We start from the raw sequence: 72,089 nt of genomic DNA on the forward strand, positions 1-72,089 counted from the left end.
TGTTAGCTTAACGTTTGGTTCTTCCTATTGAATTCTCAAGAAAGGTGCCAACTCTTCCATTCATTGAAAACAAATTTTCGCACTTGGAGACACAGCCATGCACAAAGCCCTTGAGCTCATCGATATTTCTTAAAACGAAAGTGCAGCTTCTGTGTGCAGCAATAGGCTGAATAAGACGAGGGTAAATGGAAAAAAATTAAATTATGGGGTTTTACGTGCCAAAACCACTTTCTGATTATGAGGCACGCCGTAGTGGAGGACTCCGGAAATTTCGACCACCTAGGGAACTTTAACGTGCACCTAAATCTAAGTACACGGGTGTTTTCGCATTTCGCCCCCATCGAAATGCGGCCGCCATGGTAAATGGACAGATGACGACATTAGTCATCAAGAGTTGTCTAACAAGGGTCGTCTCATGCAGCAGCCAACATCTTTACAGAGGAACCAAATGGCTCGAGCCGGAGACTTTCGTTGTTCAACCTGGCAAGTCTCCTTGACGAAAAATGTCACCTACATCCGTTCCACCACCGTAGACCAACAATACACTAATACATTTGGCAACCCATGGCGACGTAACAAATTCACACTCAAAGAAAGGAAATGTAGTGTGCACCCTGGAAAGTAGCATGAACAGTATTTTATTTACCTGAGTGAAATGCAGGTTTGCTTTCCAATTAATTTATTTTGATCTCCATTTTATAATTGGAAAGCATGGTTCCTCAGAGAGAATAATAATGCGAACCTCACACAATTTTGCTCCTTTATGTGCGTTAAGTCTGTCCTGGTTGCTACACTGCCCGACCTGTCTGCCATCATGTAGCAGTGTTTTCAGTATGCATCCAGATTCAAAATAATAGTTAGGCTTTTACCTCAGAATGTCTGCTACTGCTTTGCAGCTCAATATTTATATATAGGTGTTGTCTGGGATGCCATGTGCTTTTCAAATAAGAGGAATATGCTATTTGAAGTGGTATAAGTACAATCTCAAATGATCTCAGCTTGGGGGACGACACGATTGGAGGCCAATGTGAGAAGGAGAATTTGATTTCTGAAAACAAGGGACTTAAACGTAAGAAAGCTTGACTAATTTCATCTAAAATTGCTGCTATTGGATGTGATCAGGGAAGGTACTTGTTCATGGCTCTATTTGCATCATGTTACATTTTGCACTGGGTACAATGAAATCTTGCTCCTTGCACAATATTCAACTAAACATGGTGGCCACGATAATGGGTCCATGCAGAACACAACTTATCCACTATTATAAACTACAGTGGAATCTAGATAAACGGAAATCGCTTAAGCTAAACTGGCGCTTAAACAGAACACCATCCTCATGGTTGGTTGTCTGGCTCTCTGCAATTTCTCTCAGTAAATAGAACTCCTGGTAAACAGAACCAATTTCCCTGGTCCCTTGAGGTTCCATTTAAAGAGCATCCACTTTAAAAATATGGGGGGGACCCTGTTCGAAACTTTCACAACTCTAGTCATAAACAAAACTGCATTTCAATGGGAGCGAAAGTCAGAAACATCCATGTGCTTAGATTTAGGTGTGCGTTAAGGAACGCCAGGTTTTCCAAATAATTCCGGGGTTACTACGGCATGCCTCATGATCAAATGGTGGATTTGGCTCGCAAAATGCAATAATTTAATTTTTCACAGCTTGCTCAGAAATACAGCGCAATAACTACAGTAAATTATTTAGCTCGTTTGTGTGATGAGTCTCAATTTGCTAATTTAGTACTTCGGCATTTATTATCATACTTCTGTGCTAGTCCAGGCAAAATACCACTGATATGCCTCATTATACAAGCCACTTCTAATTTGACATGGCTTAGTCTTGCAAGCTCAATAAAAAGCCTGTGCAAAGGTGTGGATGTCAGTACAAAGTAACAATTCAAACACGTGGTTCTATAATTACAGTTTGATTGATTGATATGATTTCTTAGCATTTTTTCATTTACTCATTTGATTGTGTTAGGGCTTGTCGAATACTAGTAACGGGCATGTTTACATTGTACAGAATTCTTTTTTCAAATCCAGACAATTGTCCTACTGGGGCAAAAAATTGCTTTTGTTTGGGCCAGAAACTGGACATATTATATTTGCTACATTTGGTGTCTATAATAAATCTTTTTCCTCTATCAGTGCGTGTCTCATGAATTTGTCATTTCAGCAAGTAGCAGTTGCTCTCGAAGGCGTTTGCGGGGGTTGGAGGCACTGCCGATAACAAGCATTTTTGGGAGGACGGCCCTATGACAGTACAAGTTTTGCAAAGAGGGGCTCTGTGATCAGTGAAAGGAAAAAAATGTCGAAGAAGGGCGCCGACGGGTTAATTCACCATTAGACCACGTGTTCGTCAATTCAGCGGTGGCCCTGTGCCGTCGATTGGGTCACGTGTGGCGAGCACGCTGTGATATCCTTCGTGGCGGTGCACCGCGCCTACGCAGTGGCAGACGGAATACCGAAGACCAAAGTGTCGGACGCCGGCGTTCGCTCTGAGCAGGCGCTAGGCCTGCTTAGTTATATGAATTAAGACGGCAAGCTGGGCGAGTTGGTGATTGCACATGTTGCTATGGGTGGGTAGCGCAACCCGGACGAAGGACGAGAGGCAGAACACAACACGAGCGCAGTGTTGTGAGGCAGAACACAACTGCGCTCGTGTTGTGTTCTGCCTCTCGTCCTTCGTCCGGGTTGCGCTAGTTATATGAGACAGACGCGTTCGCCGAGCCGTCCCCGACCCTCAAGAGCTGATCATGCTCCACATTGCCACACAGCCCATACCCGCCGTACAGAGTATCCGCGTGTTAGGCATGCTGGTGCAGAACAACACGCAGAACTCGGAAGCCAGCAAACGCCTCGGAACCACAGCCCACCAAATCAACGGCCTAATCCGCCGCATTGCCACTTGCCGCAGAGGAATGCGGGAGACCGACCTCTGCCGCCTCCCACAAGCCTACCTCATTAGTAGGATTGTCTACACATACCCTTAATACCACCTCTGCCGCAAAGACGAAGAGGCGGTAAATCGCATCATCCGCTCGGCATACAAGGCGGCAAGGCGACTGCCCCAGTCCGTTAGCATACAGCGTCCCCTCCAGCTTGGAGTATACAGCACCCTGACACAGCTGATAGGGGCACACAAGACTGCGCATATACACCGTCTTTCTCGCACCATACACGGTCGTTGCATTGTTAACCGTCTTCACATCAACCATACAGGTGACATCCACCTCATTGCTCCCCTCCCGGCTGGAGTCTGCAGCCGGCTGGTCATCAAACCCATGGCCAAGAGTGTGCTACGCAGCCGCCCCGATAGGCTCCACCAACTGAACACACAAGCCTTAGGTCACCTACTCCACCGACGAACATGCCATGTACGCGGACGCCACGAAATACGACTCTAACACATACGTAGCCTGCGTAGCTACGCCAACTGCCGCTCTCATCAGCGCCGCTACAGTGCGCACACACTCCTTCACCGCTGCCGAAGAGGTCGCGATTGCCCTAGCCATCGCAGATCCCCGCACACGCACTGTTAGTGACTCTAAACAAGCCATTCAAAATTTATCGAAAAACTCACTTTGTCTCCCCGCCACACACATCCTCCGCGGTTGCGCTCTCGACAGAACTGTAAGCTTGGTGTGGGTACCTGCTCACGCGGGGAACTTCGGGAACTAAGCGGTCGACCGTTTAGCCCGAGGCCTAGCTAACCAGGAGGCCGGTCCCTCGAACCCGGATGCTCTCGCAGAGGCCCCCAAATCCTATGCTGACATTACTAGCTTCTACAAGGAGACGAGACGCGTGTACCCACATCCCCACCGCCACCTCGACCGAGCGCAAACCATCATGTTCACAGACTGCAGACCGAGTCCATTCTCAGTCATTCTAGGCTTTATTTATTCACTGGCGGGGATTACTATCCCGTCTGTACTAAGTGCGACCACGGAGTGTTCGCCACTCGAGCACACATTCTCTGGGGATGCGAGGGTAACCCTCCCCCACAATCATTACTGCCAGCTCCCTCCGAGGAGGATTAGAACCTGCTGCTGACAAGAGTAGACAAGAAAACACAACTGGCACTAGTCTCGTGGGCCCAAGACATCGCCCCCACCTAGGAGCCACACTAGGCCTACCTGCCTTAACTTACTGCAGTTTAGTGTGGGCTACCGTGACAAAAGCCAATTATTAAAGCTTCAAACGTTACAGAAGAAAGTCATAAGGCCGATAGGTAATCTAGATTACCTCTCATCAACGCAACTTACGTGCCGGGATTATAATATTATCAAAGTAGAAAATGTACGTTTTTCGCATTCTGCGATTCTGTTGCTCCTGTTGTGAGTCTTCTAAACAATTTCTTAAATATACTGCACGTCTAAATACCACAGATGTTACCTGACGGACAAGCAGCACTGATATCTGGCTTGTTCAAGGATTTCGCAATAGTTACGAATTCCAAACGCTGCAATACAACTTGCCAGTGGTTCTCAATAAATACAGCCATGTAAGCAGCTTCTTGCTAAAGTAACTGCGGTCCTTTTATGTAAATCTGAAATAATTTTCCGCTCATGAGGCGTTGAAAACTTTACCCTTATGCTGTTTCTGCTTGTACCTTTCTGGCTTAATTATACTTTGTATAACACAAGACAGAAAACACATATTTATTTATTTATTTATTTATTTATTAATTTAAAGTACTTTCAATGCCTGATGGCGTTACAGAGAGGAGTGGTGAATCATTATATAATGTTAGATATAGCACTCTGAAAGGATGAATGAACCGGATTGCTGGCTACAGAGGCGGGGAGGTAGTTCCATTCGGATGCAGTCTTGGGTAGAAAAGAACTGAAGAAAAGGTTTGTGTGGCATGTTGGTACTTGTACCTTGACGTTGTGGTCGATTCGCGATGAGATATGAGGGGGTGATTTAAAGGTCATTCTTTAATTGAATATCTTAATTTAATGTCAAGAAAATTGACATTGTATATGCACATTATTTCTCTCATATTTCATTCTTTCCAGTCAATGTTCTTTTCATGGTTGTATCTGACCTTTTACTATGTATTTTCTGGTGTGTATGCCTTGTTTTTCCAAAGCGATGTTTTTGCACATGATGTAATAAAATAAGAAATTTTTTGTTTCATTTATTTCGTGTATACGTATCAGGAAATGGAAAAAAATTATGCTGTTTATTTCTTCTGGTCCCAACTGCCTTTAAAAGGGTTCATTGGCCTAGTCAAGCTGTCCATAACAGCTTTTAACAACCATAATCATCAATAACAACCTTCACCAATGAACCTTTCCGGAATGTTTTCTTCCTGAGAAATAAAATAATTTGATTTGATCTGATATCGGGTGGCCTGCTTCAGTGTACAAACTCTCTGACCGGCGCACAAGTAGTCCTGGCGGGCATGTACAGCGCTCCGGCTGTCACAGCGGGCTGGTAATCACATGTCCACCCCATGGGCCTGATGACTCGATATCATATCGCACGGGTGTCCTCTAGCCTGGATGTGGACCTTGTAGGCCGGTGTCCTACCGGCCTGGCATTTTCGGCGAGTGCGTGGCTGGCGAGCTGTTTGCCAGTTGATAGCTGCGGCCTGGCGTTCGGTCGCCCAGCTGTTTGCGTCTTCCTATGCCTCGCCTCGGTTCAATACCGGTGCGGAGCCAACGCCTATAGGAATGAACCGCAACGTTAAAGGAATTTCAAGAGGGACATGTCGACGAATCAGTGACGAGCGATGCCTCCACAATGGCAACCCTGACGGCACCCTTCCGGCGATTAGGACAATTTTATGTCAGTAGGCGCGCAGATCTTTTTTTTTCTTTTTGCAGGTACTCTTGGCCGGCCATTACAGGGGTGGGTACGAATATCGCACAGAACACATCATTGCTTACATAAAGTAGCAATGTATAGCTAATACATACATTTACAAATCATAGCGTGCCATTATACATAACTATATACAAAATCTGACATAAGAACCGTCATGTGAAACAAAGCAGCAATGTATAGCCGAAAAATGCATCACGATAATAGATTCTACAACTTACACGAGATATGCTAGCAATTTTGACGTCTAAACTGCGGTTCATGATATCTAGGATTCTCTACTACTGCACGATGATAATAATTACAGTGTCATTTGCTGTATGTACAAACGCCTGACGGTCCTGTAATATATAAGTATAGCTGGGACCATCATTTTCATCTCAGCAATCCTCCTTGATTTTGTCATGTAACAGTATATTCATGCTAAGCAAAATTGCCCAGCACGGAAAGTATATGGTTGGTTTGCTTGCTTTCCTCAGAGTAGGAGATTTACGAAATCTAGAAGTTTATACCACTAGAACTAAAAAGTACGAAGTAAGATTTATTACGATAATTGAAGGTGACTTTTTCGAAAACTACAGACAAGGTCAACTGTTTGTGACAAAAAAAATGCTTTTTGCCGCGTCAGTTTTTTTGTTTGTGCACATCTTCAACTCAAATTTTATATGTCCCGTCGAGAACACACATTAAAAAGCATAATTATTACTTAACTTTTTTCTCCGGGTGACCACTATATCTCTGACAACATTAAAAGAGCGGTTGTGAGCCCTTAGCTATAATCATTTCTGGCCTGCCAGAAAAGCGACCTTGAGATTTTGACCTGTAGACCATTGTTACCAGGGCCGCTATCCGTAAATGCCTCGGTAGGGTTCAGGTAGATACATATTAGCAGAAATACGCTGTGTGCAAAGTAAAACTATGCACAATGTTTACAATATTTAGCCAGGTGACAACTCACGCAAGTGTTTTTCCGCCATGTTGGTTTTCATGAATCAAGGAGTCTGAATCCAGAAAAAAAAGTTTATTTTTGGCAAACCAGCGTTCTTAACCACCGTGCATTGACGATCTCAGGTTCTGAGCTGCTTCAAGGTCGACATCGCTTACGTACAGCGGGTAAGGCTTTGTACACTCTTCTGAAAATGTTATTAGAAAAGGAGATGAGATGAAAAGGAGATGAAAAGGAGATGTTGCAGGAACACTAGGGAAGTTAATGCGGCAAGCCATGGAACTTTTGACTGTAAATATATTATACAAGCTGTTTCACGAAACAAGAACCAAATTTTAAGATGCGGTGGTACAGCTTGAACGAATGACACCAAAGATGTTCTCAGTAGTCTTCAGATAGACTAATATTTTAAGTTCGATTTTTTAGTTTGTTACGTTAGTCTGGTGTGAGGTTAATATCGCTTCAACCTGACTTTTATTCTGTTTATTTGGTTTCGATCACTTACGTAACTCTTTTTCAGGGCGTGAACCATTAAAAAAAATTACGTAGCGGTGATCGCATGCCCTTGCATGCAAGGGCTATCAGCTCTTTTTCAACAGAACAAAGCCTACGTGCTCATCGCGAAATAAAAAAGCGAGCGGCCATAGCGTCGAGCGTAGAGCAGGAAATTTGTCTGGAAAACTGAAATTCGACACACTGCTACATGATAAGAATTAACGAAATCTGCACAGGTGGTCCGGCACCCTCGTCAGCTTTTTTTTGTTTGACTAGTGCGCGTGCAGGCTTTGTTCTTTATAAAAATGATACAAAACGCTGATATCGATCGAGATGCGCGATCACAGTGGTGTAATTTTTCTTTTCATACTTCGTAGCTTTTAGAAGAGCACCAAAAGACAAACTCGTGAAAGATAACATCCAGAAAACAACTTTACTGCGTATTCCAGAGCACGCTCTACAATTTATCAAATGCGAGTTATGCCCTCAAACGAATATTTGATATTTTGCAGAAATGGCGCTTAACTAATCAGTCTGCTCTTCGCAGTACCACAAATAGTGCGAGTAACGCAAGCTGACTGCAAACAAAATAATGGTGGGCCCTTTCATCTAACGTGCACCGTTCTACCTTTAAACTTTCATTTAAATAGGTGAAACACTTGGTTAAACGAATCAATGGTAACTTCCCATAAAATCAATACGCATTAGACCGGGATCAAAGCTTACGATGTAGAGGAATCGTTGTTCTAGGTTTTCTTGCATTTGAGGCTACTGCTCTGCTCGATTTTTCACAATGCTGGGGAGCACTAACCATAATTTTTATTAGCGGTTATTGGAAAAATGTTGCGTTATCTACATTTCATAACTTCGGGAAAAAATGAACTGTATCACTCACATTTAAAAACCAACGGCAACACAAGCTTCGATATGGGCGAAATGCGAAAACACCCGCGTACTTAGATTTAGGTGCACGTTAAAGAACCCCGGGTGGTCGAAATTTCCGGAGTCCTCCACTACGGCGTGCCTCATAATCAGTAAGTCGTTTTGGCACGTAAAACCCCATAATTAAATTATTTAAATTAATTAACACAAGCTTGCACCGTGTAAGTACGCCTAGTTTGCAATAATGCAGTCATAGAGGAGTCTCTGAGCAAAATGTGACGCTTGAAATACCAAGGGCAGCATCACCAAAAGTTCAGAATGAGAGACTTTTTTGACACTGAAGATCGAAAAAAAGAACTCCGCCTTTACCATTCGGCGGAGGCGAAACATGACCTAACTCTAAGCTCCTTGGAATGACCTCTAAGATTCCAAGGGTACGCCTGTGCAAACTCTGAGGCCACGTTGCTTCGTAGCGTAGATACCACGCGCACCACGGGGTGCTGCGATGTGCCCTCTTGCCACCAAGGCGCACAGAATACTGCGCGCCATGATTGTACTCTGGCTTTCTACAGGCGCGACGATGCGAACTAGTCCAAGCACCCAGCACCCGCTGCGCGCTGGACAATCTCGGCGTAGTATGCTGGGACTTACGTCATAGCGACACCATCAGATGCACGAATCATCTGCTGAGATGCTATTTAAAGGCCGATAACAAAAAAAAAACAAGAACTACTAAATTACCAGCTCTGCGGAATTACTCATATTGGTTCAGTTGTGTGTAATATTTATTAAAAATATTTGCTATAATGAAATACCCTAGTTAGACTTTTACGCTTTTGGCATCCTTCGAGGCACCAGGCCCTGATTTTTGCAAAACCCGATTGGTGCGCATTTTGAAGTACACTGTTTGCAACACGATAGCAGCAGAAGTGACAGTCATTCTTGACTACGGGCTAGCGCTGCCACAGCTGTCATTGTGATATACTAAATAACAGAGACTCACTTTCAAGCTTGCATCACCAGTTGGAGATCTCACTGTCCGCACATAGGTCGTGCGTGTACTTAGGCACCCCTACGCCGCAATATTTTTCAAACTGGTCCAGGCATTCTTGAGGAAGCGCATCTTTAGTGGTTTCTGCGGCCCACAATATGCACTCTGAAATTGTACATTAGCAATTGCCATAAGCTTGTCCACTTTCTGTGAAGTGCGTCTGCGCAAAAACATTCCCGCTTAACGAGTGTCTATAGGAGCATTGAAACAAGAAAGAAGTGACCATCCCCACTGGCAAAAGCGTACGATCATTTGTTCGCCTCCTTGATTTGGCAATCTTACAATTTCACACGCATTCCTCTCATGCGAATATGAAAGTTACAATCATTGCTATGTGAACGTTCGTTCATGACCGCTTCCAACTGCCACCATTGTCGGTGCCACGGGACCTACAGAGCCTTGATTAACCTTAGTTGTGGCTCTCTAGCGGTAGAGGAATTTATCGCCGGCTGTTCTGTCATGGTGTGACTGCGCTAGTTTATATTCCACAATGATATAGCACGCGCAAATAGACACGGAACAGAGCGCTTGTCCTTGACGTTTCTGTTTATATTCTGTGTCTAATCTCGCGCCGGTTTTATAATTATGTTTTGTCATGAGTGTATGGCTAGACGCCAAACGAAGTAAAATAAAGCAGGATATCCTGCATGACGGCCCAGAATGCATGAGAGAAGGGATTTTTCTGTCTTTGCCCAAGATCCTGGACACCCCATTTCTGACAATCATATACGAAGTCATTATTGTCCATCTCGTAAATTCGTTTATAGCATTACTTCTAAACGCGGTCTGCCGTGCCTTTGGCGCCTTCGCTAAAAATTTTTCAGTCACTTCCACCTACTTCCAGCCCTAAGAGCCAACCGCTACATTGTGTTGGAATAGGTAACGACAGTGAAACTCTTTGTTATAGTTGGGCCGCCTACTGAATCCTCATGCCCGTTTTATCCGCTGTACTCTCTGTAATTGTTGTTTACAAACTACTACTTTATGTCAGACTAGGTACTGCAGACAGATTCCTCGATTACTGGGTTAGAGCCAGTGCATGGCTCCTTTGCATCTTTGCATCATGGCTCCTTTGCACACGATCATTGTCTCTAGTAGAAGTGTAAGAGCCCGTGCGGTAATCACACTCTTATACGACGGATATAATGGCATTGGAAATACGAGCATTAAATTGGAGCCACTTCCATGCAAACACTTCACGCCTTCACACTAAAACTCACGTTAATTTTCATGAAAAGGCTACTTCAGGCACGCTCAATCTGCTTACAGAGCCGGTTTGGCCGTTTATGTCAGCAAAGCGACAATAACAAAAACCGTATCAATATATTTATATTATTAGGTAATCGCACATATTAAAATTTTAATGTTAAGACAGCCGTATTTCCAGGCTTCACTTTGTTCGATTTTCCTAGAGTGCTTCTTTTCTGAGATTTTTCATCATGACATTCGAACCTCACTCAGCTAATTTATCGTTCGGCGGTGTACAGCTCGGCTAAAGATCGGGCTCCCATGGTGACGCATTGGGATATTGCATGTGACATATCCTTTGCCAGTTGGGCGAAGTTTGATAACAGCTACCTTCTTGCTCTCTGCTGCTGAAAGCTCAAGATGACCCACTTTTTCTCTGTCCCTCACGCGCGCTGGGCGCAATCATTGAGGACAAAGCACGCGCACGTTTGCGGGCGACGCGAGAGCTCGCGCCATGCGCGTCTTGCGTTTGCCGCGCGTCGCGAGACATGGCGGTTGGAAGCTGCAAGACGCGCGCCGGTGCGCGTTCACCTGGCTCACTGCTTTCGCCTTGGTAGACATCGTTTCGTAATTTCGTGAGGCATCCAGAGCACCGATATTCGTACGGAGCAGATGCCTGTGCATGCGTATAGGCGCGCGGGCGTGAGCTTTCGTGCGCCTCGAAACGTATGCGTAGTTTGGGCTTCCGGCTGCGCGTTGTCGACATCCACGCGCCTTCGATAATACCTGAATGAGTGTCAAATACGATGGTGGGTACCTTGAAACACAAGCGCCTTTCATGAGAACGAAATAACGTGAAGTTGTCTTCAAATACTGTCATCTTAATGTTTAAAATGTATAGATATACCACAACTGGGACAGCAGAGACGTTATTCGATAAGCTTTCCATAATTATGGGCTTGATTAATAGTTCGCAAAAATTGTGTCTCCTTAAGCGCATAAACCGCTCATGCAAACAGATTTTGCGCAGATGGGATCCGCTTCTTATAAAACACTGCGCCAGTCTAACGACATATATATATATATATATATATATATATATATATATATATATATATATATATATATATATATATATATATATATATATATATATATATATATATAGCTTCTGTATACGGAAATGTACGTAGACCCTGTATATAGAACTGCATACAAACCCGGCATACATGCGCATACTATGCCTAAGAATTACGTTTGATGCAGGCCAACCCTGTAGTAAAAGAGGGAAATATCAACGCGAGAAAAGCATAAACACAAGTGCCGACACTTTTGATGGATGGAGATTTGTTGAACACATCGAGAATTGTCCGAAATGTATTCGTAGTCTATACTCACGACGTCCATGATAAGGCATGTCCAGGACTCCGCAGTTCTTGTAGTCAGTATAGTAAGTTTTCCCTTCTTCTGGTGTGGCATCGTCTGCCAGAGCAAGAAAAAAAGACGTGAGGCTGTAGTTGTTCTAGAAAGGGCCTGTTGCGTCGCTTTGCCTTGTCTCGTCTCCCAAGCACTGGCGCATACCCACAATGGGGGATTGGCCAAGAAGCAGGCGGTTTGCGGTATATTTAAAGTTGGAGCAAAACTGAACTTGAATAGTAGAGCGCGGGCGTAATGTGATTTAGAAGTTTACAAACAATGTGTATACTGTTAGGAATTCTCAGATAAAATAATTTAACAGACAGATATGAAATAATGGAGATCATTGATAATTTTAGGAATTCAGCAAGTTACACGTTTTGTCTCTCTAATGAAGTTGTAAACCGCTCGAAAAGCAGCCCTGTGGTGGATCCCAGTGAAGTCGCCCCAAAAGAAGGAATAATTGGTGAGGTTACCGATAGCCCAAGTTTTCCAAATCAGTTTTCTATGGGTTTTCCTTCTCTAGAATATCGGTGGCACGAAAGAAAGTATTGTTGAAGAGATTCAGGTACATTGCAAAAAAAAAAAAAAAAAACATGGAGGGGACACAGCGAGACCAGACCTGTGTAAGTAAAAATTTAGAGGCAGGATACGACATCTAAATTTTGTTAAGGAAATTTCCAGCTGCCTATAAGAATACCAGTTAGTATTCCACGGGAAACCAAGACCGTGGAATTCATAAGATGGTGTTGGATATTGAATATTGGAGAATATTGTGATATAGAGAAATTTCTGTACCTAGCCACGGTGAGATAAGCTGATGCAGCCAAAAAGGTATGACAGGGCCAATGAGAGGTGCTCGCGTGAGTGATTCAGCCATTTCATTCAAGTGAAAACCACGATGTCCCGGTATCCAAAGCAAACATACTTGCCATAAGTACGCAGTTACAATGGAACAAAAGGTTCACCGAATTCTTGAATTTGAAGATGCAGTAAGTGCTGCGCATACAGACAGCGAGTCAGTCACAATAGCGGCTAATGTGTCATTTTGAGGATGCTTTCGTAATGCTAATACAATCGCTAATAATTCTGCCTGAGTTATAGGTGTGAAAGCGGGAAGGCGAAGAGAGTAAGACAATTGAGGAGATTCAAAGCAGGTCGCCACTCCTGCCTTTTCACTGCACACAGAAGCGTCTGTAGCTATTGTGAGTGGCTAGATGGTGTAGGTGGTCCTGTAAGATAATAATTAAATGTCTTCTTGGTGAAAAATTTGCATGATTTGGGAAATATGTCCTCTAATTCAATTTTGAGGTTTGGTAAGGCATCATTTGAATGGTAAACCTGACGTCAGGACGCAATCAGTTGTTGTAACTGTGCTTTCAGAAATATTATCTGAGGGCTTATCTGAGGGCACGACACTCCGAAAACTCAGATGGTTCAGGGATGAATACATATTGCGTACGTCTTTTTTAAAAAGTAACAAAATTTTAAAGATGTCTGAACCATAAGCATGCGGAATCTGCAATATAGGGTGGCTATACAAGCTTCCTGATATAACACAGTGCGGGCAACGAATCTATGTAGCCCAAGGCATAATCGCACAGCTTCCCTTTTTAAAAGTATGAGAGGTTTATTTTTGCAGGAGCGACCGCCAGAAAACAATACGCAGCCGAATTCTAACATGGGCCAAACATACATCCTATATGCCATCACTGAGGTATCCCTGCGTAGTCCAGAGCGACGGCGGCAGAACCGGCAGAGCATAGCTACGGCAAGAGTTGCCTTTGTTTTAATATGTTCAATGTAATTGCGCCAAGTGAACTTGCCATCGTAAAAACACCAAAGTACTTGACTGCGTCAACTTGAGGAATGATTTCCTGGTGGCATTGTAGAGATATATGCAAATTTGCAGTTAACGGCAAGAGTAGTGCCACCCTTTTGCTAACATTTAACGACATGCATGACCCCTCTAACAATGCCTCCAGCATTCCTAAGTAATTCTGCAACGACTGGTGTAGTAAGTGTATATTAGTTGTGGATGTAAAAAATGCAATATTTTCTGTATAAGCATAAACATGTACTTCGGGAGACAGATGAATTGTACTTAACAAAACGCTAAATAAGATAGCCGGAAGAACAGAACACTGTGGTACACCTCTTCTCTGCTTGTGTTTAGCCGAAGAAATACCGCGTTGATAACAACAAAACTTCATTTCTCTCATAAATTCATAGATCCAAGCGCTTATATACTTCGGAAAATTCGTGGACTGTAGTTTATAGAAGAGAACACGATAATCTACAGAGTCGTATGCTTTTGCTAAATCTAGCGCCAACAAAGCTGCGTACTCTTGTTTGCGGCGAGCAAGTTCAGTGCGGCTCGCTAGATCTACATGGGCGCACCATTAGGAGTGCCCGGGACCAAATCCAATCTGAGAAGGACTGAGAAGTTGATCATTCTGCATAAAATTTGCTATACCGCCGTAAACAACTCTTTCTATTAATTTGACGACATCGGAACTAAGATAAATTGCTCTTATGTTGTCTAGCTCAAGTCGAGCTGTTTTTTTTTTCTTCAACAGCGCAATAATTTCAGTTACTCTTCGGTCTCTGTGAACCGAGGAAATTCTGAGAGGAAAATTTACTGTATTGAGCAGGCCCTTGGGCGCATAATCAAACAAAACGTTTAGCATTCCTGTTGTAACGCCATCTGGACTTGGGGCTGACGCCCATAATGATCCAATAATGCCCGCAAGCCCTATCGCAGCTACTTCTGCAAAGTCGTCGTCCCAGGGAGGTTTCGATAGTCCTATCGGCAATTTATGCGTGGAAGGTCATGCAAGTCCTTGAGCAATTTTCTTGACTGAGTCTGATAATTCTTTTCTTAATAGAATGATACATTCGATATTCACGGGCGCCTGTATAACTTTACGGGATCAAAGAAGTTATTTAAACAGTGTTTTTTTTAATTTCTAGACTTCGAAAGATATGATTAGTGCTTTCAATAATAATCGTCCTTAGCTTTTGAGACCATTCGCTTAAATGTAATAGCTATATATGTATAATCATGCCAATTGAAAGGGCATTAGTTATATAAAAGCTTTTCTATGCAGCTTTCTGACGTTTAAAATCTCGCTCGCAGTGAGAATCCTACCAGGAACAATATGATTCACCCTTAGTAGATGGTAGAACAAATTCAGCCTCATTCGATGATGCTTTTAGAATTGAACACGTTCATTGCTTTCATATTCATCGTCATGCCCTCGTGGGTGCATAAAGCTAATCTTAGCACATTTTTAATTTTGCATAATTAACAAATGTCCACACATGACTATGTAAATTAGTTAACGGCGTAATCAGTTCAAAAATTATAGGGAGGTGACCGCTGTGAGTACCGGAGTCAACAGTGTTCCAGGAGCTGACAGAAATGCTCGAGGTAACAAACGTAAGATCTAGTACAGATCGGGACTGAGCCAGAATGAAAGTGTGTACTCTCGAATTCAAACAATAGAAATGATTTGACGACGAAGTGTCCCTGCTCAGGTGGCTACTCATCGCTCCTGTCAAAACTTTCATCGCTCCTGTCAAAACTACGTTCCATACTTCAAGAGATTAGACCACAAGCCATCCGAGGACCCTCCGGACTTCTATGGCTGCATTCTACGACCTCGGCCATATAAACACAGCGTCGTCTATTGCTACAACTGTTTCCGACCTGGCCACATGCGCCGATCCTGTCCGTGTACAGCGCCAGATGAAGCTGTACTGCCCAGCACAGTGTCTTACCGATGTGGACTCTGCAAGACCGACGACCACCAGATCGCTTCCCCAACTTGTCGCACAAAGCAAAAGGCCACTCAGAAGGTTCATCGCGGGATTCATAAGCAATGGCCTTAGCATGCTGTCAGACGAATAAAGTTAAAGCTTGGCCGATTGGACAATGTTACCACTGTGGCCACTATGCATATGAGCTCTTCATTTGACTTGACATCGACCATAAGACAGATCGTCCGCGAAGAGCTGTACAGGCACAACGAGACAGCGCATCACCTGGCTGGTGCCTCCGACACCTCTTTGTCTCGAACCGCGGCTACTGCTCTACCTTGGAATGTATGGCAACCGTCAGTCAATGTTGCGGATTTATCAAAGTATCACGCACCGGCATAGAGAGGCAACTACTGTTCGGATACCCTATTTTAAGCTTGCTCTGGTTAGGCCCGTACTTCTGGTGATCCCGCGAGGGGCAATGCTGCGCGTTAGAACCCATTCATTGGTCCTAGGGGTGCTGAAATTGACTGTTCTGAAGACAGCCGCAGAGGCCGTCCGATTCCTGCATTCTACATCTGCAGCCTTCTTGGTCACTTATCGTGTTTTTGCCCTCATCGCTAAAGGCCTCGATATGATCAACTGGCTGTCCAAGTTCCCAAAACCCACTGGCCTTCCATGGCACAATCGTCTTCTAGCAGCAACTTTTGGCGAGTAAACCTGGAACCGTTCAGCTGTCTCCGACCGTATTCGTCGATTGCACCGGTCTCCTTCACCACGGCGTCGTTCAAGGCCACTTCTGTCGGAAAACTATCGAGCGCGGCTAATGGATGTAAGGTGGCTGGAGATTCATTGTTGAAAGATGTGCCTTCCATCTGTGTTTATGCGGAAGCACAAAGTGGAAGCCCTTGTTGATGGTGTCTCTATACTGGCGTTATTAGACACCGGTTCTGTAGTTCCTGTGATGAGCCTTACTTTAAAAGATTATTAGGACGCAAAGTGATATTTAAATGGTATCAAGAGGCAAAATTTTGTTGCCTGAGCTCATATACATTGCGGCCTGTTGGTTTTTGCACTGCGCAAGTGTCACTGGGCGGCAACGATTTCACGTCTTAATTGACAATGGTCCACCGATCCTCACATGATGTAATATTAGCTATTGGTTTCCTAAAGATGCGCGGTGCGACAGTTTATTGTTGAACAAGGGAGATGTGATGGAGTGGCGACATTTATTACGAGCTCATGCAAGATGCTCCAACCGAGAATGGTGCATTTCGTGCTTGTGAGGGCAGTCTCATTCCTGCTTTGTCAGCTTTGTGTGTTCCGGTGGGCTGCGCTAGTACCAATCCTCAGGCCTTCGACGCCGCAGTAGAGCCTGCGCATTTACTGCGCATGAACAAAATTCTTTTTCTGCCACATTGCGTTGTGTCTGTGGCTCAGCGGCGCTCTAAATTATGGATTGTCAACCCTCCAGCGAAAACGCACTGGTACCTGCTCGCATAAGGCTTGCTTCCTTCAAAGAACACAAGTCGACGCCAGTCGGTGTGCTCGCATATGTTGCACATAAACGAGTTGGCGTTTGTTCAGAAGACACAGATTCTGCTTGTAATCAGCAAGTCAATCACCATAGATGAGCTCCGTACATTAGCGAACGTTCTGACTAAGTACTTAAGGATCCTAACGCGCCGTCCATCCCCTCATCCGAAAGAAGGGGAAAATTCACACGGTACCGGCTCAGCCTGTTCCACAGAAACCCTCTCGAGTATTACCGCCAGAGCGAAAGATTATCGAAGAACAAGTTCACAAAACGTTACAGAAAGCAGTAATGCAGGAATCAACCACTCCTGGGGATCCTGCAGTTATACTTGTGAAGAAAAAAGACGGTATTTGGAAATTTTGTGTGGACTACCGCTGTCTCAATTCCATTAATAAGAAAGACGTTTAGTCTATGCTTTCAGTCGGCGTGCTAATTTTCTTCTGTTGGTTTGCTATCTTGGTACTCGCAAATCCAAATGCACCCGGTGGACAGAAAAAAAAAACGGCATTGATAAAGCCGGACGGCTGTTTTGAGTTCGACATCATGCTGTTTTGGCAGTGCAACGCACCCGCGGCTTCGAAATACATATGGACACCATTCTTCGAGGTCTTAAATGATATTTGCATGTGTTACTTAGACGACATTGTCATATTTGGAAACACTGTTCAAGAGCACAACATGCGCCTGGAAGTTGTCTTAGACTGCATGGAAAACGCCTGCCTAGTACTCATTTCTAAGAAATGTCACTTCGGTGAGCGCCGGACGTTGGTACGTGACCATGTTGTACACAAAGGTGGCATCAGGCTTGTCCCCACAAAACACAGTAGCTGCTCAAGCGCTTAAGCCTCCTTGGTTTTCTAAAGAGATTCGTAGCTTCCCTGACCTCTGCTCTCATTTGCGCCGATTTATCCCCGGTTTTGCTGATGTCGCCTATTCCCTTACTTGTCTTGTTCATAAGGACGCCGCTATTGGGTGGACTCACAAGTGCGACGCTTTTTTTCGTCGACTGAAAGAAATAATAAATTAGCGTATTCTAAAGCAACCAAAGTGCTTACCTGAGCCTTCCATGAACAGGAATGTGTCGGGGCTCTTTCCTTCGGCTATATAGAAGGCAATCGTTCTTCTGTAACATACATACAACGGCTGATGAGTAAACAGTACTTCTAGTGCTCAATTTTTTCATTGTTACTATTTCCTGCTAAATATTTAAAAGGATAACTGTTAACGGAACTTATTGCTGCAGTTCGCGGCGCAAAACTGCTTACGTAGAGGTTGCTCAGGAGAGCAATCACATATTATGTAGTTAAACACGACTAGCGCTTGTATTGCTCGTCATGTATCGCTGCGGTTGCTTTCAGTTCATCTGCGTCAATCACTAGGGCCACAATTTCACACATTTCGTTCTCATTAATCACATTTGCTCCCTGCCCTAGGACGACAGAGTACTTTTTACATGGGATTAGCCACGCAATCTCGTAAAGATCATTTATAAGGAGCATTTAGCTCGTAATAGATACCGCACCGTTAGCGCCATTTTGTGTTGCGGCTTTTTATTGACTTAGCATTAGGAGTATCCGAGAAGAAAAAAGTACACGCGTGTTAAGTGCGGCAAGTAGGTCACGTTGTATAAGTATAATAAATAAATAATTATAGGGTTTTACGTGCCAAAATCACTTTCTGATTATGAGGCACACCGTAGTGGAGGACTCCGGAAATTTCGACGACCTGTGGTTCTTTAACGTGCACCTAAATCTAAGTACACGGATGCTTTCGCCCCCATCGAAATGCGGCTGCCGTGGGCGAGATTCAATCCCGCGACTTCGTGTTCAGCAGCCCAACACCATAGCCACTGAGCAATCACGGCGGGTCACGTCATATAAGTATACAAGGTGTTTTAGCTAACTTGGGCCAAGTATTAAAAAAAGAAACATAGGCACCACACGTGTCGAATTACCGCAGTATTGTTCTGCCATATGGATCACGTCATAATATCTTGTGTGTCCGCCAAGCTGGGAAATTAACAAAGATTGCTTAAATAACTTGCTAAATATTCCCTTGAGAAAAACTTTCAGTAGAAAAGTTGTAGCGCTTGTTCAGATACATTTCATTATTTCATCTCTGCTAATATAACTGCCCAGTTTAATTTCTTGTAGCCTTTGTTTAACGTTCAGGAAACTTGAAAAATACCACGTGACTGCCGGCTAACGAGCCATGCTTTTACGGCCCTCAAATGTAAGTTGTAGGAATTAGCCAAGGCTTCTACGCACACAGTGATCCAATGAACAGGCTGTCGGTGATTGCGATGGACTTTAAGTGACAAAAGGGACGTTCGGATTCAAGGTAGAAATTCTACAAGAGAAAAAGCGGCCGCCACGTGCGAATGCAATATGGGAGCGGAGGCGTCACTTGACGCAGCGCTGGCAATTTTTTTTTCTTTTTGGACCAATGAAGAAACACGACTGAGGGGGTGAGGCTGACAGTGTGATGATATACAAAGTTAAAAATCATGCTGCTTCCGATCAATCCCTGTCTTTCGCAGTCACCCACTGCCTGTTGAATCGATATTTGGGCTTGGAAAAGCCTTTGCTAATTCGTTCAACTTACATTTCAGGAAAATAAAAGCACGGCGCGTTAGCCGACAGTCACGTCGTATATTTTTTTTAATTTCGCGCACAATAAAGAAAGGCTTGCAAGAAATTGAACAGGGCAGTTATCTTAGCATAAATTAAATAACCTGATGTTTCTGAACAAGGTCGCCAATTTTTGTATGGAAAATACTTCGATAGAGTTAATATTTGAAGAAAAGTTAATTGAGCAACTTCGTTAATTTCTCAGCTTCGCGGATTAACAAAAAAATATCATAGAGTGCTCCATATGGCTCAGAGCAATACTGTGCGAATTCCATACGCGCATTTCCTATGTTTTATTTGTTAATACTTTGCCCAATTTAGGTGAAACACCCTTTATATGACAACATACAGTGTAACCAACGGTGCTTTGTTCGGGACCACCGTCAGTTACACTTTAATCTTCGAGAAGGCAGGACGCAAGACGAGTGGACACATGAACAACACTTTCTAATATTGCGAACGCGATTTAAATCATGAATCAGGTACCTCATAGCGGTGCGACGTAACGTATGTCTCTCGTATGCACCGCGAAATCACCGCTAAAGTTTGTGAGGAAACGACAAGAATGCGTTGTGATCCCCACAATCCCTAATATGTACTAATGATTTCTCTGTAATAATTGTGCCTTAGTTATATTGTATATTACCTATGTTTCACTCCATTATTACTTTTGTTATATGCTCTTGTTTTTAGTATGACGTATAATTTATGACGAATGCATGTGATCGCCCCCCCCCCCCCCCCGTAATACCCTCGTAATGAGGGCCTTTGAGGGTATTTTTGAATAAAGAAATAAAATAAAAGATCTAACCAAGCCAAAATAAAAGCTGTACGGGTTTCTGAGCGGTAAAAAGGAATCAAGTTTTGTAGTTTAACGAAAAATTGGCGCGGGTCCAGGTATTGAAGCCGTGACCGACGTCTTGTCGCAGTGGTCGCTGCACCACTGAGCGAAGCCAGGAGGGGAGTTCATCGCACAGTCAATCTGAATTAATGGACATCTCGAAGCACAGGGAAACAGAATCTGTCAAACCAATTCTGCTGCAAGCCGGAAGGTGAAGCAAGCTTGATGAAAGAAAAATTCATTTCCCGGACAAGTATAAACTTTTCTTCAAATCCTTTGCTTTCTATATCGTAATTGTAAGCTATGACAATAATAATGCTATTATAAACAATAACAATACTTGTAGTACTACAATGATAATATTATACTTGAAGTTCATTGACACCACTGCGGCTGTGGCTATAGGCCCGTGGACAGCATAAATAAATATAATAATATGTAGGCAGACTGTAGGCATAACGTTTAAAAATGGTTTGTAAGTACATTTCTATTTCCGACAAAGGACATTTTGTAGTAGTAGACAAATTCGTTAGCTTGATGAAACATTCCGGCAGGTGTAGTTCCAGAATCCTCTAGTACTTTTCTATCAGTACTTAAATATTACCCCTAAAATCACGCGTATAAATTCTTAAAGCTATCAAGATAAAGAGTGTTATGCTTTATTTAATGCACACGAGGAAGGAATACTACTACGTGGGCCATATCCATTGACGGACAAAATACCTCAGGCCGTACAGATTGTTAGGTGTGATCATAGACTTTCACCTCTGTTGGAGTCCCCACGTGGCCATATGAAAAAGCGCCTGGCAGCCGTCTCGCATTTGTTTAAGTGTCGTGCAGGAAAAACCTTCGGTACTTCAGTACACGGGATGATACAACTGTACAGGACGCTCTTTCTTGGGTATCTGATGTACAGCTTGCCAGTGCTAACCAATACTTGCAGAACTAACATCCGTGCAATCGAAAGTACTCAAGCCCAGGCGCTTAGGGCTTCTCTAGAGTTACCACAAAGTACACTAACAGCAGAAACCATTGCTGTTGCGCGTGACTATACAAGCATGATTCACTCTGTTATGGAAGCACTCAAAGCGCACATCCGAAACCTTGCTCGCATCCCTTTCCACTTTCTCGCCTCACTGCTCAGACACCGACCACGCGCCTCTCTTCATCAGACGATAGTGCCTTCTCGTTATTCAGGTTATCATTCGTTATTTCAGGTTTTGCATTAGTGTTTCAAAATAAACCATTTTTGCGTCCCTATGGCGTCAGAACAAGAGACGATGAGCTCCGATGTGACGAGTTATAAAGAAATGTAGATGTGCTCTCGGTGAAGTCTGCCAGCCGCAGTAACTGGCGCTTCTCTAACGGAGATATGTAATTAAACAGACATGTCGATTTAAACGCGATGTTGAACGCGTTTGTGGCATTTCCCTTGCACGAAGAACAAGAAACGGCTATCAAAATCGCCAGTAACAGCCCGTACAGCGTGGAGGGTCCGTGGTTCATTTGAGACTTTTTCTAAGTTAATATCCCGAAAGCAAAAGAAAATCAGCGTCGTGGCACTTCCAGGCTTGTCCCTGAACACGGACCAACTTTTTATTTTTGAGAGAGGCGTAAGTTCCAGCTGTGGGTTAATAACGCATCTACCGTGTCTGTATGAGACATATTTGTGCAAAACTGAAGTTGTGCGTAGGTTCAGACCCGGCACATTATTCAATTCACCATCTATCGCCGTGGTGTAGGGGTAAAGTACTATGCTTAAGGTCTGTAGGTAGGCCAGATGATGAAATCCTGGTGGCGGTACTCTACATTTCTTCTCTGTTTTTTATCCACTGACACACTCTCTGCTTCCCTCTGTATTAAAAGAAATATGAATATAGTAGCCAAACGCCGCCCATTTCTCTCTCTCTCAAGTGCAATTCGCACTAATACCCAGCGCCTTCGAGTATGCCGCGCCTGTCTAGCGCTCTATAGCGTCCAGCGCGCGTCCCTGGGTCTATAATCTGGTATGACAGTGGATTCTGGGTTTTGCAAGAGAAATGAACTGGGAGCTCAATTCGACGACCGACAACTATGCTGCCCTTTATCGTTGTGATTTCAGTGTTTCCTTGGTTTTCTGGGCCCTAGTCCATCCGGAAAACTCATCTTTCAGCAGTTTCTCATTTTTTACCTCACTAGAAGGTGAGAATAGCCCCATATATTAAATCGTATTAAGGCAAAACCTAACCTATTTCGCGATAAATAGTCATAGAATATGTCTCGACATTACTCAATAAGATGCTTGGTGCGCGTGCGACATAGCTACTTTTTAAATGAATGATTCTCTAATACAGGCGGATACTGCACAGATTGCCGTTATGCACTTAGCAAATTCATTCCAGCTAAACGACAAAAGTACGCAAAAAAAAAGTTCAATCTGGAATTTTTTTATGTGGCGTATGCGCCGAAAACAAACCACTTACTTTGGAGTTCCTTTGTGACCCCTCAGCAGCCAAACATATTCTCCCTTCTTGGCATCCATATCAAACCATGCTCTTTTTGCTGTCACACATTCAAAGATTGTGTCGTTGTCGGAGTCAGTGATTGCAACAGCAAATGGAAACTTTTCGAAGCCCTGCGGGCAAGCGAATGACATGTTAAATTGTCTAATGATTAGTCGTCAATGTGGGTAAAGCTTATTTACTTCTCTATAAATCTACTCTTGACCAAGCTCTTAATTCTTAGGTTTGGTTTAATAGGCAACGACAACAGAAAGCTCTGTAAAGCATTTACAAAGAGCCAAGCATGGTGCTCCCTTAGTTCTTAGTGTATAACTTTTTCTTTCAAAACTACGACCACAGATCAGAGCTCTGACCTCGGTTTCTTTGTCCATCCGCCAATTTAACTGCGTTGAAGAATACTCCTGTTGACATCATCATAATCTGTCAATGTCAGGTTAGCTGATCATGGTCAGGTTCTCCTTCGTCATAGCAGGAAGACTGAGGAATTCTTTCTTTACGCACATTCGTCAGGTCGAAACAAGCTAAGCACCATCAAACCCGTTTATAAGTCCGGTATTTTGGTTTAGAGAGTAGTGCCACTGAGTACACGCATCTCCTCCGCAATTGAAAAGGTAAAAGCACCATATTACCGGCACTGTGGGTCTATGTAGTAGGCTCTTAGGCACCTCTAATGCTCAAGTACATGCTGACATAACATCGCATGGCAGGTACCCACATCATAAGAGCGGTCGAGCAGCTACGTTGCTCCAACAGCCCAGGTGCGACATCCAACCGAGGGCAAAACGTGAGACTGTAGCAAAATGAGCATTCCTAACATAATTTCCGTATAGTTCACCACCGCTCAGATATGAACCCACGCACTGCAACAATATAACTTTTGAGCCGAGGTGAACAAACCGTGGCGCTATCGCTCAGAAATTTAAGCAAGTATAGTTGCGCTACATACAGGCTCTGTGAGTGGAAGCACGAGGTGTATTCGGAAAATACAACCAGCAATATTATAACCGACAAAGATTTCCTTGTGAGCCTCACACAAGAGTTGTTGTTGACAAGTGGCTGTGTATAGGCGCATGGGTTTTTGTCGTCATTATAGTAAACATAGCATCGACATCACAAAGGAGGCATACATGAGAAAGGTGATGATGGAACAGGAAAACGTGACAGATACCCAGCATGGAGGATGTGCAAGAATTAGGTAGAATGAGTGAAAATCAGCGCAAAGTTTTTGTACAGATATTCCGGTATGCGCAACGACACTTGCGTATCAGCGTAATACCGGGCGCTTGTAGCAACATGTTGGGACCCTTCGTGTAATTCCACTGCCATAAATACACTTCTATGCGCTGCATGAGTGTTCTTGCGAAAAACAAATATTGTAACAGGCAATTTGGTCACGATTAAGCCGCTGCCCAAAGATACACCGTCAGGAAAGCAGAGTACACTTCGTTATGGCAATAATAGATTTGTGTTTGGATGGCTAAGCTTCGCGCCACCAACCCGTCCGCTCACGTTAAGGCCTTCGGTAATCCAGTATTCCACAAACAGTAGGAAACTTGCATACCAGCTGAACCCCACTGATGTTGAAGGTATCCACGCGGATTTGGGCAGAATGAAACGTCGCCTACCAGCATTCAGTTCTGTTCTGGCTGTCACTTATACCGCCTGAGAAAAATCGCAGGGACCGAAATCGGAGCAAGTTCACTCGTCCTCTTTATTAAGACAAAACGGGAAACCACATGTGAAAAATACTGATAGATTCAACTATGCATGTTTCTCGGGCTTTAAAATGTAACTCTATTCTTGACGCTTCGCTATAAACTTGATCCGTATTTTTGCAACTTGTTCTGAAATAAATTTCAAATGATTCAGCGTCGTAAACACAGCGTATGTATGACAAAGGCAGAAGTAGGCTGTGCAAATGCACCGCTTCTTGCAATCCACACAAACATTTTCTTCCGTGACTATTGCCAGATTTTGATATACTTTAGGCGCTGTAAGCCTCTGAAAAACTCTCACTTATTAGTTTTTTAGACCTTATTGTTCTGTGGATTGAAGCATAGCTCACGCCCTCTGCATGGTAACGCCTCGTGATTTAGAAAAATGTACTTTGACGCTGATGCTCGTCTCAAGCATCATTTTCATAAGGATCAATATTGAATAATATTTCTTGAAAAGTATTCGGTAAAAACATGTAACGGCAATAAATGCGCGCTTTTATTGCAGCTATTTGTTGTTCGTTCCAAATAATTTTGTATGAAATAGGCGAGGCCGAATTTCGCTATGTGTTGGCGAGTTTGATAAAAAGAGAACTTTTGTCTCTACAGTTAGGCGTATTTGATAAATTGGTTTTCGAAATCACCTGCAAGTGATCTGGCATTCTTCTTTTATTATTCTGGAGAAGAGCTCTCCTACTAGACGTTTATTGTGCCTACTGTCGCTCACGAATATATATTTTACTGCGTGACACGCACTATAGGTGACTGAAGCATCTGACAGTGCCTCATGCAAGCAAATAGAGGTTATTGTGCATAAGATGCTTTAAGGCGAGCTTAATGCCATTTTCGGGTCATGGCTGCCAGCTACCACTGCCTTAAGTCACAGCTACAATGCCCTTTCTGATCGGCATTTCTAGGTTTCGTCCTACGTCCAGCGACAATTATTTGCTGTTGAAATAGTTACGCACCTTGAAGCTATCGAATACCTCGTTGCTTTGTTGAGATTCCACGAGCGACAGCCCCTGGAAGGTGACGATTACGATGAGAGAACAGGCGCGATGCATAGTGCACAAGTACACTAACAGTCCTCAAGTCGCTGCGAGTCGCTTAGTTTGCTTTATATTCGTTTCCTAAACGGCCACAGAGTACATTGGCGCGTGTAGCGCAGTGTGCAAACATGTGCCACGTATGCTGACGCACAATAATTGAAATCATTATGGGGGTGACTAAACTTATTTGCTTGTCTATTATCAAAATAACAAGTCTGTTGAGGTCATGTGAAGTGACACGAGTCTATAAAATACAACTTCTGCCTAAGCTGTCTTAGTCGCATTCATTTAGGTCGAACACCCTTGTCAATTCTTTTTTTTTCGGTTACGCGAGCTGAACGACAGGAACAAAAGGGCCCAATTGACAACCGCACAGCGCTCAACGAATGTTGCGCTGCAGGGTTGTGAATGGTACCTGTCTGTTGTCCCTGTTGTTCAGCTTGCGCTACAACAAAATGGAAGATGCCACACAAGGAAGCCCATGTGTCCATCCAGGAGAAACAGCTCGAGTGTGGAATTCTGGCTCATGTGGCTGCACCTTTAGCCGTGCCAGCCACAACATCTAACGAAATAAATCTGTAAAGTCGGTGAAACCATTGTGGTACTTTATATGGACATGTAATCTGATTGCAGGATGACTCAGCACAAACAAAGATTTTACCCGTTTATATTTAGCTTTGCTATATATTTTAAGAGCAGTTGGTGTTAATGATGTTTGAATCTATTTCGTAGGAGCACGTGGGGTATTACGTAATTGATACGACGCTCTGATAATTACCAACACAGCATGCTACAGCACGTGATTATTTCTGAGCGAATAATCATGTGCTGCTTGTGGGGGCGAATGCCCATTGCGTTATTTACAGTGCTCAGCGATTGAAATGCGATACTCGGACAACATGGCGGCCGGTACTTTTTTTTTGCTGCACCGGTAGGTGTTGGTGACACTGGGAGCATGAATTTTTTGTGTCACATGAAAGCGAGAATCTTTTTTGCATCGTAACTGCATTGATGCATCGTAACTGCATTGATGCATCGTAACTGCATCATCCAGCTATCACCGGTGGCGCAAAAAGCGCCGGCCGCCATGGTGCCCGAGTATCCCGTTTCAATCGCTGAGCACTGCAGATCGTGATAATCCTGCGTTGCGCCCTTACCAAAGTAACATCTGGAAGTGTGCGCATAAAGGATAGAGTGACGTGCTATATTTATTTCGTTGTTTCCTGTAGCGATCAGCATTAGTATTTATCATGAACAGGATTGCAGGCAATTCCTTAACCGTAGACTTACGAAGTGATAACCGCGAAGCGGAGGAAAAGCAATTTTCCATGCTGTCACAAATTTAGCTCGCAATGTGAGACAGAGGGTCGAATTGCCATTTGGAGTCGTCTATAACTTTCTTGCATTGGCACAAGGAAAACAATACGCTAGACTGTACGTTGAAGCACGAACGAAAGCCGTATGCAGGCCATCAGTACAATTGAACTCCCCCCCCCCCCATTTTGATAAAAGGGTGAAATAAAACGAGTACCCTAAGGAAGACAAGACGAGGTTGCAGTGCTGTGACGTTTGAAGAAACATTTGATGCGGCTCAACCACACACGTTCAATAAGAAAGCGCACACACAACAACACACTTGCGCACCCATGCAAACAATATACATGAAACGTGCCCACAATTGCACAGGGGAACTAGGAATGGAGTCTATGATAAACACTGCCCATATTTTCACCCCGCAGTTATGAACAGCTTAGATATGAAATCTGATTTTTTTTTCCTCAGAACAAGCGAATGCTGGCGTCACATTGTTCACCTGATTTGTGAATGCAAAAATAATGTCTTGAAATTATACTGAATTTTCATTAGACAGGCAGTCATTGCGTGTTTAAGTGCATACATTTTTTTTTTACGGACATATCATGTGTTTTCTTTCTTTTTTAATAAATTACACTGATGCATCTGCCACACTGCCCATTATTCACTTTGGTGCAGGGCAACGTAATGCAATTGGTAACAAGTGTCAGAGATAACACATAGTTCACAGGGGTTCCATAAGGCAGTCACCGTTTAAAACCCCTGAGGATCTATTGACCCTAAATGCACAGCAGAACAAATTTTGGCTTTAGCAGAATAAATATCCGTATCGCTTTTCTTCTATTACATTTTCTTGTCCTGTAGCGAAATGTACGTCGGGCAAACTTGCAGATAGATCAAATTATGCTGGAGCAAAGACAGGCTTTCTCAGAAAAATAAAGGGTACTCTTAACTGGACTCGTACTTCTTGTACTTTAAGCCTTCTGTGTATATTTTAAGAAAGGAATATCTTGCTGAACATTCCAAATTCACGACTCAGGAGACCAATTTGCGAACCAACCTCTTCTTCCGGTGACGGAAAAGAGGTTTCAAAACAATGCTTTTTGCGAAGGCGTTGGAAATTATAGTCGACAAATTCACAATTCTACACCTGTGAAAGTTAGTGTCCACTGGGTGCAGGCACTGGGTGCAGGCACTGGGTGCAGGCACTGGGTGCAGGCAGCATAGCTTCGCCACTGCACAAGCTGTTGAACACCGGCACTCATTTTATTTGGACTAGTGACCAAGAGACTGCTTTCCAAGCCATCAAGCGTGCCGTAACATCCGATCCCTTTCTCTACAATTTCGATAAAAGCGCGCCGACCCTTTTGCACACCGATGCTAGTGGTCACGGAATCGGTACCGTCCTCCAGCAACGTGAGATATCTTGACGAGAGAGAGTTACTGCGTATGTCAGACGTACTCTAACCACTGCGGAATGGAAGTACTCGATAACAGAACAGGAATGTCTTCATGTATTTTGGGCGGTGCAAAAATTCCGGCTATATATTTCTTTATCGTAGGTACTCATCATCCCGCGCTATGCTGGTCATTTTCGCTGAAAAACCTCTCTAGTTGTCTTGGGCGCTGGGTACTTCGGTTGCAAGAATTTGATTTTGACATGATGCACAACTCCGGAAAGAAACGTTAAGATAGTTGCCGGCGCTCTCTCGCGCTGCCCCTTGCCGCTCTTACCTACGAGCACATCCCTGCACTACACTTCACGGGACCGGGAGAAAAAAAATTAAATTATGGGGTTTTACGCGTCAAAACCACTTTCGTAATATGAGGTACGCCATAGTGGAGGACTCCGGATATTTGGACCACCTGGGGATGTTTACCGTGCTCCTAAGTCTAAGTACACAGGTGTTTTCGCATTGAGCCCCCATCGAAATGCGCCCGCCCTGGCAGGGATTCGATAACCCGACCTCGACGGGACCAGGAGACCAGGCATTCACTGACGTTGTCACCACTAGCACCTATCAACACGCTGCCCTCCAACTGCTAGACTGATTTCGCCTCTTATCAACGTGCTGGCCATACTGCCACCGCTTTATACAACGTCTATGAGGAACTTGACGTCCACCTAATGCCAGCCTTCGTCGCCAAATGAAGCAGTTTATGCTTAAGAACCGTGTGTTCCAACATTACATTTGCCATTCTGGCGAACATCGTTGGATTCCGGTGATTCCTCGTTCGCTGAGCTCAGAGGTCCTCGAAGCCTTCCATGACAACCTTTCTGGTGGCCGGTTTTCACAAAACCTGCAACTGAATAAAGAGCCATTTCTTCTGGCCTGGCCTGGTACGTCGCTTCTTGCAGGCTTTGCCAACTGCGGAAGCGAAGAACAACGCCTCTTGCTTGCCTTCTACAACCCACTTCATGTACGGAGACACCTTCTGAGATCGCTGATTTAGACATTTTTGGACCTCTTCCTATCACGCGTACAGAACATCGATGGATTGTCACTGCTGCTAACGATCTTTCACGCTACGCAGAGACCACACCTCTATGCTCTGGCTCGGTTATCAGTGGGTTACATTTAGGAGTCGTGCGCATGGATATAACGATCGGCACACTCCCCTTGCGACTTGGCTATAGATGTCAAAGACATGCTTGAACTAGGTTAGACAGAGAAGCTGCAACACTTAATGTCATACATATACACACATCCTCTAGGGGAATAAATGCTTCTCTCAAACTGTTAGCTATGTCTTCCCAAAAGATCTTTGTCACTCACACTGTTGAGCTAAATACGCCAAACGACAAACCCTGCCAGGCCCATGCGTCCAAGCACTGGTAGCAAAAACTTTCGGACGCTTTGGCTTACCTTAAGCTTCATAGGCGGTAACAGGTTGCGTCTACCAGCCGCTTCTATTTACCAGAAATGTACCGATGCCTATGCGCCTCCAGCGTCGTCACTTAGAACTTCCGTTTCCTAATTTTACCTTTGCTCTAACGTGCAGGGTTCTATCGAGGCTTCTATGCTGAAAAGTACTGTTATGGGTTACAAAATTTCCCATCTTCATTGCGACCACGTCGCTAACATGAATGTACTGTGCTTGGAACATAGGTGATTGCGAAAAAAGTTTAAAAAAGGTATCGAATACGAGGGCACAGTATCTTAAAAGCTCATTTTGTAGATTAACGCGTAAACAGCAACACTTAAACGCATGAGAACAGGAAGAAATAAAGTTTCGACTAAACACATCTAAGGATGAATGTCAGCGCTAATGCGACGACCATAGAAACATTGTAGCGACACATCGTATGGCCACCGTCGAAATGAGTAATGTAGTGCTATCGTCACGCTATTTCATGTAATTGTACTTAGACGGCATAAACCGAAGTCATAAAAGATGTTTTGAGGATTATTGCAGTTCTATCTCGATCTTCCAACATGGTCGATGTATTACTTGGACGCTTTAACAGTAACAGCTATTACGTGGCAGTTTGAAAGCTTATTGGTTGTATAATCGTACAGTTGACGAAACATGACAGAAACACAAAGAAAAAAAATTGACCAGGGGCTTTAAACTGGTGTCTATAAGGGTGTCCTAAGATGACCAAATATTTTAGTGATTTCCACAGTTCATGTAACACTTTCAAGAAATAGACTACTTTTGCTGCCATTTGTGCGTTACGCTTGCACACGAACAAATGTGTTCGAATGTAACAGAGAGCATATCCCCTGAGGTTTTGGACTGACAACCTGGCTGTAATCACCGACCAGGTAGGTGACTATATTGAATAATATAATTTTTGCGCAAACTGAGCTTTGAGAATACATCATAGAGCGCAGCTGCGAATTTTCAGTCGTAATGAGACAGGAGCTTTGTTTACTATAAGGCTTTTTTTCTAAGCCCATTTTTCAGGACAGTACATAGCAGCAATCATGGTGATCCAGCTGCGGCTCCCTCTGAAATCGGGCAATTTCGTAATTGTGACAAGCAGAGGTTTCGCAGTCATCTGTTGCAACATTGAAAGCAGCGAGTTTTGTCGGCCAATTTCGCATTCCGGTAATAAAGAGACACCTGCTTTTTCGAATCTGACAGGCTTCATGAACGGGCCGGCTCAAGTGCCCTCAAATAGACTTGATACCTTTTTCTCGAACATGAGGTGAACCCCGGAATAAGAGCGAGAACGGCAAAGATGTATCGCCCCGGTGCAAAGAAGAAACGAGTAGCGTAAATATTTTATTATGCTCTAGTGTTCCCATCTCTTGAAAAACTAGTCGGTACTGAAACAATTTTGGAGGCGGGAGAACGGTCCTTGCTCCTAAATATTAGTGAAAAGAAAAGCAGCGGTGCGGATGATATCGCTAATAATTTTTGTAACGTTATGGTGAGCCTTGCAGTGATTATGTTCGTCTCCTATTCCAGAAATCAACGTGCGAATGCAAAAGTTTCTCTGAGTGGAAAATTGCCTTGTGCATAAATCAGGTGACAAACACTGCCCAAACATATGTCGACCCATCTCTCTCACGTGTAACCGCGGAAATATGCTTGAGCACATTATCGTCAAGTTTCTGACTGAATACGTAGGGGCTATTGAACTAATCCACCCTTCCGAGCAAAGCTTTAGAAATGGACTATCCACGGTAACAAAACTTGAATTCGTACACGATATAACACGAGGTATTCACAGTCGGTCACAATTTGACATGATTTTCCTTGACTTTTCCAAAGCGTTAGATCGCTTATCACACCGGAAACTGATCTACAACTTAAGCACTTAATACGTGACAGACCTGTCACGCAATGGGTCAGCAATTACTTAACTGACCGTTACCGCATTGTCCAACTCAATGTGAATGCGCTGGTATATGGACAATCATTGTTTTCTGTCGTAACTTTTTCAATTGTTTAAGAACCTTGTAAGTCCCATGCTTGTCTACAAAACAACAATTCTGCTTTTTTCCCGACCTTGCATGTCTACTTAAACATAGGCGGCACAGGAGCGATGTTTTAGCGCTTTCTTTTTTTCAGGTTTCAGCCTAGTTTTTTACGGTTTGATTTTGCCTTTCCTAATTGAAATGATAGCAAGAGAGAAGGCGAAAATGCCAGACATCAAACCAAAATGAAATTCACAAGAGGATGAAGCCTTCATGTGGTTACCAGTTCCATGAAAGGAAAATTCAGTGACATCGAAGCTTTGTAAAGGGGCATTTTCTTGCTGCTTTGATAAAGACAAGTCCCCTCGATGACATGTTCGCACTAGCGTCATTCCACGTTCGATCGCTGCTAATAACCATATTGTGATAAGCGTTAGGGCTGCCCCCTTCGATTAGGGGAGAAGCAGTTCAAAATTTCAGAGTGAAAGTATTTGCTTGTTTGGATTCAGCATCCTAAAGCATCATAAGCACTTTAAGAGACTCCTGCCGTAGTTTCTTAAAGCATTCCGATACCTCCTACGATATAGAATTCTCGCACTCAACTTCGCTTGCGAGGTGGAAACCAAGCATGTAACTTGCTGCTTGGTGACAGACTGATGAGTCACTGATTCACAAGGTCAAGTACAAAGAAAATTTTAAAAATGCAGGTGCACACGGACTTCATTATGTGCGGAAAACGGGCTTTTAATGGTACTAATGGAAGCACAGGCAGGATATCTTAATGTAGGCCGTAGGGTAGATAATTAGGCATACTTGCAGTTACAGTTGCCAGGCCGAGCTGTATGAGAGAACATCTTTTAAGGACTCGCCCAACGATTTCTCGTGTATAGTTGAGATGGCTGCTGGTGCTATAAATTCTAGGATCGAATGGTTAGTACGGATATTTATTCATCTCGCTTTGCATAGAAAAATGCTTACAGTGGCTGCAGTGCTAAGCCAGGTGCTACTTTATCCACCTAGCCATTTAACCCCTCTCCCAACATTATTCTTCGACATTATTTCTGACATGGTTCTCAAATGGGCGCCATATTTATCTTTTCTAGCTGACAATAGCTACGTAGATGACTCAAATTAGGGCTTGAATTTGTAATATGACAACGAAAACTAGTCTGTTTTAAAAGAGATGTCTGTCGTATGCGACGAATAATGTGATAGTTGCATAAAAGCCCTATGGCAGCTCGGCCATAATTATGCCCCGTTTTGCGAGTTTCTTGAAACCGAAAGAAAATTGAGTTTTTTGTTTTACGAAGCAACAGAGGTATTGTATTATGCCGATTTTTGTGATGAAGCATATACGTGGATTATGCGAACAAATTGTCGCCCTCTCCTTTTTTTTTTGTCCTGGAGTTCAAAACTGCCATTAAGGACGGGAGAATTTACGAATTACTCTACAAGTTTCAAGGGAAAGCAATCTTTTTACTTTGTAATGAGGCACACGCTGTTTCAGTAGCATGCTAAATAAAAAAAAAACGTTTCACTAAATAGACATCAGAACATTTTACGAAAGTCGGAAATAATTTCTGTACATGCATTCAGAGTTTATCACTGCCGTTGGGTAGTCGCATCATTCGTGCTTGCACAGCTGCACTTGGGAAGTTGGCGTGCCCAGGCGTGACGTTGAGCAGCTGGCAGTTCGGCTATTGGAGGAGAGACTTCTTTTACTTGTATTTTCTACCTTATTTCTTCATCCCATGCAAAGAGTTCACCATTTATTTCCACCTTATCATAGACAACTCCGAGCATTTCATGCTTTCCTCGATTAAGATTTCTTTCTTATGTTGCGTACCGCCAGAGAAAAATCTTCGCTGACAAAGATTTTGAATCCTTCAGTCGTTTATAAACAGTGTTAAGTTACCTTGTCTTTGGCTCTGTAATCAAATAACTTGATGATCACGGGGTGCGTTTTGTTATCCTTTTTCACACCCAATAGGTGAATTTGCTCGAAACCGGAAACCGTTACACCATGTACGTATTTAATTAGTTTATTGCTTACTTCGAGTTCCAGTCTTTGTGGTGTTTCATCGTGCCAGTTCGTTGAACCCGTAAATAATTATCTTCGGCCATCTGCTTCGGATTTGCAGGTCATCAACCTGACGCGAAAATGATTTCAGTTTTTTCCAGCTGCGTGCAGATTTCACCGATGGCTGCCATGCAGCTTTTCAAGCTGCCATGAAGACGTAGTTTGGCTGAATACCTGATAATGGCTCATCTGAATAAAGTGGTAGCTTGGGCTGGTAGGCACATGTCTTTAAAAAAATAGTAACAAGGGAGAGAACGGGACCTGTGGAGTGACAGCGCTTCGGCTGTCTCAGTCTGCCCGTCGTGTAATTTGCGCTGTTACTGTTTCTTTTCTAGAACTCCCTTGAACACTTAATTGAGTTTCTGATAGCAGCGATGTTGTTTGTTTCTAAGCAGGATGTATCCTTGTTCAATCTAGCGTAAAAACGAGTCGCAGCTGCTGTCGTCATATTTTGGCACTTTCGTTTCATTAAATAAAAGATACAATTTTGTGTTGCGCCTCAAAGTTTCTGGTGTTTGTAAAAAATGTCACGTCGTATTTCTGATGCCTAAAAGTGTCTGGCATCCATTTTAAACGGTCTCAATAGCCAAGAGTAGTCAATCATTTGACATAGTTTAGTTTGTGTGGTCGCCATGCAGTATGTATGTGTGTGTGGTCGCCAGAAATCGAGCCCACAAACTTCTGAGTCTTGTCAATACGTTCATATGACGGGGGAAAAATGTTCCGGTTTTTTAAAACATAAAGATAAAATACGCGTGACGCCAACGCAATAAAAGTGGATCCTCACTGCCATGAAAGCCCAGAAATAAACGTTCCGGAATTGGACACAGACTACCATCGTTCTTCTAAGGCTGGCAAAACCTACGTAGAGAGAATGCCTGGAACATTTTTAATCGTTCTTGCTTCCGTCTCATTGCCTGCACTGGTTCTCACCAAACTAGGGGCGCCCGGTGGTCTGCAGAAGTTAACACACGACACCGCAGACGCATTGAAGGTACTGTGGGCCTATGTTACGGACTGACGAATTTGAGTTTTTTTTTTCAGCGTAGATTAGAGCACTCATTAAGGAAGTTGGCTAAGAGTCTTAAGAATAAGTAGCCAGTGATGAAATTAGCAAATTGGTGACATTCACAGCGCCAATTTTTCTATATGTCGCTGAGCAAAGCCTGAGTTATGATAGGGGAAGCATTCCTTTTTTTCTCATTTCAATTGTCGTGTAAATAAAAGAAAACTAGTGTTTATAAATTTGTTAAATTACTAAATAAGCTCGTAAACATAAAAAAAAATACGCATATGCCATCATTACCTAAAATCTCAAACACATCAAGCAAGACGTGGTAGATATAACTGAACTATATTTGCTCTTTTATTTTGAAACCTCCTGTGTTCACCAATGTCATGATTCAGTGATTAGGAGCAGAATGTTTCAATGATTATATTCCTATTGATAAAAAAATCCTGATTATTTGAGAACAAAAGTGGAACATCTTAAGGTCAAATGGCATTTTATAGTTGTCATACTGCACGCTATATAATAGTTTTTTGTGCCATAAAGGAAGACTGACACAAGATACGCTTTATCAGACTAAACAAGCTGGAGTTAATTCACACGACTGCTACATAGCGGCCTAATATTATCACGCACGAACGTGGTGCTGTAAGATTTCCTACCATCTTTGGTCTGAGTGGGCAGTGGTAGTCCGTTATAGGTATTGAAAAACATTGGGCTTGCATCTAATAATTGTAGCCGGTATTTTTTTTTTTGATCCGGTGATCTCTAGGCAATCTAAGTATACAAAAAATATAGCATATAGTATTCAGCGTTATGAAACAAGTTCCTCGGCTGTAAGTGCAAGCACTGCTCATGCAGCCTTGAAGGATTCTGATGGTCGCAAGTTTTAGTGTTCAGCTTGGTCATTACCATGGCATTTGTGCTATCTGAGTTTTTCCTGTCTTCATCCGTGTAGTAACAGAGTAACATAACTAAAGCGAACGTATTAAATAGATGCCGTCTTTAATTACAGCTGGAAATTTTTGCCTGGCTGATGACCTGGTATGTACAGTGAGTGCACGAGTCAAAGTGTTGCTCTCAATGAATACATGAAATACTTAGGCAGCTATCCGGTTTACGTCGTTTCGATTTGGAAAAGCATGACCTGTTTTATAGCCTAACAGACCAATGTCGCCTCTTACTAGTTTGTTAGAAAATATAGAACCAAACATGGTGCATTCCAACATTTTGATGTCAACTTTACGTACCCGCCGACGAGCCGCAGCGTTCCGTGAACAGACCAATCAAATTCTCCTCTTACTTTGCTTTAAAAGCTAATAACCTTGATTACCTTGACAGGTTTCTTTCTTTTCTAATTGGCTGACATGAGGCGAAGAGCGGGCAGAAGTTGAACGAATTTCGGTGTGTCCGAGTTGATGTGCTTACTGAAATTAGATAACCTGATGAAGAGGGCAGTGCCGGCGTCTCCAATTTGTCCGCTTCACCTTCATTAGCTTGCTGTCACAGGTCTTAAATAAATGTTGGCGTGCAGCGGAAATGTAAAAGTACCGCTAAAGATAATCCTCAACGAAGAAGAGTTGGTAGAGCGATGTCGCATACGCGCTGAAAATCGCGGCATTGTTATACTGCCAGGTATTTTTTCTATTGTTATATGGGGAGAAATCTACTCTCCCCGGCAGGGGCAGCCATATTTAATTAATTTCAGAACGTGGCAGCCTCCGGATATTGCGGAAAAAATAGGCCCACTTTCACCAAAATGTTCTTACGCCTCATTTCTTCGTAAGAGCAAAAGCCAAGCAATCCTAATGCTGCACATAATATTAGCGAATGCGTCAAGCCAATTGTAATACGAAGCTTTGCGAATTCTGCACTTATAAATTTTTATGTATTTTACCCTTCTAGTTTTGAACGGCGTATTAACGCGTCTGTAATGCACTTTTCGCAGTTTGACTTCGCGTGCCAAGCGGTAGAAGTGGGCGTAACCCGAAAAATGTCGACCAATAGTGGAAGAGTAATGGTGAAAAAGCCATAGAAGCGCAAATATTGATTTTGGCCTTGTTTGAATTATTCATGCATATTCAATGCGTATACATCATATCACATGGAGAATTTTCACAATTTATGTTACGCCGCAATTAATATTAGATCAATTGTAGAGCGTTAGTCGCATAACTGGAGTATTAGCGAATTGCAATCGCTTTACGTTATAGCGTCCGTGACATCTTGTGTGATAGTATTCGACCTCTGTAACCAGGTCTTGCAGTTTAATAAATAACACACCTTTCCCCTGTAGAGGGTACTCAACCAGAGATATCGTGTAGCTAACCTCCTTGTCTTTCTCTTTGTTCTAATTTCTGTCTATTTTTGATGGTCCCATCCACGCGACACTTTAAATTACTTTGATGCGCAACGGACTCGATTGTTACAAAACGATCACGCTTACACTGCGGACAGAAGTTCACCAAATATGAAAAAAAAACTCTTGTGTGAATTCAGTATTGGACTGCTCAGGAAAGAATGAATGCGTACTAGATATGGCCACATTTTGTTGCGCTTAAAGTGTTCTACATGAATGCTTTCAAATAACCTGCAATATACCTATTCCCAATAGTGCTTCTGCGTCATGATTCAATAAATTGACCTCTTCTAATTAACTGCAGCTGACGATATTTTCTAATGTTAATTACACATCTAGCTTGGCGTAAACATATTGTACGTACAGTTGGAGAGACTCCAACTGTACGTGCAATGGAGAGACTCCGAAGAAAATGAGCGCTGTCGCCTGACGTCTGTAAGCGCGATTCCTAAGTCGAGGCGATAAGAGAGGGAGAGTGGGAAGGTCGAGAGAAAAGAAACAAAGTACCAAGAGGGAAAAAAATAAACAAGAAAGAAAAGGAAGGACATAGGAGGGGGCTGGGGGAGCGAGAGGTTAGGGAGTATTTAGGGGTTTCGTTGGCGCCATGCTTCTGTGGCTTTAAAAGAGCCCGTCAGCCGGTCAGTGCGCGAGTAACAAAAAAAAGACTAAGAAGGGCATCCCTTTAAAGAATTACTTGAGCAGTGTAGCAACAATGCGCGGCGTAATCTTGAAGAAGTTCAGATCGCAAGAACGAGTCTGGGATACGATGCATGGGGTAGCTGGAAGGCAGCGGCTTGGTCTTTGAAGGGAGGTTAGCCCTAGAATCTCAACGCAGGCGTCATCGTGGCAATATACAGAAGTGGGGACACGCTGTGTGGCTCAGGCACCAAAAATTTATCCTGGCGTCTGGAATGTTGGAATGTGTTGGTGAGGGTGTTCTAAAAATAAAAAAAAATAATGTAAAAGAAAGGGGGGGGGGTGACCGAAAGCGGAATAACAAATCGCATGGTGGCACGAGTAAAAGCGGGTGGGGAAAGGTGTATATTTCAAAAGAGGGTCGTACAGTTGATATATGCCAAGAACGTGGAAGAGTGTAATAAATTGATTAGTAGGCAGGGAAAATTTGGAAATACAGGAATAGGTGAGGTTAAGAATTAAAGTTAGCTGGTAGCACAATGTGTTTTGTGGCTTCGTTGATGATATGAGAATTTTAGATTTAGCTTGCAGCTTTTAGCGGTTCTAAGTTGCCACGTGCCAAAATAATTCCCGTCGTTTGTAGGCATATAAACTTGTGCACGACCTATGATTCCGTGTGCTTCCTCTCGCGAGGTGAACGGAAATTTGTTTGGAGTATACAGAGCCTTGTTTTGCCGAATATATGACCATGTTCGTGGAACTGGCCGGATACTGGTTTAGGTAAATTGTGTTTTTTATCTGCGCAGTGACCATTGGAGTCTTCCATGAGTTTGTTGTCCAGTTTCAACTATGTATTATTTGCTAAAAGCGGTACACAACGTACTAGACAGTACACTACGTAGCTTGATGTGCAGGTGAAACTCGAAGTTCCCCTGTGTGAGTAACTTGAAGCTGTACTTTTAACCGCGGTAGTAACTGAATATGTTTGCATGTAAAGCACCTGGAGCCGGAGGAGCGAGATGCTAACTTCGCCTTTGTCCTTAGTTTAGCATGTACATCAATACCCTTAAATTTTGTGTTGCGTCTGTAGGCTATTCTGGGCGGGTCGGGCAAAATCTTATTTTCTCGTTGCTGGTGAGAATCGGGTAGTATTTACAGAGGGTATTGTTCACTTCTAGGGGTGCGTTTGTGAATTTATTAATAAGAAGAGGCGTTGTTGTTCTTGTGATTCTAGGACGGGGCTTGAGGACCTCGGCTCGATGAAGTTTGGTTGCATCGGTGTAGGCTTTTTGAAAGGCACTGTTTGGGTGGTTAATATTTGATAGGGTTTCTTTAACGTGATCGATTCTATCTCTGTACTCTTGGTTTACAACGGAAATGTGACGTAGTCATGTGTCTTGAAAAATACGAGCCACCTGCGATGGTGGCTCTTATATTCTAGGTCATATTGCTTGTCGAATGGTTTCCTCTACGGCGTTGTCTTTAGTGTCCCATTGCCAATGTATATTGTTGTGTCCAGAAATTTTATGCATTCTGTTAAAGAGTCCGATGTGAATGTTATTGTTGGGTTAAGAGAATGTCGAATTGGTGCGTATTTGTCGAGACTGTCGTTCGCCATATCTCCATGCTAAGAATATGCCGTCTTTGTATCGTAGGTATGCGTGGGGCTTGTCTGTGCAGCGGGATAGGAAATCTGTTTAAAGAATCCCCATAAATATGTTTGCGTAAGTTGGTGCGAAACCCATACCCATGCTTGTCCTATGTGTCCGTAGGTAGAACTCTCCTCAAATTCGAAGTAGGTATGTGTTAGAACTAATTCAAGGAATGACAAGTAGACTTTTATAGTGTTGTGCATTGTGTTTAGAGAGCGTTCCTTTTATCGAAGATGAGCCATCAGGGATTGGAATGTTGGTGCCCAGGGCCATGGCGACTAGTGTTGCGAGAATTATGTTTTGGGGTTGGGTGCCTTTAGTAATAATGTCCTCCATAATTCATTGTAGGTAGGACGTCTCTTGAACAAATGACAGAAGTGTTTTGGTAAAGTCATCAAGGAAGTTCCACCAATGTGCAGATGCTCTCTGTCGGGGTGTTGTTTGATATTATCGGGCAACCTGGAAAATTTGCGCTGCTTGGTTGACTGGATGAAATTTTATGAATTTTTGGATGAAGGTAGAAGCGCACGGCAGTTTTATTTATTTATTTATTTATTTTCAATACTGTCAGGGACCCATCAGTGACCATAGCAGGTGGGCATACAACAATAAAATACATGGTAATAAAAGTGCACGTACAAATTGCGTGTCAATACGCCAAACAATAAACGAAAAAGAACAAGGTAACAATGCATATAGGGAAAAAAAATACAGATAATACATGTGTAGGAGACATGCGCAGCAATACAGAGAATACATCATGAAAAGGACAGCAAACGGGAACAAAAATAACAGTAAACACCTTCACAATAATCAGCATGGCTTAAAAGAGCTGCAAAGCACATTATGGGAATAAGACTGCGTTAATGATTGCTTGATATGGATTCTAACCGTGATGTGAACTGAGGTAACAAGTCTGCAGAAACGATAGAAGGATCGAGGCGATTCCATTCCCTTATGGCATGAATATTCTGTTATAGCGTGCACATGTTTATGTCTCAGTGATCGTGACTGCCAAAACATATGTATTTTGTTAGGGCTATCTTATAATAGTTGTGAATCAACTTAAAGAAAAATTTGAGACATGTTTGTTTTGCTCTTGATCATAGTGTCGCTAACCCCGATATAGGCGCAAGGTTAGTGGGTGAATCTGTGCGCCTTATACTTGTTGTAAATAAACTGCAGCGCTTCTCGCTGCTCCTTTTCCACTTTCATTATAGTAGTTACTGAGAGGGGAAACCAAACTATTAGCGTACTCCAAAAGCGGTCTAACGAAAGTAGTATATACGTGAAGTTTAGTCGACATGGGTGCGAGGCGGAGACATCTTCGGAGATAAAATAGTTTGCGTAATACCTGTGATGTCACGTGGGCAATGTGCGCGTTCCATCTCAGGTCAGAAGTTACAGTGATGCCTAAGTATTTATGCTGGTGAACTTTTGCTAGCATTGTGCAGTTAATAAAGTGCGGAAAATCATAAAGTCGCCTTTTCTTGTTACTGTCACGCAAAGTGATTTAGTAGCTGTAGGGGCGTCACGGTCGCACCGACGACAAAAAGACAATAATCTCTAAACCTGCATTCGACCCCTTTCGGTGGCTTGCCCGAGCGGTCGGCCATAACCGTCTTGCTCGTCGGTTCCTATTACTACGCCCCTTTTGGCGCCCGTTGATCGGTGCTTCGCCGAATTGAATAATGCCGCACAGTGACACGTGTGTAGAATAATGTCGGATCATTGTCTAGCATAGGGTAATGTTCTGGGTTATTTTGTTGTCTGTAAGCCTCGCGCTTGCACTTTTATACTGGCCAAATAAGTATGCTTCCACCACGAGACCACCTTTGACGAGGATAGGTCCTCCTATCGAAACGTTGACCAGCTATTCTGAGGCACCTTATCCCTGTTTATAACCCATATTGTTAGAAACGTTTTTTAACCTAGTTATATGAGCAGGTTTGCCCGCTCCCTGTCCATAATTGCGGCCTGTCGGTGAAACTGAAATGTTAGAGCTAACATATTTATATTCTAAATACACAAAAAAATTCAGACGTCACCTAAGTCCAAGCAAGGCACTACATTTTTGTAAAGCTTCATTTTCCAACTAGGTAGCAGGATGGACCTACAGACTACCAAAGATAAACAACGTTTATGCCGAAACCTTTATTTCAATGAATAGATAACCGTAACCTCCACATTTACCTTACTTGCTTTATTTTCACCTGTCGCAGGCCGCCACAAATGTACGCAATGGCCACGCGTTATATTTTCATGTGATAGCGTCAAATGGTCGCATGAGTGGCAAACTCTTTGACGCCGACGATAAATCAAGGCAAAGAAGCTACTCTGAAAAAGAGGGCAGCACTGGGACTTTTAAATATGAGCCATGCTCCCTGTCATCATTTAACCGAAATTGTTTCTCAGTCCGTAGGTTGAACCATTTCATTTTTTATGGACGGGCTTTTTAATAATGCAGCGGGTAAATAGCCTTGCATAAATAAAATAATCTTGGAACACCCTGTGTTCCCTGCGGGCCATCTGCTTAACTATGCCTAAAAAAGAATAACTGCGCTCTGGTTAACGTTACCCATAAGGGCACGATCCCTTCATTCAACCCGCATCCCGGAGCACGCGGAGGGCGCTGCGAGAGCGCGTCCGGATCGGACGTGCAGCACATCGGTTCCGTCGGTTTTCGACAGGATCACCGAACTACCTCATCACACCCTCGAGAAATCACACCCATCGGCTCCGGAATGTATTCCGGTCCCCGTGGATACCTTTCTTGAGAAGGTTGGCACTTTGAAACTATTCCCGGGCACTATTCGTCCCGACGATGCTGGCGGTGCCGCTAAGAACTAACGGACTCGGCGGCTCCCCGGCGAAGCGGTCGCTCGGCTCCGCACCGATCTGCGTCCGATGACGACAGGAAATTCCGAGGTGAGGGGTTACTACCCCCATGGCATGATGTGGGCGACCATATCGGCCGCGAGCGTCACGCCGGAGCCGCTGCGAGCCATCAAGAGCCCCGCGCTCGCTAGCGCGGTGGTTCGCCGAGAGAGGGACGACAACGCCGTGACGGTGGCGCCCTCAAACGAGGCCTTTCCGGCCGCAGATGCCATCGCCGCTCGGCAGGAAAGCCTGCTCCCACCTTCGACGCGCTCAGCGGGCGCTCAGGGGGAAAAGCTGGTGACCTGGAAGCCACTTCCCTTGCCGAAACCGGCTCCAAAGGACTTTGTCGGGGTCGTGAAGCCCAAGACAAAATTCTCACTTACGGCTGCGTTCCCGCACAACAGCCTGGGACGAGCGCTTGTCGCCCACCTTGGGCCGGCGGCTGCCCGCGCCTTCACCATCGTCCCTGTTAGCCAGCAAAATATTTTTCTAGTTTACACTGCTGAACCTCAAGTAGCGGATAAAACCATCGGATATGTTGCGGTGAATTCTCCGGTCGGTGTGCTACCCCTTGTCGGGCAGCTACGTTCTGATAGCAATGGTTCGAGTTTCGGCGTAGCCACAGTCCGTAGCACCGACACTGAAGCAACCCTTCGGGATAGCCTGTTCTGGCGGTACGGCGGAATAATTAACATACGAAAATTGGGCGCCTCTAAGAAGTCGCGGCTGACCTTTAATGGCAGTGTCAAGCCCGGGTACGTACAGTACGACGCCATGCTGATTCCCGTCCAGCAATATAAGAAGACCGTGCCAGCCTGCGGACTCTGTGGCTCAATTGGCCACCAATCATATGCCTGCCCTGGCCCCAAAGCCGACGCGTGCGGACTTTGCCACTCACTCGCGAAGCTCGTCGACGGCGTGCGCTCGCCCCATGAGTGCGCACCGAGGTGCTCATTGTGTGCTGGCCCCATGTCACCGGGGATCGTGTGTGCAAGGCCCGGTATCACGCGCCCCAACCCCAGACCCAGGCTCCACCACCAGAGCTCAAGATAACCAATCTCTACCAATCCGCTCACGGTCGCTTTAACCCCCCCGCTAAAGGTTTGACCAAGGCAGAGGAGCGCTGACTCCTCCGTCTCTATACGAACACGGTACTGTGCCCGGCAGTACTAAAGTACTGTAACCTTGCTTTCTCCGGGGAGTGCCCACTGTGTGGTTACGCGATCTCGGGCGTCTTCCACATGGTGTGGGCTTGCCCTTCTAGCCCGGCTTACCCTTCCCCCCACCCACCCGAGAGAGATGGGAGGCTGCCCTGCTCGGCTGCTCTACCTTAGAGAGCCAAAGAGCTCTCGCGGCTAGGGTCCGAGCCGCCGCGGAAGCCAAAGATTCCTGTAACTCCTAGATTTCGTAAAGGGCCGGTCTTTAAGGTCGTCCTCAACTCTCTCTGTAAATAAGTGAAATAAATGTCTACCACTATCACCACCGATCACGCTGCCGGCCTCTTCTGCGTGATGTCATCCACCGAGCGCTCAGGCCTCTTCTTGTCTAGGTGGCATTGCGCTAGCACGCCAGGTGTTACGTGAGGGGAGAGGGCATCGCCGCGCCACTCTCGCTCTCGCTCTCTGAAGACTGTGTTATCGGCGCGCTGCTTGTCCGCACAATCTCTTGCCTGCGTTCTAACTGCGCCTAGGTAAGGACAAATCAAAATGCTCAAGAGGCTCAAAGCCATCGTTTTCCCGCGAGGAGTTCCTAACTCGAAGGACCACTCAGCAGCGTTCAATTGGACATTAATGCGTTCACATTCACTACTCTTAAGAAGTGCCTAGGTGCCCTCGGATTTTTTAAATTATATATCTGAACAATGTCACATTTCATTACGATATGGTGCCTTTAGATAGAAATATCGCAGGAAGTTTTCAGAGCTCACCATACAGCCATTGGATCATTTAACTGTTACTAACTGTGTGACTTAATTATCGTAACTCAATGCGCTGGATCACCTACTTCGCTTACTACATATAGTAATTGTGATTACTTTCTTTACCGCAGGTGTTTGAAAGCTTTCCGCACGTGGTCGCTCTCTCGGATTCAAACAATGATACCATATTTGAGTGTATGGAAGCAAACAGAACAGCGTTTGACCCTATTGCAAAGACCGCAACGTTCGTATGGGCATTTGGACCTCCAGGGTCTTCAAACAAGTATAAAAATCTCGGATTATTCTCTTTTCATTTCGTAGATTATGTGTGCAATTATGAAATTACAATTACGTGCGCCAGCAATGTGCGGGATAAAAGTTATCCTATGTCTGGTTCGCTAACGCATCTTCTTCATTTGTAACCCTGTTTTGCAACGCTGACTTCTACGCATATATGTGGTATTCTCATGGGGCCTGTAAGGTATATTGAAATAAATAAATATCGGGCCGGCTCCTAGGAGCAACTTCATAAGGCAGCCCCAAGCCGAGAAATATAAAGAATAAAATAACGAGAAAATACAGTATCGCCTCTCAAACTTAAGTGGAAGCAGCCTTACGAATCCATTTACAGATGTGCACAGTTTGATTGTGCATATGAGCTGCTGGTTATACTCGCTCAGCTGCGCACACAAGTTGGGCGAAACATCAGTGTAGGCAAATTTTGGTAGTGATCGTGAATATATTTTTTCATCCATTTTGTCTCCAATGTGGTCACCAAGAAAATCTTTGTTATATCTTCTCAAAATTTTTCGAGAACGTATCACCACACGATCGGTAACGGATGCATACGAAGAGCAAACTCGAACACGTGGAAATGGGATAAGGAACAGCGACAGCGTTGAACTTACAAAACGACGAAAAAGGAAACTAGAAGCGGTTTGGCAAATAAGTTGGCGGCTGGCAAACAAAGCCAATGCGTGTCGTCAATCATTTCTCCATATTTTCACCTCACGCGCGATCTATTCACAGTAAACTACAAACAATCTAAAGAGAGACACCCTTTGTAGTAGAAGTTCCTATTGCACAAAAGTTTAGCGCCAGTAGTTGAATTCTGCACTCTTAAAATGTTCGTGCAAGATGCGCAATAGCTTACTCTACGCATTTTCTTTATTAACATTCGCGCCGTATCTCAAGGTCATGTCAGCTCCTCTTCCTTTTTTAGAATTAAATTTTTAATAGCACCGTGTATTACAAGCACGAATATAAAACGGAGCTAGTGAAATTAGCACAAGAACAATCCAGCAGCGATGGTAGCAAAAACAAAAAAATACAGCAAGTTAAAATATGTGCTTCTATTTATCAATACAAATGCATCGTTTTTGTTAGCATTGGCCACAGAATAACGTAAACGAAAACAGAAGGTGTTGGACAACTAATGCATTGAGAAAACACCACATACTGTTGTAGAAAAATTCGGAGGTGCGTGTTGTACCTAGGTCCGGTTCTTTAGATGTGTACTTACACATGCACTCTCGCTTCGGGCGCGGGAGCAAACAGCCTTCATAAATCTGGTACCCAATTTTCCACACATGACGCCAGGGTTGATCCATTGATTTTATTGATTCATTCATGGCATCTAACGTGAATGAGCAGCACTGTGGGTATAGGAGACGCTTTAGTGGAGAAAGCCGCAATAATTTTGACCGCTTTGCGTTTCTTAATGAGTACGTAAATCGCACTAAAAGATAATTGTGACACTTCGCGTCATGGGTGGCTTCGCCCCATGCAATAGGAGGCGATTGAGGATTTAAGCACGCCATTAGTGGTCGTATAATGTTTGGTTAAGTCTGTGTCTTAGCAGATGGCTAAAAGTGCGCACAGGTAAATATGATCGATATTCTGCGTTATGTTTTCAGGCTATATGTTCCATTCCCTCAAAGAGTTGGAAACGAGCCTGGAACAATTGAATTTTGGACTCCGGGAGGTACGGATGATGGCTTTGATCCCACATTTTCTGCCCAACTTACCGTAACGGTATCGTCACACTAACTTACTCATCCTATGATGCACTTAAGCCTTCTACCCGGTAACATGTAAAAAATCTCACATTCTCCCGTTTTGATACACTTTCAAAATTATTTCTAAAACAAGTTTACTCTCCCAGAATGGCGTATACCGGATGATGAATATTAGGTGTTCTGTGTCGACCGAGCACGCATTGTAGGCATAATAATAGGCGCAAAAATGAAGAATTACCCGTCAGATAAAGTTCTAAAGATTATGTTCTCACTTCGCGCTATGTTAAATGTAAGAAAGCCCAGAAATGTTATTCTGAAGTTGATATGCATGAGATAAGTTTCTGGTGTTTTACGTGCCAAAACCCCGATTTAATTATGAGGCATGCCATAGTGGGGAACTCCGGAAGTTGGGCCGCCTTAGGTTCTTTAATGTGAACCTAAATCTAATTGCACGGGTGTTTACGCATTTCGCCTAACATCGAAATATGGTCGCCGTTGCCGGGATGCGATACCGTGATCTCGTACTTAGCAGCCCAACGCCATAGGCCCTAAGCAACCACTGCTGGTCAGATGGTCAGATATACAAGCATTTATGGCACCGTAAAACAATTCTGAAATAAAAGTGAATAGGATAAATCAACGTTCATAAGCACAGCTGTTGATGTAGACATGCGACAAATCACGTTACGTTACAACTTATATATATATAAAGGCACCGGCGTACACACCAATACAAGACTGACTCAATAAAAGCACCAGTAAAAGGTGAACAATACAAATTGGGGGATGCCCCTAAGCACTTGGGATGAGGAGAGTTGCAGATTCCTTCGGCGGCGTAGATATTATGACTCAACGAAATGGACGTGCCACTCAGATACTCCGAAGAGCCAACGGTAATTTTCATTGCAACGAGAGCACAGGCTACAGATACTATTATAGGTCACGTAATAAATGGCTCTAAGGGGTTTAGAACTCAAAGAACAGAAATAGGGCAGATTACCGTGTCCCCAAACCGTGGAAGCCAGACACAAGGCATGTGGTGGTTGTTTCTTTGCTACGCATTCACTGGACGATACTCTAGTACTAAATGCTAAAATATTTAAGGCAAGAAAGAAACCATTTTAAGCGAATAGTTCTACGTCGCGCAAGGCCTGTAATGTTTTGATGTGCCAACCTTAAATGGTTTGTGTATGGGCTTGTCAGTGTCTGGAAAGTTGTACCTTAGGTGGGGAAGAATATAGGTGTGAGTTGTCAACGCACGCATTTCAGCAACCGCCAGCTTGCAGGTGTCACTGTTCTGTTTAGTAATGCTGTAGTCGATTTACCGATAATGAATTATTACTTTAACGGAAGAAATCTAAAGACAGCTTTGATGGACAATACGCAATACTAAGAGATAAATTAGAACGAAGATTATCGGTGAGAAGTTTGGCACTGTATATCTAATATACATAGTAAATCTAAGATTGAGCTACTGTAGCTCAGAAAATAAATATTCTTTCCTGGCTGTAATCATGCCTTTACCTTTTTGATGATGTACCGTTCCCAAAACTATTTCAGATTCCACACCAAGAGAAGGAAGGCTGTACTACACGGACTACGACGCTTGCGCTGTTTTAGATTTTGAGATCCTCGGACATCGTAAGTGTTGTGATGCAAACTTCAGAAATAGGCTGTCTTTGAAAGCAAATCGCGATGTTTGTCTATCTCCCCAGAGCCTGGTGTCTCATTGCCGGGATGTTCGCCGAGTAAACTGGGCTCTTCTAGGACAGTTTGTTATCAAAAGTTGTCACATGGTGTGCCGGTTCAGGTACATGTGGGCAGTATGTGGGCTCGCGAATGTTCTAAAACAAATCGTTATTCGGGAAGTGCCATTTACCGTGCGCTGTCGTCCAGTGTCCCACCGAATAGTCTAGGGGGATCAAGAAGACGGTGTAATCAAAGGCTGCCACTTCGTTAACCAATGCTGGCACCCATGTGTGATGTGTGCCCTGACAAAGAATTTAACGTGGGAAGGTAGCGCGAGCCAATCATTCGGGCAGGCTAATGAAAAGCACGGGTGAGCCTTTCTTGATCATATTATTGCAGTGCTTCAGGTGTACTATGTGGAGCAAGCTTCAATACTTCTTTCTCCCGGTTTGCCGTCAACGTCTCGGACAGTGGACTTGGTGGTGGGCCCTTTCGCAGATGAGGAAGGTAGATGGAGAACGCGAGGAACAGCTTTGAAATAAGCTTAGAGAATTGGTACTGGGATAGTTACAAGCAGCGCAAAAAAAAACGCGCATAGAGGTGGCAAGAAAGTGACAACACAAGCGCTGCTGAATGAATCGATGCTATACTCGGAAAGCAGCGTTCCTGACGTGACCCATAAAGTCGTTTATGTCGCCGGTTTGCGCACTGGTGAAGACGCTATTAACGCGATAGCGTTAAGGAGCCCATGTCGCAGAAAATCCGGCGTCGGCTTTCGATTTTCGAACCACAGATACCTATGCCGTTCATGTGATGCAAGAAATTGACTAAACTAATTGAATTGCTCAAGCTAAAATACGTACCAAAATCGTAAACTACGACTTCCACACATCCTGGAGACATGATTGCTCTCGGATTGTAATTTTAATATACGAGAAAACATAATTATGTTACGCGAAAACTCAAACAAAGCCCTTTTCAAGCGTTTCTACCTATACACAGACTCTAGACGGCGTCCGCCATTTGCACACGCCGGTGCGTAAGTAACTCAGAGTCCACGGAGCAGCGCGCCCACTTGCTTGAAGGACTTCCGGATGGCCCCACCTCCATCGCATCGCAGCCCCTGCAAGAGGCCGCCTTTCGACCAGAAATCTCGCCTTCGTGCATAGCGTTCGCCTCGAGTGTTTCCCGGTATACATTAGGGTTACTTACGCTGGAGTTGTCGGTAAGCGTGAAAAGCAGTCAGAGATCTTTGAATGCTATCGCGTTCCACTCTTAAAGGCGAAGCTTAAACGCCCTCCAAACTTTTCTGCGAAGCTTTCAAGCATTGCGTTAAGTGATCCTGTTTTAATGGTGACTTTATGTGGAAGTCGAGCATGTCCCGCAACGGAAAAAGCGGGAAATCAGAAGACCAACAAATTAACAAAATGGCTGCCATCGAAAGAGAAGTGCAATCGAAGACAGCTACATATCAGAATTAGATAGTGCGGTGGCAAGTGCAGGCACAGCATAGAGTGGGTAGGCGGAAGACTCAGCTAATTTGGATTCCTGGGAGAGGCCTTCGTGCTACAGTGGAAATTAAAATGTGATTATGGTGATGACGAAGGTTATGACCTTAAGTACGGTTTTCACCCGATGTATAAACTTACGTTATAGCTTTAGGTTTCCTGATTTCACTGATCTCGCTTACCTTGTCGACATTCAGAATGCTCGCTGTGGGTCCGGAGAGATGCCATTACGTCTTTGCCACAAGAGTGCGTCGACCAATACGAAGATACCTGCGGCGTGGTGGTTCCAGAGCAACGCAAAGATCTTTGCGCCGACAGTAATATCAACTTTTGATGATGAACATCATTGCACACTGCGTTGACGAAACCATACAGACGACAGCTGCATATGTGCCGGTTACGCTGAAGAATAAATATTGGGGCCTGAAGTTTTCATGGCGACCGCAAATGTCGAGCTTAAACTTTTTTAGACTGACCACCCAAACATGCACGAAAGGTAAGGTTATGGTCATCTGAAAAAAAGCACGTGCCGATACTTATCCTACTAGTTATTTTTCGTGAAATAACCTGTATACTGCCTATCTCTGCTTGGTATATTTTACTGTTTTGTCGATTGCCTGCATCTCTTGGACTGTTCAACATTGCAGACATATGTGGCCTTGTAACAAATATATCTAACTTTCCCCAAACCAATGTAATGGTCACCTGTTCCTTTATAGTATTTCAATAAGTGAATGAAACGAAAGTGCATTCAGAAACCTTACGCAGAGTGAGGTAAGTCCTCATGCACAGTAGTATTGGGAAATATAGGCAAAGAACACAAATACCTAATTAAGAGCGTCTACATGTTCTGTCATACTAAAGATCCCAGAGATAGTTTCTTTTATCCAGTTTTGCTATAAGGGCATGTCGAATGCTGTTCTATTTATCCTAGGATGTAATAGTTACCGTCGAAGCTTGCTTTTAAAGTTGCCGTAATTTGTCACCTAAATTGTTGGCTCTATGTAAAATACACATAAGTAAGCACTCCGGTTGCAATGGGACACTAAATGGATTTGTACTAATGCAGATTCGTATGTCTATAGAGCACGGGCTATTTTGCGCGTGCCGTTGAGAAATTTGGTTTTGCCAACCAATGAATCTTTTAGGTGTAAATCAAATGAGAAATTTGCACTTGCAATGGGGTGATACAGCATGCTACCTTGCGAAGCACTCTGCTAAAGCTATCACCAACTACGGACCTGGCCCACGTCTGTCAAACAACGCAGCAGACTGACAACAATAACCCATAAATGTTTTCTGTCTAGCAGTCGAAAATAAGATCCAGGTTACAGCCGAATCAGCCCTATTAGGGGCAACTTTTCGGCACTTCTTTCTCTGTTCCTGAGAAAGACCATTTCAAGTTCAACTTGGATGGTACATGGTAGTCATTCATTGGAAGAAACATTCTGTACATCGAAATGATACACAAAATGCTAATTTCTAACGAAAGGAAAAGAGTGAAAGAGCCTAAGCCCATAACGATGTAGGAATGATGATTACAGACTAATCAAGATATCTCGGCAGGCAAAGGAAAGTAGTAGTGGAGAAATTTTGGACAAGCTCAATTGCAATTTATGACACCTGAACGTGATATGCAGAAAATCTGTAGCGGGCCGAAACGACACTGGAAGGGTTCTTGCAACACAGGCAACAGCGTATCCATAAACAGACCCCTTCGTCCTCGCACAATCAGTATCGACAGGGAATTTCTCCTAGAGACGGCACACTGGCTAAGCGGTTTTTGAGCGAGCCCTATTCATTCCTTTGGCATAAAATCACCTCATAAGAATCATTATGACCCCGAATCATGCCTCCAACAATAAAAAATACAAAGAAAAATATAAAGACAAATACAATACAATACAAACAAATACAAATACAAATACAATACAAAGAAAAGTAGCATTCGGTAATCCGGAAATATGTTTTAGATTCAACATCATGCCGTTTTACCTCTGCAACGCTACAGCCACAATTGAACAAATTATTGAGAGAGTGCTTAGCGGCCTCAAGTGCTAAACTTGATTTCGCTACCAAGAAAATATTGTCTTTTTCATCCGATTTGGGTCAACCCACTTACGCGGAGAGATGAAGTATGCACGTCGCTTAATACCAAGAAATGCTTAATTCCCTCTATGCTTCCAGCAATAATCAGGATCTCAATACGGTGGCCACTATCCTGATGTTTCGTATGATTTGAAGGGCATTCGCAGATTTCTTAGCCTGGGGTCTCTAACTGTCAATACGCGCGTACGCTTCCACCATTGAATTTTATCTTCGCCACTTGCTAACATGTAACAGATTTCTTGAGTGGACTGAACACGGCGAAGATGGCTTTCAAGCCTGGCAGACCACCTTATTAACGTGGAAGGCTTTTCTATAATTTCATGAGGTTATTCGAACCATCGTTCACACCGACGCTATTGGATATGCCATCGACGCTGCTCTTTTGTAGCGCAAAAGCGCGTCAGAAAAACAAGCGGTTGTAATGTCGAGCGCAACTAGGCAACAACATAACGAGAGTGCCTCGCTAATGTTTGCCTGATTTCGAAATGATGTCCTTACTGGTACCGTCGTCATTTGACTATTTCGTCCGATCATCATGGCCTCTGTTGTATAATCATTCCCGAAGAACTTGTCGCGCTGCCTCTGCCGCCAGATACTCAGTTTCAGGAGTGCGACTTCATTGTCGAATACAGGCCCAGGCATAAACACGAACAGGTAGGTAGTTTGAAGCGGTCGCGACTGTCGACGCCACTGGCTACATCTTCGACCACACTAGAATGGTTTGCCGAAATGGCAGAAGGGTGGGAGGCGCCCCCTGCTGCATTGCCACAGCAATGGCGTCAGTAGTTTTTCGCCTCGGTAGCAATGCTTCGGAGCTTCAATGAAACGATTTGTAATGTCGCACATCTATCTATAAGCTCAGCGTTGCCTTTCACAGATCCAATATACGCCTCTGTCGTTAGCTGACGTGGTTTCAGTTAGAAGGCGTGCGCTACCACGAAATTTATCATGACGCGGGAAACTGCGAGTGCCTACAGAACTTCGTTCTGTTTGCTTTCACATTTTAGAGGCATTTCATGACGACTAACTGGCTGGTCACTTTGGTTTACATAAAACCTAGGAGCACATCAAAACGCCCGCTGCTTCATGCCCGGACTTTCCAGCAGTGAAACCAAATGTGTCGATGTTTGCGCCGCCTGCCAGCACGGAAAGCCACGAAAGTCAGGTCCCGTTAGCCAGAAAGGCACTTTCCTGATCATCCAAGACTTTCGAATTTGCTGACATCGCCTTGTATGGTCTTTTGTCACTAACAGTCGCCGGTCACCGTTGTAATGCGACTGCATTTGACTGCTTCACCACATATGCAGATACCCAGAGGCATGCTGCCCCTCTTTCCTCGGCCAGTGCCTGTTAGGTTGCCGAATTTTTCCTTCATGACACTGCTCTGCTTCCAAGATAGAGGCGGTTGGTTTTCAACTGTGGCAAGAATGCCCTTTCGCAAGTTTTTGAGGAAGAATTTTGGGCCTTCAATTTCGTCCACAAGACAAGATTTGCATACCACCACCAGACGAATCTTATTCCTGAACGTTTCCGCCGTACTCTCTCAGATATAATTTCCATTTGCATCCGCCTAACCACGATAACCAAGATGTCTTTCTGCCCTTCGTCACTTCTGCATATTATACTGCGACTCAGGACCCGCTTCTTGTTATGCTCCTTTCTTCCGCATATATAATCATGCTCCCACGTGTACTTTCGACACCACATTTCTATTGCTCCAGTGCCAACGAATACCCCTCTTACACGCCAGTGTGATTGTCGAGTGACCTACTATAGCGAAGAAGAGCGCGGAAACAGCGATAGACCACTGAAACGCCGCAACGAGCGACACGGGGTAGCCTTATGCTGTCTTGCTGATGAAATCCGTGAGAAATGTCTTTCTAGATTTACTGCCCAGCACATTACCACTAACCAAATTTCTGCCGACAACTACTGCGCTGACCCTGCGTTGCTTGCAACTGACCGTCGTCACCGCAACGCGAAGATACTACTCGTATTCCGCATCAACCTTTAGCATTTTCGCTCCCATACCACTACGGCCAGGTTGGTCGCTCCTATAGTGGAATGAATAGTGTGAGCGCCAGGTGTGCACCTTCATTATTTTTACATGTGCGTACGAACATGGACGTATGTACGTGTGTTTAATGTCTGCGTCTATTTCGCGTTAGGCAGCCCTCGCGTGGTCAACATAAACCATTCGATCGCAAACCGTCTCTTCATACAATAATTATTATAAAGGCAATGCGCGATATGAGTATCAAATGATGCACCGTACTTGACCCCCCCACCCCGCCCCCCGAAACAGCATTCCACTTCTAGCGTGTGTACAGTGATTAATGAGCTTATGCAATTTGTTCAAAGTGTCAGCTGCTATTCTCGTGCTTCTATGAAATGATAATGCGTTCCCCAGAAAATTGAGTTCTCTGCTGCATCAGGGTGAGTGAAAAAATTAAGAAGACTTCGTCCTATTGCACCAAAAGGAGACAGTTTAATTAAAACTGCCACGCAGAGAAAGGGCTCCTGTTTTTTCATCTGAATGCTACATTTTCCGCGTCACCGTGCGCGAGCGGGCGCATGTCAGTGAATAAGCAAACATGCAATAAGAACACGCTGTCGCGCTGTTTCTGCGCACATCGTTACCTTTGGCTTGACTGCTATCATAGTGTAGCTAAACGAAAGCCGTCTGGTTAACATATAAGCAGGGACTACGCAAGCACTTCAAGATCTCCATAGCCCGATCGCCTAAATGGGAAGAGTATTGCTGCTCGCTTTTGCTTCGCTCTCATGTGCCTTGACGGTGCTGGCAAAGCTCGGACCACCTGGCGGACCTCTGAAACTGTCGCATGAAACTGCCGATGCATTGAAGGTATGCGAAAAACACGTTGATGCTGTGATAATGTTTGCTTTTAGGTGCATTAGCGAAACGTAATTGAGCGGGGGTGACATATTTTAGTCGATGCTGTTGCACCAATTGAAACGAGTTCATGAAGTTTTTCTTTCCGCATTCCCGACACTCTTAACCCTTTCACAATATTTCCTGAGGAGTCTGGTTGTAATCTGTAAAGGCATATTACCAAAAGCAAGGCTGCATGTGTGAAGAATGATTGAAACACTGAGCGTTTATTTCTGTAGCAGGGAAATCGCAAAGCAACATGAAACTGAACAACATTAAAATAATAAATGCATTACACGTGCCCTACATTCTCTAAGACATTGAATGGTACAATCTTCAACCGCGCTTCTGAAAAAGACTTAGATATAGTAAATTATCATTCTCATTTTTTTCGGATACTACACGTTGTTTCAGCGCAAAATTGTACAAGTAGGTTGCAACAGGAATGCGGTTAAATATTAGAAAATCAGTATTCATTGCATGCGGCAAAACAACACAAATTTATGGTAGTTCGTTTTTCACTAAGTTTCTGCTTACTTCTCCGTTATATTACGTAATTGCCATTTGCAAAATGCGGCTCTCAAAGAATGATTGTTGGTGCATCATAGGGATCCGAAGAGCGAATCCAATGCAAGCCAAGCACATAATCGATATCTATATGAACTTCTGTGTTCTAATTCATGAAACGCGTTATCCAAAGGGTATTTTCTGCGCATATTTCCAACATTGCAGTACGCTCGATGCGCTCACTATTATAGTGAACCTAAACAGAAAAAAAATGTTTGTTACAAACCGCAGTGTTTTTCAATGCTTCATGAGCGGCTCTAAATGCTTAACAGATATCTATGCTTATTTTTAAGTTGCAGTGCCTATTTTCAGGACATACTGAACAAACTTTTTTATATTGTTTGCTCCCAGCTGTCGGCTGCTTGAGGCGCTGGTCTCGGATGCTTAACATCTACGCCTTGACGTAGCATTCGTATGTTTGCACACCGCAGTCCTTACCTGAGGCGCAGAATTTTACGTTTGAACTTGGCACGAAAGTAGATTTGGCTTCACGAACTTTTAGTGGGAACTGACTTTTGTTATTTACTAATTTTCTATCGTTAAATGTAAGCGTGTAATATGTTTAATTACTATCATCTAATCGCAGGTGTTCCGAAGTTTTCCATATGTTGTGTGTATCACGGATTCGAACAATGATACTGTATTTGAATGCATGGAAGCAAACAGAACGGAGTTTGACCCTGTCGCAAAGACGGCGACTTTTGTCTGGATATTTCGTGCACCGGGGACTTCTCATAGGTATGAAACATTTGTGTACTTTGTTTCACACGAGAAAATGAATTATGCTCTCGCAAAGGACGTAGCAAAGCAGCAAGTGAAATAGTCTTAGTAATGGAGAAAATGGACAAAATTCAGGCTACTTCAATCGGTATATCAGAAGTTTGACTTATCCGGAGGCTTAGAATTCTTAAAAGTAAATGTTCATTTTTGTAATGCCAATGTTACAACGTGCGCACATGCGGCAAGCCACACGTAGGAAGTCACAGTGGAGAAGAGGAAGACAAATGGTCATTTGCTGCGAGAGAAGTTGGTCTTTGTAGAGAAGACATCTGTTCCACCTAAAATTGACGCGTAGGCCCGATTCACGCAGGCGTCATGCGCTCGGTCGCGTTACCTTGACGGCACCGGTGTGAATCGGAAGACAGCATTTCCTCTCCCGTTTTTTCTCAGAAACAGGACGCCGACGGCGTTGAGAAAATCGGCAGACGTCAACAGCACTCTGTAGTTTGCGAGAAACGCAGGAAGAAATGCTTTCTTCTGTCGGTAACTGGCGACATGACGGAGACGAAAGAAGGTGGACGATGGCTGTGTGAATCGGTCTTTAGAATCAAGCATGTAAACGCCAGCTATTTAGAAGAAATATGTGCGTCTATCGGTTATGTTGTGGCATCCAAATTTGATTCCAGAACCGCCTTATTATAACATCGATCAACAAACTTTGATGCTTCTACGGTTTAAGAATAGGCGCTGTATGGCTCGCGTACATTGTGGGAATAAATGTTATTTTATTGTTCACATCTATAAAATTTGTTCCATTTTGCTATTTCTCTGATAAAATAAAACTGCGGTAGCTGTGACGCCATGCAGTGTCACTGTGGACCAATTCCCTCTCCCTGACTACCCGCCACAAGAGTCCAGCCACAGGCTACGGCGCTGAACGTTGAGCTCCGAGCTGCACCCTGTACGTTAGTTAAAGCTGCGGTAGCCTGCGAAAGAGAGGCCGATACGCGCGATACCAACTATGCGAGGGTGAGCAGTTGAGGTGAGATGGCTGACGCCTTAGATGCGATTTCTCTTTTCGCGCGCAGTGTGTTGGAGGTCACGTGAACCACCGAGTTTACGAGGCACGGCACAGTGGAATGACAAAGGGAGCAGCAGCACGGAACATTCGCTCGCGAAAGATGTCTGCGTGAGGCAATGCTTGGCGGCAGTTCCTTTGTTTTGCTTTTTCAGACATCACGCATATTTGTTTATTGAGCGAACGCTTACTGAAGTATATATTACCCGCAAATCTACCACGCTTGCTTCGCGTAATTGACAATGCATTGCTAGCGGTGCCATTGAGGGTATGAGGGCATTAGGCACGCAATGGCAGCCTTGCAGCGAATAACCGACAAATTAGTTTATACACAAAGACGATCTACTGACACCACACTCTCGCCATAATTAACGAGGAAAAACCGTATTCATAGCGAGCACCTATAGATGGACAAAACGCGATAACACTCACAGATTTGCGCGACGTGCTTAGATAATTACGTCCATTACCTACCAGGAAAGTCAGGCTGTCATCGTAATTATCAAAACACACATTCACCAAGGGCGTTCACATGGTCAAGGTAACGTTGTAATTGCCGAACAGGCGGCCTTGGACGGACCGCCGAGCTCCTTGTCGACGCTGTCCTCCGCGCCAAGCTTGGTGGTCGTGGTAAATGCTGTCGACCAACGGGTAGCTGCTACGTTGTCTGGTTCAAGTCGGCAGCGCCCGGTGCAGGAGCGACACTCAGCAACGGCCGGAGTGGCCAAGTTCGTTGATCAGGCCTGGGTCTGCTCACACGATTGGCCAATGGTGTCCACACACCAAGCACAGCTACACCTTAATCCATGTTCGTCTTTTGGACATTGATATTCTCTTCGAACAGTAGCGTGGCCTGCTCACACTGCACGGACCGGCATCACCTCGTTCCAGTCAGCCTTGCCAGCCCTCAGGCCCTCATTCTTCTGTGCGCGTGCCTGGCCCTTTCGTGCCGCCGGTCCTTCGTTCGGACCACTGCTGCTTTAGTCTTGTGGTTTTACAGCGAAGCTGGGCATGTCTACCCTCCCATACATTTTGCAATGTCCGTGCCTCGACGCTCCTTGGTCCTCTGTGAGGAGGCAAAGAAAACCAGTAGGCCATGTGCTGACACCTGGCGTAGCAAGAGTAAAGCTAAGGAGCCAGCCAATACATAGTATCTTATATTAATTACTAAAAGGAACTCTGGCGCTAGTGTCTACAGGAACTGCTATCGGTACGGTCTGGCCAGCATGGGATTTACGCGAACTACATAGATTTGTCTAAACTTCGTCCTTCTGAGTTTAAACGTGTCTTCCACTTTGCAAATTCGTCATCTTCAACAAAGTACTCTGTAATAAACGCTATATAAACCTTAATAAAATCATCCGCCGGCAGGATTCGATAACAGGCCCGCTAGCACAAAAGTAGCGTATTGAAACCTTTAAACCCAGGACGCATGCATCCACAAGCGTCATATAACGCACTTACGATCTTTTTGCGGGCAAGCCACATAGCGCTTGGCGCGTTTCAATTTGAACATCTCGACAGATTGGGCCGCTATTGGTAGCGATTGTGCATGTTCGCCGAGTATTCTAGTTACCCGTAAATGGAAATCCCCCTAATTAGTAAGCGCTTGTAATCAGTGCTGTGCTTCGTCTTTCTTTACAGCTCCGCTGGTAGCCTAAATTGGCACAGTGGAATGGCTACAATTTTATGCGTTGCGCCTTATCGATGACGTTCTCGAACACAAGTACGACCCGCCGGGGGGGCGGAGTGGCCTTGACGTTGTGCTGCTACGTCCGATTACGCGGGATCGTATCCCTGCCGCGGCGGTTGTATTTCGATAGAGGAGAAATGCAAAATCGCCCCTGTACCTTACATTAGGTACAGGCTCAAAGCTCCATTAGGTACATGCGGTTCCAGCTTTATATGGACGCGAAGTACAGAAAACCCATGCAGGCAGTGAGTTTAAAGCTGGAACCGCATGGCGCGTTTTTCGCGAGCGAAAAACGCGACGGGCGGCAAACGCCCGCGTTGCCGCTGACGCGCGAGCACCCGTACGAAAAAAAGGAGCGGCGCTTTCGCGCCGCGTTTTCTGGGTTGCCAGACAACATAACTCTCAACGACATGTATTTTCTCTTTTACCGCATATATAATATGCCCTTAAACTTACACAACACTACAATAAAAATAATCTGAGTGTAATTAGAAAGCGACATTTCTTTCCGAAGTGTATTTATCAAGCTTAATTTCAAGCAGCATTATTGTGTGCGAAACTGCGAGTGTGCACCTTCCGCATGCTGAGAAGCCGTTGCTTGTTTACAACTTCACATATAAAAAGGAGGGTCGGCCGCTTACTACCGAGCAGAAGAGGCGATTGCTACTATTAAGGGGGATGCTGATACTGAAGCAAGAAAAAATGCGGGTCAGGAGGTACATGTGGGTGCGGCCTGCCTGGTTGAGAAGAGAGCGAGCACCATACACTGGTAATATTATTAGCAAATTGTCTTGCGAGTATTAGCGATGAGACGCGACGCTTCTCCACTTTAGTTATTAGGGCCTCGTCGAAGGTTGCTTTGTTCATTTTAGGTGAACACGATGCGCGAACCAACACGATGCGCGAACGAAATCACGGTAGCACATGTTTTCCGTGACGCGCGCTCTAGTTCTGCCGAGAAAAAAAAAGAAATATTCCGCCAAGGAGGTTCCGTCGAGATGCGCAGAGAGCAGGGCCATCTGGTGGCAAAAAAAGAACCAAAATGCCACGTGACCAAATGCCACGTGACTTACCTGAACTCTGATTGGTGGACCCGCCGCGCGACGCGTTTTTTTCTACTCCGAGCAGCAGCACGCGGCGGCGCGATTTCGTGACCGATCATGCTGGGCACGCGTCAAAATGACGCGCGCGTCCCACCATCCGCGCGTCAATCGCGCCTGAAATCGCGCCATGCGGTTCCGCCTTAAGAGCGTAAAATTTAGCCGCCTGCACTGCCATAACCACGAATGCGTGGTGAACCCTTTGGCAATTTACTACGCGAAATAAATGCCTGTGCATCAAATAGACCATTTGTTCAATGTATTTTTTTTTCTTTCAAGTGCGGGAAGCGTCATATACGGCGTCATAACGTAAAATTATTCCAAGCTTTTCTATTCCAATTCAGCAATGAGCCCTCTGTGATTGGTCAAATAGTTTTTTTTGACATCCCCTACTTCGCCTGTATGTCACGCGACGTCACGAAGACCGCGACAGCTCCCAATCTGGCATGACGTGTACACACTGATTATTTATGGTCGTACCGAACAAAAGAAAAATAATTATTTCTGATCCGACGCCTTTTCGCCATTACACCTCGGTCATTGCTCAAATGTTTTCGGACTGCACCCACTTCACCTGTCTGTCACGCGACGTCACAAAACCGCGAAAACTCGTGGCGTCAAAGATGGATTAATATGCCGAATAAATCTGAATTTTTTTTTCTGAATAGCCTAAGACTGCCCCGTTCCGAAAGGAATAGAAGATGACTGCCCACCGATGGTTAGGCACTGGCTACTCGCACCTTCCGCGGAGTATGGTTTTTTTTTTTTTGCGTATAACAAAAATTTTATCGTAGCCGTGTAACGTTACCGAGCCTTTCCGGCACATATACGGCATCGCCCTGCCAGCTATATTTTGCTGAGGAACCGTTTTAGCGTCATTTTTAGGGTCCGTTGCCCACCGCCACGATTTTAGCCAAGCCACCGCAAGCTAAGTAAGGGAGAGCAGACCAATCACAGACACAGGCACCTCCCGCATCATTTCGTTATGTATTTTTAGTGCGCTGGTTCGGCGCCATCGACCCTCTCCACTTGACCGTGCTCCTCGCCTCTTGTCAGCCAATTAGATAAGAAAAACCGCTCTACGTCAGCAACGTTATTCGTTTTGAAAGCAAACGAAAGTGACCTTCTATAAACGAGGAGAGCGCGTTTGATTGGGCTGCTCAGACATCGATGCGGGTCACCACCCGACTGCTGCGTGGGCGGTTACGTAAAGTTCACACCGGGAGATTGGAATAAAAACATACTGGAATAATTTCACGTTACAGGACCCATGGTCATTTGACGTTAATTAACCCATTGTTCCGAGGGAACTCTAGGTTACACTTAGAGTGCATTAGGAGAAAATACAAAGGGCACGTTATTGGTTGTGTGTAGACAAAGTTCAAAGTGCGTTCGTTAATTACGGCTGAGCAATAAATTACGTACTTAAGCATTCGAGAGCGGTATATTTGAGTTTTGAGAACGGCCAAAAATTTAGAACGTACGCCTGGCGTAAAAACATGTGCCACCGCAATGAAACTTTGCAAATGTGGGTGATACTGCGAATGTGTGGGCGCAGGTAAATGCGCGTGAATAAAATACGGGCATAGCTAAATACTTTACAGCAAACATTCCAAGCTGTCACGCGGCCGTTATTGTCTGTTTTCAACGTTTCGAGCAAGCGCTACGTTACGCCAAGTATATATTTAGCAAAAATGTGGGTGGAGGAGTGTATATTTGGTGTGCAATATGTTTCTAGATCCTGACGTCTGCGGCTTAATTATGAGCGTTGCCAATATTAATTAACCCCTGTTTTTTCGTATATTTAGGTGTTAGATGACGCTCGCACCGCGTGCTCGCTGAACTGAAGATGCCTTTGCTATGTCTTATGAAAGTAAATACCAGGTCGCGGATGATGAGAGAGAGAGAGAGCAAATGATAAATGAAAGGTAGGGAGGTTAACCAGGACTGAGCCCGGTTGGCTACCCTACACTGGGGAAAGGGAAACGGGGACGGAAAGATTAAAGAAAGAAGAGAAAGTCCACCGGGGATATCGTTCAGTCACTCAGTCCGGATCACAGACGCTGACTCAACCCTGTATCTTTCAAATATCGCAGCAGCGCTTTTGTGGCCTTTTGTAGCTGCGATATGCGAGGCCATGGTCCCAAGATCTTGTTCAAGGTGAACGGTTTTCTATCTAACTGGTTGAGAGCTGTGCAGAGTTCTTGTCTTTCATTTTCAAATGATGGGCAGTAGCACAGTAGATGGTCTATAGTTTCTTCGACACCGCAGGCATTGCACTCGGCGCTATCAGCCATTCCAATTAAAAACGTATATGCATTCGTGAATGCGACGCCCAAGCGTAAGCGGCACAGCATTGTTTCCTCATTACACGGAAGCCCTGGTAACAGCCGCAGTTGCATAGATGGATCGAGGGAATGCAATCGATGTTGAGTGAAATCAGGTGTGTGCCACTTCTCCAATGTCATACGGTGCGCTAGCTTGCCTAAGTGTTGGGCTGCGTCAGTCCGCGATAAAGGTATAGAAACAAGGGTTGCTCCTTCATGTGCTTTCTTAGCAGCTTCGTCAGCGACGTCGTTGCCGGAGATACCGCAATGGCCAGGCAGCCACTGAAACACGACGTCGTGTCCTTTCGCTATGATACCATGGTGCATTTCTCGTATCTCCGACACTAGTTGTTCACAGGACCCGCGACGAAGAGATGACAGAAGACATTGTAAGGCCGCCTTTGAATCACAGAATATTGCCCACCGATTAGCCGGTTGGTTGTTAATATAATCTACGGCACCTCGGAGGGCAACAAGCTCCGAACCGGTCGATGTTGTCAAGTGAGAAATCTTGTATCGGATGCTTAGTGATCGTGATGGTATAACCACTGCCCCGGTGGAGCTGGTCTGGGTGGAAGAGCCATCCGTATATATGTGGACGCGGTCAAAGTAGAAAGTGTGCAAACAATCCAGAGCTGCTTGCTTCAAGGCCAAGGTAGGCAGGTCGGTCTTCTTTCTTATCCCTGGAACCGTAAGACGCACTTGAGGTTGTTTTAAACACCACAAAGCTGAGGTTGAACGTGCTGATGGTGTGAAGCCCGATGGTAGGGAGGCACGATGCTTGCTGACCTCGTTGGAGAAGGATGCCTGTGGTCGTCGTTCTGGCAGACAGACAAGAATGCTTGATTGAATCCGTGAAATATGACGAACATGGGCCCTAAGCGAGGCGGTGCTGATGTAAGTCGTGATTGGATGGTCTTGAGCCATTATAATGGTTCCTGCTGTTGAGGTGCTCCGCGGAAGGCCTAGGCAAACACGTAGTGCCTGTGCTTGCACGCTCTGAAGTTCTCGAAGATTTGACTTGCATGTTTTAGCAAGCACGGGAGAACTATAGCGTAGAAATCCGATAAAGAGTGCTCGATATAACTGTAGCATGGAGCCCACTGACGATCCCCATGTTTTACCGGCGATGAACTTGAAGATGTGAACAATAGATGTGAGCCGCTTCTTCAAGTGGGCAACCTGAGGGCTCCAAGAGAGGTCCCGGTCAACAATGACACCCAAAAACCGATGATTTTTCTTGTAGCAGATAGGCTGGCCATTGATGTACACTGGATAACCAGACATCGCTTTTCGCGTAAAAGCAACTAACGCACATTTTTCTGTTGAGATGGTAAGCCCTTGTGTCCGAAGATAGTCAGATGCCTGTGTTGCTGCTTGCTGTAGCCTTGCGCGAACCTGCAGGCGAGTGACCGCTGATGTCCAGATGCAGATGTCGTCGGCGTATATTGAAACACTCACTGTTTCCGGTAGGGATTCAGCCAGCCCAAGAAGCGCGAGGTTGAAAAGAACAGGGCTTAGAACACCGCCTTGGGGAACGCCTCGGCATGTGTAGTGGTCGGTAGTCGGACCATCTTCCGTACGCACGAACAAGGACCTTTGTGTCAAGTAGTTTCTGATCCATCGATATACTCGCCCTCCTAGTTCAACTGTCAGAAGTGCGTCTAGAATGGTTTGATGGGAAACATTGTCGTAGGCGCCTTTCACGTCAAGAAAGAGTGCTGCTGATAATCGCTTCCGAGATTTTTGTTGTTCTACAGATGATACCAGATCGATGACACTATCAATCGATGAACGGCCTCGTCGAAATCCCGCCATTGAGTCAGGGTAAATTTTGTTGTGTTCAAGGTACCATTCGAGACGCATGAGGATCATACGTTCCATGAGTTTCCCGACGCAGCTGGCAAGTGCTATCGGCCGATACGATGCCAGTTCGAGCGGTGACTTTCCAGTTTTTAGTAGCGGTACCAGGCGGCTTCGTTTCCATTCCTGTGGGACGACACCATCTCGCCATGAGCTGTTAAAAAGGCTGAGGAGTTCTCTTCGTGCTTCTTGACCTAGGTGGCGCAAAGCACTATATGTTATCCCATCGGGCCCTGGTGAAGATGAACACCTACAGAGCGCCATAGCAGCTTCTAACTCTTCCATAGAGAATGGAACGTCCATACTTGTATCTCGTGGACCGGGGATGTCACCTAAAGTCATGTCAAAGACTAAATTTGTGCCGCCGGCGACTTTCGCACAAAAATCCTCCGCAACTTCTATCTCGCGGCGGTTTTCATAGAGAGCAAGGGCGTTGAAAGGGCGTCGTTGCTGGGGGCTTGAGCTAAGACCCCGTAGGGTACGCCACACACGGGATAATGGCTTGCGGGGGTCCAGTGACTCGCAAAAGCATTTCCATCTTTGATCCGCTAGCTTATCCATTCGCCGCTTTATCTTCTTTTGCATGCGCCGAGCTTCTCTGAGGTCAAGAATTGACTTCGTGCGCCTGTACCTCCTTTCAGCTCGGCGACGTAGTGCACGAAGCCTTTCCAACTCAATGTCATTCTCTGTACGCTTTGATGGATGTGTGAAGCGGCGTGTACAATCTTGCATAGCGTCAGCAATTATTTCTTCTAGTTTGCGTGCAATACGTTTCTTGCATGTGTCTTCTACTCGAGCTTGAAAGACTGACCAGTCGATTTGGCGAGATACGACCGGTAATGCGGCGTCTAATCCATCGATTCTCACATAGGTCGGAATGTGATCACTTCCATGGGTTTCAATATCGGTGAACCACTGCACGCTCGAAGTCAGGCAACGTGGTCGCGCATGATGCGTACGAAAGTTCAAAGCGGGTGGGTTAATTGCGACCGTTCCAGAAAAATACGCATGTAAGCACTCAAGACCTTTATAAGCTTCTTTTACAAGCGGCGCCATATTGAGCCCGTTGCCCTGGCAGAACTGCAAGCATCACCGAGATCAAATTCAGCGGAAACTGCGGAAATGGTTTGAAACGTTGGTGAACGAAATTAAAATGCATTTGGACAGAAAATAGTAGTTCCAAAATGTTTTTAAAGAAGTGTAGAAAAGTGTCCTACAGTCGTTATGGGATAGGCTTCCCACTATCCCGTAAAACTCTACGTTCCACCAAGCTTACATTGGGTGCAAATAGGGGTCACGTGAAGTGCAATGGGTGGGCAAATTTTAACTTTCCTAGATAACTCGAAATGCTGCAAATATTCACCGAATCCTCGTTGTTTCTATTCGTATGAGTTATACGATGTTCCTAGAAGATTTTCCGCGATGGTCACGGCAAACTAAACTTGGTACCTTATATATGTTTGTAGAAAATCCGGGGCACATTATGGCTAATCAGTAGGCAAAGTTCGGAGTGTGTGAATTACGGTCTTAGTGCTTGAATTACGTATGCAGGCAATCTAGAGCGCCCTAATTGGGTTTTACGAACAACGGCGAATATATCCTACTGCCCTTGGAAACCTACGAACGCAACCGATATCAGATTTCGCAAGAAATCGTGCATTGGGGCAGGAGGAGAGACCACGGCAATTGTTCTGGCGAAGCAAAATATACGGAAACATTGCTGCCTTCGTAGCCACTTCTGAAGAAGTGCTCAACAGATTTATTAGCGGACAATGTTTCAAATTCGCCAGTCTGGTGGCGGGCAACGTTTTCAATTACGTGGTTTGATTTTGAGTCAAGTTAAATTATTATTGCAACTGCCGAAAGAACCAGCTTCGCTGCATATTCGCTTGCGATACTAGCAGGTTGCAGACCTCTGCAGTCTTTTTTTGTTTGTTCTTTTTGTTTTTTATTCGCTGTCGTTTTTGCCGTAGGATATATGAATTGGCGATATCGGCTAGAACACATTTGCAATTGCAAGCAAATTGCCAGAAGATTTCTTTTCTTACCACTGCTCACTTGATTATGTAAACACATACAGTGAATGACGGTGCACGTTGTAGCAAGTTCTATGATCAATATTTGCAGAGAAGAGGTTCCAGTGCCTCAAAAAGTAGGTCAAGAACCGGGAACATTGGAATTTGCAGACCCTGAAGGTACGCAATAGTTTTTTTGTGAGCTCTACATGACGGGCCAACGGAAGTTCGTATCAATATAGCTCAGCAATTCATATATTTTCAAACGCAAGTCCAACTACACTGTGAAAAGTCCCCTCTTACTGTGTTTGCTGTTAAATGAACTACACAGGAACTTACCACTTATTAACTGAATAAACTCACTCATACAAGACAGTGTATTTATAATACAACTTTCCTTATAGAGAAGAGCTCTTCAATATTGAAATTGAGTTTTTTTCTGGCGTAGTATTTATTACAATCTTATTAAATGGTGTAGTTTGCCACGCACCAGTACTACAGAAGTGATACAACAATCTAGTCCACGAATGATGGTTCTGACGAACGGCTAGGTTCGCTGAAACCAATTTTATGTGCAATATAAATGCTGTAATTATGATTTCAATATATTATATGTGGATACTCTGTAATTAGAGCAATTGTTCTGGCGAAGTAAAATATGTGGAAAAAGTCGAGTTTCAGTGGTATAGGATATATGCAACAAGCAATCGAATGAAGGTACTCTGTGATTGTATCTCTTCCTAACCCCTCTCATACGTGCGGCCCAGGTCCAAAAATCTGGGGAATCCTGACTTGTCGTTTTAGATAGTATGACGAAAAGAACGTGAAAGATAGGTAATGCAAACAAAAAAAAAAGGCGGCCGTGTAGAAAATCAAACCTTCTGATGCGTAGAAAAATGGGTTTATTAGGCATAAACCGTAGCCCGGCTGCGTCGGCAGCTGCTGTTGCGCTTTATCCGAAGCAAGAGAGCGCTTCGTCTCCTCCTTCGTTGTTCTTGTTCCAAGAAACTGTCCCGCGTGTAGAAGCTCACGAAAACTTTAATTCTAGTGAATACAGGTGTTGGACGGTATGTTTAATGGTAGATCGATCCGGTAGTTTCAAGGTACAGGATCTTGCCTTCGCGTCCTTTCCTCTATCAAACTCCTCTATTCGAACAATGTTCCATAGTTGCCGGAGCTTGCTGAACTTTCGTAGAAGGACTAGGTCGCCTCTCTTGATTCTGCCGAAAGGGGTAGCTGACTTGTCGCTGGGCATCGTTCTTAACTACGAAGGGTATTCTTTGGACCAACGCTCCCAGAAACTTCTTGGCGTTTTTCCCGTTGTTCCTGCAAGGGTAGTAGATGGCGAACATCTATTGTGATCTTGCCGATTGATAGGCCGGGAAGTGCAGATATTAGCCTTCCGATGAGAAAATGAGATGGGGAGAAAGGTTCCAGATCTCAGTCGCTATAAACGTATGTGATTGGCCGGGAAGCGGTCACAGCTGCTACTTCTGTTAAGGTCATTCGTAGCTGTTTCTCCGTAAGAGATCTCTTTCAGATGCACTTCTTCAATGTCGACTTGACAGATCTGATAGGTCTCCCGTAAAAACCGCCCCACCACGGCACATGATCGGCGATAAATTTCCATGTTATGCAATCGTTAGCGATATAGTTACAAACTTCTTCGTTTCTAAATGACTACTACAGTCCCGAAATCTCTCTCTTGCTCTTTTTGGATGTTAAGGCGTTGTCTAAATACATAACAGAAGGAAATCCATGCCGCGATACAGAGCGTCGGAAAGCGTTGAGGAGGCTTGTGGCGGTCGTGTCTTCGATTAGTTCTAGGTGAAAAGTTTGAATTACGGTGCATGTGAACTGAAAAATATATACTTTGACGTAGTCATGTAGATGTTTTATTTAGAGGGTCCTGTTACTTGAAAGGCTACCGAAGCGGTCAGTCTTTCAGGTGGTGATGGCGCAGTTACTTCGGAGGCAGGTCCGACGCTGCAAGGCTGGCACATAGTGCATCGTCTGATGACATTCTTTACCAGCTGCCGTCCTCGTAACATCCCGAATATTTTCCTTATTAGTACAAGTGTATCCCGAACTCCTGCATGAAGAAGTTGTCGATAGTGCTGCGCGACGAGCGAGCTCGCTGCAGTAGTGGTGGTTTGGTAGAACGATTAGATGTTTTTCATCATAAGATTTCTCGGTTAATTGTACGCTTACCGCGAGTCTACGAACTCCATTGTCGAGGCAGCAGGTGACGTACCGAAGTGTAGAATCCTTCATATGCCGAGCTTCTTCCGCGACAGGGTCAATTTCTTGAGAAAAACTGAGCTTTGGGCCTTTTTTAACCAGTATAGTTCGCTGGCTTGTGTTTCTTCTGAATTCAGGACTCCCCGGCACTTACGTTACCGCTTTAGCCTCGAGGCAAATAGTAGCATCCAAGCTGTGGCACGGTGTAGTCGCGCGAGGGAGCTGTTTTTGTGAAAGTTCATAATTGGTCATTCGCTTGGCATGAACATTTGTAAGGATGGTGCCCGATGAGGACGTTTGTGGAAGATCGGTCGAGTATGGTCTGCGGTGTGGTGGCCATTCATTCCCTTCACATTTAAGGGTATGGGGACTGAGTTTGTTGTTGATTCACGGGCCGAAACTCCTCTTGTCAAAAAAACAACAACAGGGTTCTGCTTTCCAGGGCAATGCCTCTACAATGTGATGTTCGTTTCGCTATGAATCCCCGTTCCTCTTAGCGAAATAAGTCTCTCCATCTGTTGGGATCACCAGTAATCCATTACAGTGCAAACATTGAGTCAGTTCAAAACTGCACTCTGCTAGCTCTTGGTGCACGTACTCGTACATCCGTGCTCAGAGGACACAGGGTAGCAGTTCAAGTCTAGCAAGGCTGGTCTCCTTCATTGGCACCACACACTTCTTGCACAAGACTATCATTTAGCATTTGTCGGTCGTATATTCTGTGGTGAAAATGTAGCAAACGGCGCCGTCGGCGGACCTATTGGCATCAGCGAAAAAACGCAGTGCGTATTTGTCTCCAAGTCCGTTTACACCCTATTGGTAGGACTCGGGAATTTCAATATCACACAGCTGCGGAAGTTCATTGCACCAATTCTTCCATTCTTGGGCTCTTTCCATTCTGCTGCTTCCATCCAGTGGCAGCTGTTATTCCCAGTCAATACGTTTCTTCCAAATATTTTGAAAACAGATTATCTTTATTGTGAAAAGGGGTAGTATGCCGAGAGGGTCGTACAGGTGACAGTTCTTCAGTAGCATGAACCGCTTGGTATCGCTTCTTTTTTGAACAAACTCAATAGCGTTTCCCGGACTAAACGACAGTACGTTGGTGTCAGGATGCCATACCAATCCGAGGACTTTGAATACTGCAGACAGTTGTCCGAAAGGTAATTCCAGCGGCTGCCTCGATTGTGTTACAAGAATGTGGGGTCGTTCGATGTCGCTTGTGTAGTTTTATACAGGTACTTGGGAATGTCTCGGCGGCTTCTGGCCGCAGCTTCAGCGCGGCTTCGACGAAGTTCGCTCCGCTTCAAATGTCGTCAAAGTATATGTCGTCAACGCACATGAAACATATATTGTTTCATGTGTGTCACAAAGGTTATGTGTTGTAGTAAAAAGAGAGCGAGATAAATGTGATGGTGTTTTGCAGTAAAATAAAGGTGGGTAGGACCACCACGTAGTCAACCTTGCAATGCACTACATCAATTTTGTCAATATTTCAGATGGAACACTGAGAGAAGGAAGGCTGTATTACACAGATTATGACACATGTGTCATTCTTGATTTTGAACTTCGTGGTCATCGTAAGTAGTTACATTTCGAAAAAAAAAAAAACAGGTCGCGCGTTATCTTATTTTGCAAGTGTGAGGTCAGGTTATTACAAGGAAACACCCGTTAGCCCTACTTGTAACGCTGTAAGCTTTGATGCAAGAACTAATATATCGTCGTCTGTTCCAAACGTGGCAGTCCATCTATGCACAACAAAAGTTTCTGACAATACAATGCTAATAGTATACTGATGCTTTTTCACGCAACCATTCAACAACCAGCAATGCAAAATAAAAAAGAAACGTTCTGGAAGTAAGTGCTCAAAAACGTTAAGTCAGCAAGCAAATGAAAAAAAAAATTTAAGGAGACGATACATTCACAGCACTTGTCCTCGCTTCGATGGAACAGTGGAAATTGTGGGCCTGAGGAACCAGCGCATCAGCTACGCGCTTGAAATCTTATACATGGACAACTGACTCCAACAAGACACGCATGCTGAAAAAATTACAAGCAAGACAACCAAAATCTTGCCTGTTCCGAATTACTTACCAGGGTTTGATCTTTCATTCGTGTATGAATAAATACCGCGGTCATGAACTGGAACAACCACGTCATCAAAAGGTTCGATCCGCTTATGGTGGCACATTACGCATGCAAAGGCAATATGTTTTCTAGAATGATTATTTAGGAGTCAATGAAAATTGCAAATTTTGGGTAGAAATGAACTCGAAACGAAGTAATCTGAAGAACTGCATCTGGCGAAGTGTTTATGAAAATGTGAGCAGTTCCTGAGCAGTGGTGTTCGGAGCATAGTCGCTTCCTGCCAAAAATAATAAGTTACTAACCTGTCCATGGGATAAACAATGCTCGGAAGCGGTGTATGTGCGGCAGGTTGCAGCCACCGTGGTAAACTAGTGGCTGGTGTTGCGTTGATGAACTCCAGGTCACGGGTGGCCACATTTTTTTTAGAGCAAAATGCATAAACGTATTCATGTACAGTTATGCTTTATTCAACTCCAGGTGGTCAAAATAATTCCGGGTCACACATCAGGGTATGCCTCTTAATCAGACAGAGCTTTTGGAATGCAAAAGCACACAATTCTCGTCCATTTCAACAGCAGATTCCTGTCGACCACCGTGAGTGGTTCAGCGTATCGATAAGGCGATCAAGAGATAACCCCTTAGACGTGAGCAGCGCTCTGTAATTCTTATCGATTCTCTGCTGCCTTAATTCATAACTGGGAATACGATCGTTCACCCAAAACGTAATGGCGGGAAGTCGAAATTCACGAGTCTAAGCCTGTTCAATATTGTTGTACGCAGCTTGGTGGCAAACGGAACCGAATGTGCTTATCTTCTAAGTGTGTTTTAAACCTTTGGTAGCTGATTTATTGCTATATTGACCTTGCGCACCTTTTGTGTTCACTCGCACTCATTCTGAACGTGCTAATCTTTTAACCTTTTATAAATGTGTGCTTTTCACCGGCTCCTATCTTTTGCAGAATGTGCGCTCTGGGTCCGGAGAGACATAGTTGACTCCGTGCCGCAAGAATGCGTCGATCAATTTGAAGACACTTGCGGTGTGGTGGTTCCTCAGCACCGCAGGGAATTCTGCGGTGACGACGATATCGTGCTTTAATCATACGGATCGGGAACACCATCAACGGAATAGCAGAAAATAAAAATAAAAATAAAACTAATGGACTAAAATAATTTTTTTAAGGCGGACTGCAGAGTTCAAGAGAATCAAGTACATGCAGGGCTCATGTGCAGATTGAACTCCTTTGTCACTTGCATTTAAAGAATACTTTCTTGCAGGTGAAGCTATCGTATTGTCATCTTCTAAAGCATAGACAAAACTAGTTAGCATCGACAAGCTGACTAAAGTAAAATAAAGCATCCTAAAGAAGGGCTCTTATTTTACTTTACAAGAGCCACCTTAACAGCGTGTGGAGGGCTAGTGAGCGCCTCGTCAGCTCGATGTCATCACCATTAATTATGCACTGCGCCTTTCCTTCGTATATGACCTGATATCATGTATTCAAGCGAAGGTGCTACGAAACCTCTGCATGTTAATTACTAAGGACTATTCTTTAAGGTGTTCACATATTTATTTACTTTCGACGCGGTCTTATTAAAATTATGCACCCTAGCCTTCA

General features: G+C 44.3%; 1 protein-coding gene and 3 long non-coding RNA genes across 4 annotated transcripts; 2 read left to right on the plus strand and 2 right to left on the minus strand.

Annotated features, from left to right (window-relative positions):
* Positions 1-6,838: 6,838 nt before the first annotated feature.
* LOC129382672 (uncharacterized) lies at positions 6,839-18,232 on the minus strand. Its single transcript, XR_008610710.1, has 4 exons — positions 18,165-18,232; positions 11,793-11,876; positions 9,159-9,311; positions 6,839-6,965 (listed from the first exon to the last, which is right to left on the minus strand). It is a non-coding gene; the product is annotated as an uncharacterized lncRNA (long non-coding RNA).
* Positions 18,233-23,042: 4,810 nt separating this feature from the next.
* On the minus strand, positions 23,043-25,878 carry LOC129382673 (uncharacterized). Its single transcript, XR_008610711.1, has 2 exons — positions 25,765-25,878; positions 23,043-23,194 (listed from the first exon to the last, which is right to left on the minus strand). It is a non-coding gene; the product is annotated as an uncharacterized lncRNA (long non-coding RNA).
* A 9,045-nt stretch (positions 25,879-34,923) lies between these two features.
* LOC129382674 (uncharacterized) lies at positions 34,924-50,212 on the plus strand. Its single transcript, XM_055066771.2, has 5 exons — positions 34,924-35,104; positions 44,696-44,847; positions 46,481-46,548; positions 48,143-48,223; positions 49,977-50,212. Exons 1-5 carry the CDS (start codon positions 34,985-34,987, stop codon positions 50,111-50,113), a joined length of 558 nt encoding a protein of 185 aa, XP_054922746.1. The 5' UTR covers positions 34,924-34,984; the 3' UTR covers positions 50,114-50,212.
* A 15,480-nt stretch (positions 50,213-65,692) lies between these two features.
* LOC126523630 (uncharacterized) lies at positions 65,693-71,867 on the plus strand. Its single transcript, XR_011895014.1, has 3 exons — positions 65,693-66,324; positions 69,885-69,965; positions 71,433-71,867. It is a non-coding gene; the product is annotated as an uncharacterized lncRNA (long non-coding RNA).
* The last annotated feature ends 222 nt before the right edge of the window (positions 71,868-72,089 follow it).

This window comes from Dermacentor andersoni, chromosome 6, assembly GCF_023375885.2.
Source record: "Dermacentor andersoni chromosome 6, qqDerAnde1_hic_scaffold, whole genome shotgun sequence".
NCBI classification, from domain to species: Eukaryota; Metazoa; Arthropoda; class Arachnida; order Ixodida; family Ixodidae; genus Dermacentor; species Dermacentor andersoni.

Coding starts and splice junctions, on each gene's coding strand:
- LOC129382674 (XM_055066771.2), top strand. CDS start 34,985: ATGCCTGGAACATTTTTAATCGTTCTTGCTTCCGTCTCATTGCCTGCA. Junction 35,105..44,695: donor ACACCGCAGACGCATTGAAG/GTACTGTGGGCC, acceptor TCTTTACCGCAG/GTGTTTGAAAGCTTTCCGCA. Junction 48,224..49,976: donor TTTTGAGATCCTCGGACATC/GTAAGTGTTGTG, acceptor GTCGACATTCAG/AATGCTCGCTGTGGGTCCGG.